General features: G+C 33.8%; 1 protein-coding gene and 1 long non-coding RNA gene across 4 annotated transcripts; both read right to left on the minus strand.

Annotated features, from left to right (window-relative positions):
* Positions 1-7,675: 7,675 nt before the first annotated feature.
* LOC143084903 (uncharacterized) lies at positions 7,676-12,349 on the minus strand. The gene is made up of 3 exons (XR_012981205.1): positions 12,227-12,349; positions 9,048-9,135; positions 7,676-8,175 (listed from the first exon to the last, which is right to left on the minus strand). It is a non-coding gene; the product is annotated as an uncharacterized LOC143084903 (long non-coding RNA).
* A 14,807-nt stretch (positions 12,350-27,156) lies between these two features.
* LOC143084920 (uncharacterized) lies at positions 27,157-59,308 on the minus strand. Of its 3 annotated transcripts, none has more exons than XR_012981207.1 (5): positions 58,979-59,308; positions 48,397-48,594; positions 38,105-38,868; positions 31,013-31,128; positions 27,157-28,117 (listed from the first exon to the last, which is right to left on the minus strand). XR_012981207.1 is itself a non-coding variant. In XM_076260998.1 (4 exons), exons 1-3 carry the CDS (start codon positions 59,274-59,276, stop codon positions 38,123-38,125), a joined length of 1,242 nt encoding a protein of 413 aa, XP_076117113.1. In that variant the 5' UTR covers positions 59,277-59,308; the 3' UTR covers positions 27,157-28,117; positions 38,105-38,122. The 3 variants fall into 3 exon arrangements, 1 of the variants encoding a protein (XP_076117113.1); XR_012981208.1 differs by having other exon boundaries at positions 31,013-31,146; XM_076260998.1 differs by lacking the exon at positions 31,013-31,128.
* Between the last annotated feature and the right edge of the window lie 5,452 nt (positions 59,309-64,760).

Consider the following 64,760-nt stretch of genomic DNA (forward strand, 5'->3'; position numbering starts at 1 on the left):
TATCTGTCATGATATTGATGAATCATTTATAGATTTATGACTGATTCAACATGTACTGGTAAATGTTTTTTTTTTATATTTAATCATAATCAAGTCTAAGCTAGAGGACAAACCCAAGCTATAGCTGCCGACATACTAAAACAGTGTCGGGTCCTATCAGACGACATTGGATGCATCGTTTTATGCATGATAATAAAATATGTACACGGAAATCATTTCAATCTATGAAAATACTCTCAAAGCCAATTTTAACATCATCGAGCCCGACTCTCACGAACATTTATATATATGTTGAGCTCTTTTGATGTTGCTTGGCAAATAAATGAGGGATAAAAAATTAATGCAAAATAATTATAAGATGATATAATTTAGCCACAATTAGTCAATTGATTTGCATTAAAACTTTAGGGTAAATGTGCTAATGTGTTATGGTTCGCACACTGTCCTATAGGGATATTTTTTTTCGGTCGTTATAGTGATTCGGCATCTGTCTCTTAAAGATTTAAACATTGGCTATGAATTGGCATAACAAATTATACACGAAAAATTCGGGATATATATGGTTTCTATAGGTTAAACTTTATGCAAAGCTGTTTAATTAAACAATTTAGTTGAATTTGGTTTTGAAATGGTGATATATGACAGCTAAAGGTCATTTTATTGATGAGCATTTAATTAAGTAACAAAGAAGTCTAGTATTTTTGAAGCTAAAGCTAGGTTGACACTGCCCATCATACCAACTATATCAATTCCGATTAAAACAGATTAAGTGATCGGGAGACTGGTCTGGCTAGTTCGACAAGAATGTTCGGGGTGATCTACCTTACTAGTCATCGATCTGACTTTCTTTCAGAGAGTTTTTGACGTTTCAAAAACATTCGAGTAAGCATCGAGAAGCCAGTCACTCGAGAAAAGATCAGAGTTTCGCCGAGTAGCGATAGATTTGATCGAAAAAAGATCGTAAAGGGATCGAGTTTGGTCTGAATACAAATATTTGAACAATCAGTACTCGATCATCACGACCTTTGTTCGACTAAAATGCGATCGTTTCTCAACCAACGTCATCGATCACTGCGACTACTATTATTTTTTTTTTATCCCAGACCAACTCGACCAATACCCAATCTCTATTCGACCAAACGCAACCACTTTTCGATGTGTAGATCTAATCAACTCTCATAACTTTTCCCGCAAGAATATATTGTCCTTGTTATTTTGAAATGTACGAAAATGAAATCCGCAAAAATTTCCCCGTGTACCGTACTTAGCTGTACTTTAACAGAGGCAAATTTACCAAACAAACAATCACACCCAGAGGTCAAGAACAAACCGACCCAGCCATGGAAAAAAGCTAAAAACGACGACAAGACAAACAGCAGTCCACAACTCATTATAACTAAAATCTTAGCAACACGAAACCCACCAAATACACATTGCACCTGTCATATTGCATAAGTACCAATCTGGTGACGAGTCTCATTTAGTCGTGCATGTCATTTTCAAGAAAAGAGCAGTAAATCTAATAAATAAGTAAATACAAACGTTTCGAATCATTTTTGAAACGTAAAAAAAGGCAAAACATCTACCAAAGCTTTAGTACAGTTTTAAACAAAACAAGGCATAATTACCTTTATTTTAAAATCAATCTTGACAATTTTATAACACATGAAAACAAGGTGCCATATTAAAATAACTACATCAGTGGTTTAACGATAAAACTACAAGTAGCTGAATTTACAATAGCACTTATGAACAAAATCATACTCTCTTGCCACTCAACTGAACCTGCTGGCATTTTGAAATAGTGCATAAGATAGTCTCGGTTTTGATATCTCTGGAGTACGGCTTGATCCGGATCTCAATGGTAATGCATCATATTCAATCATGAGGTACCGGTATGAGTGTTCTCCATATCGCCGGGCAGTGGGTGTTTCTAGTTCCTCAATCAAAGTCCTCTATTCAGAATGCTTGAAGAGTCAGACGCACTTCCATCTCTGTACCATATAAACTTGTAATATGCGTCAACGAGGGCTAATAGTGTGACTGAGAATAATCCTTTGTAGTTGCAGTACAGTGTACCAGAGTCCTTGGTGCACTTTATCCGGACGCTTTAGCCCCCGTTCGCATATAACAATATTTAATCTGTGATATTTGATTAGGATACTAGTAATAAGCAGTGTGTATGAGTTTCATAACATTAGGTTAATAGAGGCAAACCAAAGTTAGAGAACGGAAACTAATATGTGGAATGAACAGACGTACGGACGAATGGATTGACAAGTGTAACACTAAATGTCTCATTTGTTTTCGGGCTGAGTTCGAGCTTTGTTGACTTGTTCTAGCTAGTCGAGTAAAGATCTTGTAGAGATCTTGTAGATATTGTGAATTCGTCTTATAGTCGAATGTTTATTCTAGTGGTGGTTGGGTTGGAGTCATGATGTAGTCATTAAGAAGTCGTGAATTGTCGAGTTAAAACTTTGTACAGTAGGATTGCGGTCGGGTAGAAGTCGTAAACAAGCCTGGTCAAGAATGTGGTCCCGCTTGATCGTGGGAATTTGAGCAATCGGGTTTACAGAGTTGATCTAATCGGCTGTGTGAATCTGGCTGATCTTGTGCGGGTAACTAAAGCTAGGTTCACACTACCGATCAGATCAACTCGATCAATCCCGATCATGACAAATTAAGTAATCGGGATACTGGTCTGACTCAATCGACAAGAATGCTCCAGGTTGTCTATCTTGGTCGTCATCAATCTGAAATTCTACCCGATAATTTTTGACATGTTAAAAACATTCGAGTAAGGATCGAGAAGCCAGTCACTCATATTTAATGCTTCCTTTCCAAATGTACAATGCAATGTAATGTTATTTAATATGTTTTTCTGTATACCTTTGTTCAACTTATGTGATACCAGAATAAAATGATAATTATACACAAGAAGAGATCGACTATTCGTCGAGTAACAATCGAATTGATCGGGAAATGATAGTGTAAAGATCGAGTTTGGGTGGAATACAAATATTTTACCGATCTTTACTCGATCATCTCGACCTTTGCTTGATTAGTATCAGATCATTTCCCGATCAACGCCAACCTGTTTGATCAATGGTCCAGATGAACTCGACCGATGCCCGATCGCTTAGATCACCGCGACCTCTATATTATTTTGACCCCAGACCAAATCGACCAATACCCGATCTCTACGCGACCATATTCGACATCTCTTCGATCTTTACTCGGCCATATACAAGTACACATGATTGCTACACGATTTAGTAAAAATGTTTGCAAATCTGAATAACTCTCATAACTTTGCTTTCGCAAAAGGATATTGTCACTATTTATTTTTAATTGTACCAAAAATCCTCCATGTACAGTACTGGTCTGTACATTTGCAAGGAGGGGTAAAATTTAAACAGAGAGTCAAAAGATACCAAAGGAACAATCAGACTGAAATTTCGAAAATACTTACACAGCCGTTAAGAAAAACGAAAAACGACGAGAAGAAAAACATGCAGCAGTCCACATTACACAAAATAGAAAGCTTAAAACTAATTAGCAACACGAAACCTTACAAAACCTGGGACTATCTCGTGCAGGTGTTCCGGAAGGGAAATAGATTCTGCATTTTGGTCCCTTGGGTTTTTTCAGATATGAAAGTAATTGTGCAATAACAAATCATTATTAGAATGCTAATGACTAATTAATATAGCCTCCAAAGTGGGGTTTACCTGTTTTATGAACTATTTTCTGTTTGACTGTTGTGTAGAATAAAAATAAGATCAGGTATGATTGCTAATGAGGTAACTCTCCACAGGACACCAAATAATACAGAAACGAACAACTATCTGTTACCGTACAAACGAACTTTATGACGCAATTTTATAGAAAATAAGACGAAAGACAACTGATTTTGATTTGATCTCTTGATAGTTATACGTAAACAGTTTCAGAAAAGGTTTCACTCCAGGGGATTACAAGTCTTCTTCTGGTCAATTTTTGGGAAATATATGACAGCTTTACCACCTTTCTACAATAGTTTTTAGCCAATAGGTAATTGCCATGGATACACACATACATGTATGCATATATATATGACACAAACAGCAAGCTTCATTTGTAAAAAAGCAAGGAAAAGGGGATGGTCAAATTTATGTATATTGCTATCTAACATAAGTACTAATCCAGTGACAAATCTCTTTTTGTGGTGTCATTTTCAAGAAATTTAAAGACCAGTTAAACTCCCAAAACATATCAGCTTAGACTCTGAAGAAGTTTTTCAACCATTGGGGTCCTCTTTGTCGAACTCCTGCAAGTCTCTGATGCTACTCACACAGTGGTCGCCGTGTTACACACTGCCTAACCTAGACATCTCGGCATCCGTTGCTGTCTACGCCTTCTTGTTCGTCTTCTAAGTATGTCCTCACAATTAGTTTCCGTTCACTAATTTTGTTTAGCCTCAATAAAATTTTATGAAACTTACACACAACACTTATTTTCATAAAACACAGATCAAGATCGAATTTGGAAGGCGTCACTTTTGTCGTTCTTGGGGAATGATAAATAATAAAATTGAGAATGGAAATGGGGAATGTGTCAAAGAGACAACAACCCGACCAAATAAAAAAAAACAACAGCAGAAGGTCACCAACAGGTCTTCAATGTAGCGAGATATTCTCGCACCCGGAGGCGTCCTTCAGCTGGCCCCTAAACAAATATATACTAGTTCAGTGATAATGAACGCCATACTAATTTCCAAATTGTACACAAGAAACTAAAATAAAAATAATATAAGACTAACAAAGGCCAGAGGCTCCTGACTTGGGACAGGCGCAAAAATGCGGCGGGGTTAAACATGTTTGTGAGATCTCAACCCTCCCCCTATACCTCTAACCAATGTAGAAAAGTAAACGCATAACAATACGCACATTAAAATTCAGTTCAAGAGAAGTCCGAGTCTGATGTCAGAAGATGTAACCAAAGAAAATAAACACAATGACAATAATTCATAAATAACAACAGACTACTAGCAGTTAACTGACATGCCAGCTCCAGACTTCAATTAAACTGACTGAAAGATTATGATTTCATCATATGAACATCAGGCACACTCCTTCCCGTTAGGGGTTTAGTATCATACCATCATAACATATATGAGAAGAACATAACCCGTGTCATGCCAACAACTGTTTTTAGAATAAATCTTTTTAGTTCCGACGCAAAGACCTTATCAGTGACTCAATATTAACGCCAAAATATGCAATCTTTAATGACTTGACAACAGTATCGTAATTATATCCCTTCTTAATAAGTCTATTCAAAGGTTTTGTAAGTTTCAGAGGTGAATACTGACACCTTTGTGCTTTATAAAGAATATTTCCATAAAAAATTGGATGTGAAATACCTGAACGTATAAGAAGTCTGCATGTTGCGCTATATTTACGAATGATGTCTTTATACCGATGATAAAATTTAGTAAATGTTTAGTAAACCTTTATAACGTTATATGCAAGCTGGGGCATTATCTTTGTTCCATGGACACATTCTTCGTTTGTTTGGTTAAATTTAGTAGTGCACAGAAGGTCCGAGTAAAACCATTAGAATATCTATATGGAAATAAAGCAGTTGGATTTATAGAGCACAGAGAGACCGGTCAAAGGTTGTGACGAAGCTTGAAGAGAGCGTACGTACACAATGTACTTACGGACGGACAAAGGCAACACTTATACCCCATTTCTTCACTTTTAGTTGTAGCAAAGCAACCCGAGGTATAAATTTTATAGTGTGAACTCGGTATTAGTCTTAATGACCCCTACACTGCGGCGTCGCATAATAAAATATGATGTTTTTATATAAAAAATTGTATATACCCGACTTATTCCCGACTATCTATACGATTCGGTCGATCTGGTTTGGTAGAGATCAGGCTGTGATCGAGTATATTTGATTTGGTCTAACAAGTCGAGTAAAGATCGTGTGGATCGTAAAATGGTCGGAATTATCGAATATTTAATCAATTAGTGGTCGGGTTGGAGTCGTGGATGGTCGAGTTAAAGTCGTGTACAGTCTGTCGAATAACAGTCGGGTAGAAGTCGTAAACAGGCCCCATCAAGATTTTGGTTTCGCTTGATGGTGGAATAGGGACAATAGGGATCATCGAATTGATCTGATCGGCAGTGTGAACCTGGCATAAAATTTAAGTTTCCAATGAAAATTACAAAAAAACAAAAATTGTGACCTCTATTTTGTATTTCATATTCCGATTTAATTCGGATTAAAGTCAAAAAGTGTACAAAATATTTAAAAAATCGGGAGATATCCAATTCGGTATCGTGTTACTTGTGCCATTAAATGTTTTGTAAACTCCCATGGCACATTCTACTTTATTGTCATCCAATGTTTGTTTATTTACTTTTTGTTGCTGTGTTACAGTTTTGGTTTTTCGTTTATTATTTTGTACATCAATTAGGTCGTTAGTTTTTTCGTTTGAATTGTTTTACGTTTGTCATTTCGAGGCCTTATACAGCTGACTATGCAGTATGGGTTTTACTCATTGTTGAAGGTGTCCTATAGTTGTTATTTTCTGCGTCTTACGTATCCTTTGAAAGCGTTAAAGATGGTTAAAAAGCCAAAAACAACTAGCGCTTAATATGAATATATATGTTTTCCCATTTTTTTTATAAATAGAATGAACCAACCAACAATAATTCACAAATCGATCTAGAAATAATGATATTAAGGAATGAAGAGGAGAAATTCTACCACCAGGAAAGCGTCTACCGTGTGGTAATGTCGGCGTAAATAACACTGGACACTTTTAATTTGCAAAACACTCATTTGCAAATCCGCCGCCGCCTCAAACAAGAGCTACAATATCATGTATATAACCAAAATGTGCGGAATTACATGGGATTCAATAATTTCATTGGTTTTATACTGTTACTTTCATATTTATTTTGCAATTTGAATTATAAAAACATGGGATTTTCAATATCCCATGGGACAGGGCAAAATCCCATGGGATTTACCATTATCCCATGGGATTTTGGTTAAATCCCATGGGATTTTTTTTGGTCCCATGGGATTATTGTAGTCCCATGGGATATTTGTTGTCCCATGGGACAAAAAAAATCCCATGGGACTATAATTATCCCATGGGATTTTTAATATCCCATGGGACAAAATAAAATCCTATGGGATTAAAATTATAAATATATATATATATATATATAAATATAAAGTTATGTGTATGTTACAATGAATGCTGTTTGGTAGTAAAATGTTTTAAATGTATACGAGTTTTTTTTATATTTTTTATATATACATATATATAATTTTTTTTAAATTTTGTCACAAACATGTTTTTTATTTGTTTATATGACAATAAAGATTATTCTTATTTTGGAATGTATAATAATAATATTTTACAGTCAATTTCTAAATAAATGAAAAAATATTGTTTTGAAATCTTTGTCTTGTTTATTCTATTATGAAAAATAGAACTGAAAAAATATTTCATATTCTGACTGAATAGTTCACTCTTTTCATGAGGTAAGATTTTCTTTGTTATAGGTTCATTGCAATACTTGTATAGGCAAACGATTTGAATTATAATATATAACTTTGTGGTGTACATAATAGTATGCTTTTATTTGCAAATTTATAATATAAACACTTTTTGTTAAAGTTTTTGCTTTCTTTATTCACAACTTGCTATGTACAATTATTCAGTCCACTATATAAGAGTGAAGTCAATAAATAATTTCATTCACTAGAATATTCCTGCAATTCTTAGACAAAACATTTTTTCAATCTGTTCTTCAAAGATCTTCCTCTGTACATCTTTATTGAATTGAGAGATTCAAATGAGAAGACAAAGCAAGTTTATTTGGACAACAACATTCTAATATCTTGTTCATTCGTTCCATCTTTCAATTGATAATTACATTGTTGTATTTATATGATCAAGTTCTTGTGCATCAATGATCGTGATGATATGACTCCTTTTTGTTTATAGTCATCATGTTGAAATTTCCTCTTTCAAATAAATGTAGGAAAAAACATGTTCCATTTCAAATTAATAAAAAAGTCGCACTATGGAGAAAACTATCAGCTTTAAGTTTTCCGTTCAGTATTGATCTGTGAATGATGACCATGAAAATCCAGATTTCTGACCTACAAATACACAAACTCAAAAATTATCAGTGAAGAGATCAATAAAATGGCTATTTTATCATGTTTATGATTAATATGATAAACTTTCATTTAAATATTCAAGTACTAAATTACAGAAATCGCTTAAATTTTATAATAGTTTAGTTAAAGTACAGCTTATTTAAAATTATAATAAAAAAATATAGGCCACCGTTGAGTTAAATAAGATATTACATTTTTAATGCCAAAAAATGGCATTTTTGCACCAAAGGGAGATAATTTGGAGCTTTTTCAATGATATATGCATTTTAAAAGTCATCTGGGGCCAAACCGAATTGATTGTTTTGAATGATTTGGTGTACCATATGATAAAGATATAAATAAATTGAGTTATGAAAAAAAAATATTAAAACATTTTTCTGAAATTGTTATACCCTAGAGCCTCCTTAAATGTCATTTGATCTCTATTGGAGAAATGTCTCATTGGAAATCAGACTGCTAAGTGTTTCTTATTTTTATATCAACTCAGCCATATTATACCTGTCTAATATCAGGAGCTTGTACATAGTTCAGTGGTTGATGTTGGTTCATACTCGTCATTTTTATTTTTCATAATTTTTTGTTTTTATAAATTAGTCTGGTATATTTGACGTTTGAATTGATGCTCTGTTTCAAATTTGGTTAGTGTTGACTTTTATAGATTAGTATAACATGTATAGGGTATGGGTTTTCTCATTACTTACAGGTCATCAATGGCCTCTAATAAGTAATGACAATGCTTACATCCACTAAATTGAACTCTGATGGATAGTTTTCTCTTTAATCATACCACATCTTATTTTAATAAATATTTAATTATTCAAGGACAAAATTTTTTATAACAGTGGACTTACCATTTAGGCTTTGTTGACCTCTGTAAATCTTATTTTGTTGATAATTTCTTCTGTTTATAGTTTCCCCTTTATCTTTCATGTTCTTGCCCTACACATAAAAGGGTAAACATCATTTAATGACAACAATAACTACTACATGTATTACATAATTAGTAGGCAACTGAAAATTTTGTCTTATTTGTATATAACATCAACTTACTCATCATTCTTGCTGTTCAATATCATGAATATTATCATTATTCTATGAATATGAGGTCACAGTAAAATTAACCTTGGCAGGCCGACATCTTTTTTTATTTGATACCTTGTAGTCATTCCATACAACAAGTAGACCTATGCTTAAAAAATCTAAGGCCAAAATTAAAAATATGTTTGTTTCCCCTCCCCCCACACGGGTCAAAAATAAGCGCCCGGGTCAAAAAAAATTATTTTCCACAAAAAAATCGAAATTATTTTTTTCCTGAAAATAATTTGTTTCCATTTTTTGAAAGTGCTTGAAAGCAGAAGGATTGATAATCTAAATAAATACACTCAAATTGAGCACAAACAACTGATAAGTGGCCTGGACTGGACAAGTCAAACCATTCATGTGACCATGCTATGACAATCACATCCAGTTAAAAAAAACTAGAGGCTCTCAAGAGCCTGTGTCGCTCACCTGTTAATGTGTTTACTGATGTCGGCCATCTTCGTTGGTAGGCGGGGTCATTAGACACTTTTTTTTTAAATAGATACCCTAGTATTATGATTGTGGCCAAGTTTGGTTAAATTTGGCCAAGTAGTTTTAGAAATGATTTTTATACAAGTTACAAAAATAACGAAAAGTTGTTCAATATTGACTATAAAGGGCAATAACTCCTTAAGGGGTCCTCTAACAATTTTGATCATGCTGACTTATTTGTAGATCTTACTTTGCTGAACATTATTGCTGTCTACAGTTTATCTCTATCTATAATAGTATTCAAGATAATAACCAAAAACTGCAAAATTACCTTAAAATCACCAATTTTAGGGCAGCAACCCAACAACAGGTTGTCCAATTCAACTGAAAATTTGTGAGGGGATATATTTTATTCTGATGGACATTTAAATCTTGAAAGATTTGCCCTAAATGTCTTAGTTTCAAAGATATAAAGCAAAACCTGCATTTTACCACTATGTTCTAATTTTAGCCATGTCGGCCATTTTGTTTGGTAGGCTGGGTCAGCGGACACATTTTTTAAGCTACAAACCACAATGATAATTGTGGCCAAGTTTGGTTAAATTTGGCAAAGTAGTTTCAGAGAAGAAGATTTTTAAAAAAGTTACAAAAAATGATGAAAAGTTGTTAAAAATTGACTATAAAGGGCAATAACTCCTTAAGGGGTCGACTGACAATTTTGGTCATGTTGACTTATTTGTAGGTCTTACTTTGCTGAACATTATTGCTTTTACAGTTTATCTCTATCTATAATAGTATTCAAGATAATAACCAAAAACTGCAAAATTTCCTTAAAATAACCATTTCACAGGCAGCAACCCATCAACAGGTTGTCCGATTCGTCTGAAAATTTCAGGGCAGATCGATCTTCACCTGATCAACAATTTTACCCCATGTCAGATTTGCTCTAAATGCTTTGGTTTTTGAGTTATAAGCCAAAAACTGCATTTTACCCCTATGTTCTATTTTTAGCCATGGCGGCCATCTTGGTTGGTTTGACAGGTCACGCCACACATTTTTTAAACTAGATACCCCAAGGATGATTGTGGCCAAGTTTGGTAGAATTTGGCCAAGTAGTTTCAGAGGAGAAGATTTTTGTAAAAGTTTACGGACGACGGACGCAGGACGACAGACGACGAACGCCAAGTGATGAAAAAAACCTGCCTTCCTGGTCTGTTTACAAAGGGTAGACCCGGGGGAGGGGAAACAGACATTCTTTTAAATGTGGCCTGATAAAATGACAAAACCAAGAAAACTTATCATTGACCAAAGAACAATAAAATGCGGTCATGGTTTATATATGAATCTGCCATTCAGACATGCACACCTTACAATTGTTTCATATCTACCAAATATAATCTACCTGTAACTTTAAACATATGATAAACTGACAAAACAATGCAGTGTTTCATTGACCAATGTCAATGAACCATGCATGAAAATGAGGTCAAGTTCATATAAAATATGACAGACAGCTAAGTGCATCTTACAATTATTTCATTCACTAAATAAAGGGGCCTTATTGCTTACAGTATCCGGAAAATAGACCAAACCACAAAAACTAAATATTTTCAAAGTTCCTTATACCCTGCCAATTTGTTATGGTTGTGCCTGTTCCAAGTCAGGATCCGATAATTCAGTGATTGTTGTTTGTTTATGTGTAACATATCTGTTTTTCAATTTTTTTGTACATAAATTAAAGCACAATACATTTGTACATGAAACACAAAGCTCATCACTGAGATAGTAGTTTCAGATAGAGGGAGGCGGGGTCAACCAAACTCCCCTATTCAATCTGAATGCAGGACAGAAAGTCAGAGTCAAAACGTCACACACTGTCACAGGACAAAAAGTCACAATTTAGTTTTGAGATTATTTTTCTTTGAACAAGAAAACACTCTTTTTGTATTTTTCTTGAAGTTTTATACATGAACATGATGTAGCAACTTTTAAATTAAAATTTATTAAAAACAAATAAATCAGTGCATTAGGTTTGCGCACATTACCATTACATTTGCACACAAAAATCTTTACGTTTGTGTGCAGCTTTTGATTACATTTGCACGCATTTTTTAACATGTAAATATAAAAAAAAAGATATAGTATGATTGCCTTTTACAGCTGACTATGCGGTATGGGCTTTACGTCGGGCTTTGCTCATTGTTGAAGGCTGTTTGGTGACCTATGGTTGTTAATGTCTGTGTCATTTTGGTCTCTTGTGGACAGTTGTCTCATTGGCAATCATACCACATCTTCTTTTTTATATTATGAACAATTTCCTAAAATTAAAAATGAATATATGTAATAAAAAGAAGATATTTCAAAATCTTTTTTCATTTATATTCAATCAATTGTCAACAAATTGTTTGTGACTTTTTGTCCTATCAACTTTGTTACTTTATGCCTGAGTTTGACATGTGTTTGACTTTTTGTCCTGTGACTTTTTGTCGGAATGTCCTGTGACTTTCTGTTCGTTTACCTTCCATCTAAATCAGTGAACTGAATAATTGTTTTTTGCAGAAGTCCGGGGAGTGTTAAAAAATCACATGACTGTGCCAGTTGAGAGTCAACACTTACACAGGGACTACACAATACTTTTTCATAATGTCAGCAAAAAAGAATCACTGGTGACAGGGGAGTGTAACCGATGAATTGATCCTGAATCAGATAAGATTTTCCCGGTACGTCTAAACACCGCTCAGGAGGACCTCCTGGTGCACACATACAGGACATACAAAGTGCACTCATGGCAGACCCTATATAGTCGCCGTCGTATCTGCACACATGATGGATGCATATATTCGTTATAGATCGTCATACACTTCTCATTTTAGAGTTAAATTTGCAAGCAACCTCTTAAGATTTTAAAATAATAATGCTACTAAAAATATATTATTTCCCCCAATTTTCGCAATTTTTTCGCCATATAAAATATTTAGGCGACTGTGCTTTTAGTGAATATAAACGATTACGAGGCCTCACGAATAAATATAAATATGAAATATACTGGAACATCGATTAGCATAGATCGAGCAGCAGAGTAAACTTCCACATAAATCTCGAAGTTATTTACGCCGGATAATATAGACTGTGCTCCTGAATAAAGTTGTCAAATACATTAATTTGTTTTTTTACTTCTACAAGAAATTTGATTCAAATGCTAATTACGCACCATTTGCTGAGCAGAGAATCATTCTAAGCCAGGAACCGTCTATACTAACTGATAACAGTAAGAATAGAACTTGAGTCTCTGTAAAAAGGCAGTCAATCCTAACAGAACTGTATTAACTTAACGATACATGTACATCAAGTTCCAGCACCTCACCAAGCACCCTTGCCTTGCATACTGAGATGGCAAACTGGTGTGTGTCAGTATTTTAATATAAAACTGCGTAGGTTCATATCGTTTGATTCAACGTTTGTTTGGTTATTTTTTAAGGATCGTTGTAAAATTATATCTAAATCTTTGTTAAAATACGATTTTAAATTGTTCAATTCTTTCTATTTCATAATTTTGTCAAAGTCTACTTTTTAAAGTTTTTAATTTTACAGAAAAAATGAATATTCCATTTTGATTTGAAGAAAATCTTTTTGAACTGTCATGACATGGTGTTGCAAAGCTGATTACAGGTAACTATAACATACAGTAATTTTCCATTTCGACAGTGCGTGTATTCTCGGGTGTGTATAACGTATAGTTTTCTAGAGAACATCCTGTCTACGTGTAATACAGATTGATGACATTATACAACATTTCTTTGGTTAAATGTGATAAGGTATCTGTGTCCATTCCCTATTTCAACACCACTAATTTTTCGAAGAAAAAAAATCAAAAAATTTTTTATATGAAATTAAGAAGAAAAGTAGCAAATATAAACTTCAGTAATTGCGCATTGAGTAAACATAATTCCAATATTGCATGAACAAATCCGTGAGAAAACGTATATATACATGTATGAATAAAGATGTGTTTTAAAAGACCTATTGGCATTATTTCACACTAGGACCTAAGCATCTTCGCTAGCCAAGGGTTACGATCCACTCTCGTTCTCTTCACCCTTGGCGGATTGAGATAAAATTTCGGAGACAAAAGGTAAGGATTTTTATTGGTTGCAGTCGGAACTCGCTGCATCCAATCAAAAAGCGCCTATAACATGATCACGTGTAAATGTAGAAAGTGTTTGTAAACAATTGCCACGTGTTTATTGTGCAACAAGTCTTTAAATTCTTTAAACATACGACTATATTTAGTGACAACTTGAATGTTTTTAATCAATTAATAGAAGTTCCTGTGTATGTTTCATGCACAAATGCATGAATGTTGACGTATATTTTCGTTTCTGGCTTTATCAAGTGTGTAGGATCTAGACGCTACCGTGTTTTTACCTCCAAATTGAAGAGTTCAAGTGCTACCATTGGTCAAGAATAATGTATTCGGAGTGGGCGTGACTTTAATCTTCCGATAGACGGCGCATCATTGGTTTTACAAATGTTGGCTTAATCTGCCAAGGGTGAAGAGAACGAAAGTGGATCGTAACCTTTGGCTAGCGAAGATGGGACCTAAGATAACTAGAACTAAGCAATGGTTGATCCAGAAATTTTCATAAGTGGGGACTCATTGACTGCCTTAGAGTGTTCACGTCCAGTCATGCTTCCGTGATTCCCTATATAATCTACCATTTGTTTCCAAAGATTTATATACACATATATATATAAATATACCTCTGCGGCGGAGCCAGCCATTTGAAAAGGAGGGGGGTCTCAACCAAGGACAAAAGGGGGAGGGGGTGGTTCCAACCATATGTCCCCATTCAAATGCATTGATCGTTCAAAAAAAGGGGAGGTTCCAACCCCCGAAACCCTCCCCCTGGATCCGCCACTGATACCTAGTATGCATATAATTAAGAACAGCTTTGAATATATGCATATAAAATAATGGTACGTTTAAAAACCGTTCAGGATCTCCTGGTTGCACACAGGACATTAAGTAACTTAGGACATATATATATAATAGTAAGAGTTCAGGGTATACATTCGATAACTAACATATTTTATAATTTTGTTATTTTTGTTTTGATAAAATCAGAGACATATAATACATGTATTGAGACATATATATATATGTGTGTCTCTGAAAAAATCAAACCATCTTTAAAGAAGTTATTTCAGTTTGAATCGACTGTCTTTTGCATTAGAATTCCAAAACGTTAATGTTATTTACAAATGCCAAAACCTGCAAGAAAGAAACATTTATATTCGGTGATTTTTACACTAAACGTTTTCGTAATTTGTTTTAAAAAATATTAAAAAGTACATGTACATCGTTTTTTTCAAGATTTGTATAGTAACTGGTTTAATTAAGTCCCCTTGATGAAATTTAAATTGCGAGACGCTAATTAATAAACTATGATCTATCTATCGGCATGCGTCGTTATTTGGGATACGTCACGGATGACCGATGATCATATTCAATACGATATACCAATCATCATTTGAATTTGGTCAATTGATCTTTAATAATTAGGACTAATTGGTGATGGCAGAGAATAAGTCGCTGGTGATGGTTAAAAACACATAGAAGTAAACTTTGCAAAAAAAAAAGGTTTCCTCGGAAAAAATTATGAAAATATATGAATATGCTAAATATTTTTTTTTCCGAAATAATAATTAAAGACGTTTAGAAATAACAAATTTTCACAGTTGGGAAATTTCAATTCAAGTTATTTCATTTTGAAAACGTTGAGAAATATAGATCTTATTATATGTTAAATGTGGGCCGCTTGGAGATCAACTTGTGAAACCCTGCATAATTAGGGTTTGTCTACTTTCGTCTTTTTCAATTGCCAAACATTCTATAATCAAGGATTTGTACAAGGCCTTGTTATAATGAATATTATCGCCAATATCACCATAATTAAATAAAGAACAGATACAATATTCGCCTAAAGAGTTTGCCATCTAACAATTCAAAATGAAATGTTGAGTCGAAACTGAGGTACCAAATCTATAAAAAGAATCACTATTTTAGTCGAAATTAAACTGTATATATTCTTTTTTTCAAAACTCCTGAAATAATTTAACATTATCTATAGAGAGCTTACATATGCAAATCTGTTTAGAAGTATGTGAGCGTAAATAAAATTTGTTTATTACCCCCCCCCCTTTTTTCCTTCTATAAAATTTAATTGTAAACGGTTTTCGTTCTTAATTTGTGTTTGCTCATTAACTGGGGTTCATGCTGTCAAAAAACAAAAATGTCTCCTTGTGTAAAAGTTATTGATAAAAAAAAATTTGAAGCTTCCAGAAGAATAACGGTACGTCTAAACACCGCTTGAAGGACCTCCTGATTGCACTCATGACATACGAAGTGCACTCAGGACCCTTTATAGTCATCGCACACAGGGTGGATGCACATATTCTTTATACGCTTCTTATTTTAGAGTTAAATTTGGTAGAATTTGAAATCGAACTTAGATAGATATGTTACATTTGTAATTCTTAGAAAATAATAAGGGCACGTGTCACTGATTACACAACTACTGAGCCATGAATTATCCAATCAACAAAATTAATTGGATTATCTTTATTGTTGTTTTATACATTGTGTTGTTAGTACAGTGCGACCATGCGGGAAGTAATATTGTGACGTCTAGAATGAATATCACGATGTTTTAAGATTTTCGTCTTTTATTAAGATTTCGTTCCATAAATTTTTAAGTTTTATTCTTAATTTTATTATCATGTCCTGGACCAGTAATTAATTCTTTGCACGAGTTTGAAAAGGGAAATAAATGTTCATACTTTAAAAGAATTTATATTAATTAAAGTTTTGTATATGGAATCCGTTCTAAACGGTAAAAGCCGTACTTTTCAAACAATCAAACTCATATACATGTAGTTAGATGTTATTTCTCATTTTTATCGAACTTGTCCAGGAATTTTATTTTTGAGTTATACGAATATTTTAAGAAATCCGTTTTTATTAAGTTTTTTTTCTCTAATTAAAGTCGTTTTGTCCAGTTTCACAAGCCTGAAACGAATTTCAATGCGAAAATAAATTCTGAAAATGAACTTGTCTCCGTTTTCGTCTCCGTTTTTTAAAAATTATGATATTTTGGGTATAATTATTTCTAAAAAAATATGTAAGTTAGATTGTAGTAGCGAGAAATTATAAAAAAAGAAGATGTGGTATGATTGCTAATGAGACAACTATCCACAAAAGACCAAAATGACACAAACATTAACAAAGAAAGACTATTTCGAAGACAGTTTATTGACACGAAATCCGTTCAAACCACGACTAAGTCTTCGTGCACAGATTTCCGTTAAGGTTAAACTGAATATTGTACATAATTGTCTTCTCTTGTATAATGGTTTGTTGAGAATAAAGATATACAAATGTAATAAAATTTGATATTCAGTCAACATTGTGTTTGTTTAAAAACTTGATTTAGATAGAGAGAGAGAAAAGAATCACACTGCAAAACAAAAATCGAACTTGTTACAGAAAAAAAAACTATAAAATAATTTTCTTTATTCGTGAACTGCAAAACACAACAAATTAATTTACCCGTCATCATGAAAAATAAACTGAAAAAGCACATCGAATGAGATATATATTTTATTTTTTCTGTATGCAAATTCATGTTAAAGGTAAAACTGAACTAAACAATACAATTCCTAAAAAACAATAAAGATAATCCAATCAATTTTGTTGATTGGATAATTCATGGCTCAGTAGTTGTGTAATCAATGACACGTGCCCTCATTATTTTATAAGAATTAACATATCTATCTAAGTTCGATTCAGGCGCGGATCCAGAGGGGGGAGGGGGTTCCGGGGGGGTTGGACCCCCCTTTTTTTGGCCGATCAATGCATTTGAATGGGGACATGTAGTTGAACCCCCCCCTTTTTTGGCCCTGGGTTAGGCCCCCCCCCCTTTTTAAAATGGCTGGATCCGCCCCTGCGATTTCAACTTCTACCAAAATTTAACTCTAAAATAAGAAGCGTATAACGAATATAAACATCCATCATGTGTGCAGATATGATTACGGTAATGGGTCCTGAGTGCACTTTGTATGTCCTGAGTGCACTCAGGAGGTCCTGAGCGGTTGTTTAGACGTACCCGAAGAATAAATCATTTCCTGAACCTAAAATACATTTATCTGTAATTAAAGAAAATTCGCCTAAAACATTCTCTCATATAAAAATTCGCCTAAAACATTCTCTCATATATTTAAACAATTAATTGTAAAATAATTAATTCAACGTCGGACTTTCTGTCTGTTTACTAATACTTTTCTTGTTCAGTTTAGTTTATACCCATAATAGATGAACGGAAATAAGTACTTTTTTTAGGAAAATTTACAACTAGATGAACGGAATTAAGTACTTTTTAGGAAAATTTACAACTCAAATTTTCAAAAACAAAATTCTACACTTTTTACCTGGATGTTTTTCTCTGTCTCGAAGCCGCAACCTTTGACCCCGTATCAAACGTAGCGACCAACACCTCACATGACGTATTCTCGATGTTGAGGTATTGACAATATACAATCACATTTATCAATATACAGCAAGTAAGTAATTTGGTGTTGAATGCCAGTAGATCAGAATTTGTTAATTGAACTTTACCTGTTTAAGGGGCACTAGCTGCCAAATTCATGTTCTTCATCGATTTTAATAAAATTCACATTAAACGTGTATATAGTGTTGAATTGTTTATTAAAATGTTGCGCAAAATCTTGGCTGATATGCATAAAACCATTATATTTCATGACACTGCATGAAAAAGAAATTGACTTATCGTATAATACCAGAACCAGAGACATATATATTGTATCTAATATCTCTGCCAGAACTAAAAAATAAACTACAGTAAGTCCACATACACATAAGAGGAGGGGGAGGACAGCGGGGTACCCTTCTCCCTTCTCCCACCCCTGTTCTCCTTTCTCCTACCCCGTTCTCCTTTCTCCCATTAGAATAAAACATCTCCTTTTGAGATATTTTTTCTTGAAATATTAGAAAAAATTTTAAAAGGAGAGATATTTTATTTTTTCTCCTTTCTCCAACTTTTTCTCCTTTCTCCCAGCCTTCCTCTCCTTTCTCCTACCCACTTTCTCCTTTCTCCGACCCCCTTTCTCCTTTCTCCCACCCCCTTTCTCCCTGTCTCCCTTACACCTGTCCTCCCCCTCATAAGAGGGTATGGATGTGAATTAACAGAATAGAGAACAAAGGACAAAGAAAAAAAAAGGAATAAAGAATAGTGAAAGAAAGAGAATAATGGAAAAAAGTGTAAGTTATTAAAAATATAACTAAAAAAAGAAGACAGAAAAAAAGACACCCCTCCGAGACGAGCCTTACATGCACTGTTATTACCCAAGGTTAATTTTACGGCGGCTCATTTTATTTTGGCTTAGAAATCAACATAATTGACAAGTTTCCTTCCCCTGCATTCTCGATCCCACATGTAAATAGCACGGTGATTTTCAAAAAGACATTGATACATCATTACAACACACACTTGCCGTCAGTATTTGAATATATTGATTAAGAAGGTATAGAAGATTAATGCACGCACACTATTATCCACCACTGGCCTAAATAGTTAGTCCGCAAACAACGAGGGTAATAAAAACCCAGCACTTTGAACACAGCCACCGGCATGGTGTGAATCTGAAAGCTTCCCACTATCCATTTCTACCCATAGAAAACTTTTGCCTTTCATTTATCAAAAATGAAATATGTTGATATTAATGGTATATAAGAATTATTGGGGAATTCAAACCATTCCTATTGTAAGTGATAAAACTAAATTTATATCAGGGTGATTGAAATGAGGAAAAAAAAGGGGGGATCAGGAGTTCAGGGCCCCCTGTTTGGGAAAAGAATTGGTTGATTATATATGGAATCACTGAGTCATGGCAGGAGCAGGCCCCTCTTAGGCAGTCGGTGGGCCCCACTTATGAAAAATTCTGGATCCACCACTGTGGTCAGGGTGGTCTTCAGTTGTATTATCTTTTAAAAAAAAAAAATTACACCTGTATAGTGTATATTCTTTAGTGTAAATCAAGGGAAAATACTGTGAACTATCTGTGCATTGGGGCTTATTAAAAGGTATTTCGGGGGGGAAGAAAGAAGGGAGGGTGAGTCCATGGGAGGTAATCCCCACCCCTTTCAATTTGAGAATATGCTATTATCTTGTAAACGGTCCAGATCCCCATCCCTAAACCATATATATTCTTGAATGGGACGATAAAACAAATCAAATGAAATTAAAAGGAGGTCTTTGGGGGTTTCACCACTCTGTTCAATTTGAGAATGTGCTATTATCTTGTGAACGATCCAGATCCCCACCCCTAAACCATATATATTCTTGTCGGGGACAATAAAATTAATAATGAAATAAAATAAAAGTGAAGTCCCACCCCCTCTAGTTTGAAAACTTGTAAACGGTCAAGATCCCCACCCCTAAACCATATTTATATATTCTTGTATAGAACAATAAAACAAATAAAAGGAAATATAGGGAGAGTCCATGGGGTTCACCCCCACCCCCACATGTTTGAGAAACTTTTAAATGGTTGAGATCCCCTGTCATCCAGTGGTTAGGTGAAAAAATTTCAGGATCCCTGATCCCCACCGTCAAACCATATATATTCTTGTATGAGACAATAAAACAAATCAAATGAATATAGGATCATCCCCTTTGTCTTGGGTTGGGAACCCCCCTTTTTAAAATGGCTGGATCCGCCCCGGCATACCATCTAGCTAGCTATAAAGGCTTTAAAAATATGAAATCAAACAAGGAAATTAACAGTTTAGGCAACTGTTTTGAATTTAAAAAAAAGTCTTTTACATATATAACAATGTTAAATTTTTTGTGCATTTATTTTTGCTTATCGTATTTTCAATAATGGACAAAATTGCATGATTGAATATTGTAATTTAAGAAAAATCAGCATACATGATTTAAAATGGGAAGTGGAAACTGGGAATTTGACAAAGAGACAACAACCCAATCAAAGAGCAGACAACGGCCGAAGGTCACCTATGGGTCTTCAATGCAGTGAGAAAAATTCGGCACTGTTCTTCAGCTCATAAATATGTATCAGAAATGAAAACGAGATACAGCTTTCAGTTGTATTAATAAAAACCTCATAATAAGTTCTGAATATCAGAATATACAGTATTGCAAGATTCTCTCAAAATGTACACATAGAGCTGAAAAACTGTCAGTGACTGTAAAATTAATCATGCTAACATTAAAGTCCATGGAGTCCATCTTAATATGCATACTCTCGTACAAAAGAATATAAGTATGCAATAGACATCAAGTTTTCAAAAATAAGAGTATCTATGCCATTAATTTACGACAAGATCTTAATCAAGTAATAATTTCGGTTTGTTTAAATATTTTGGAGGTTAGTATGACCTCCTCTTTGGTGATGATGTTTTCGTTTTAAAGTTGGGAAAATTGTTTGTACATGTACCAACAAAAATAAAAACACAAAGTCAATCTAGAATTATGTTTTTATCATTTTTTTATGTTTAGGTTGTCAGCAAGATGAAAAGGACAAGTATGCAGTTCAAAATTCAAAATGTGGATAAGTTGAGGTTCTAGGTCTTACCTTTGCAGATTTTCATATTTTGCATGAATGAAATCAAAGGTTATATGATGGACAGCAGAGAAAGAAAAAAACAACTTTTTAATTATCCTGCTCCTGGATAAATGTAAAACATCTTGTTTTTCGGTAAGTTTTATGCTCTGTTTTGATAGTGTTAGTGCATTCATCTTTCCAGTCTTTCCTCTAAATTGTAAGTTTTTGGTGAGTGTTCACCATGAATTTCAGTAAGTAACTTGTGGATTTACATGTATATACTCAAAATTTAGTACTAATATTAATGGGATTTTAGCATGACATCCTGCCAAATGCTTGTTAATCATGTTTAGAGCTGGTACCAGACAGTACAAATATACTTAAATGGTCTGACTGTACACATATGGTGGGACTGTAAGTTCTGGACCGTAAAAGTAACATCTGAATACTGATATGGTCTGGAACATTTATACATGTCTTAAAATTAATATCAGCTATAATGTTTTGGGATATCAAAATCAAAAATATCCCATTTTTACTTTTAATAAAGAAGAAGATTATTGATGTATGTTTAAATGTATATTAAAATGAGACAGCAAGCCAACAACACAAAAAATAAGGATAAAACATACATATTTTTTTTGTATCAATGTTATAATTTCCAATATGTTCAAGGTATTTTTTCATTGAAATAAAACACAAATTGAAATCTGTCTGAACTTCAAAAGCTTAAAGAAATATTGTTTCTGTTGTCTGCATTTTGTATAATATATTGCAAATTCTTGTGAATAATGGAATGTTATTATAGTTGTCTAAAGTTTTAACATTGATCTTTATACTATAAATTCATAAATTATTGCGTGCATTTATTATTGCGATTCTGTCATTTTAGACTTAAATGCGATTTTAAATTTTACGATTTTGAGAAAAATCCTGTTTAATCCATATAAAATATTTCATAATGCGAGTTTAAATTATTGCGTTTACAACTCCGTTGCATTTTTCGCAATAAAAAAAAACTCGCATTAATTCCGAATTTACAGTATATATATATATTATGTATATAACTTGGAAAAATACCCAAATGTTATAAAGAAGAATAAATTAATTGATTGTTATATGGTATTAGAATAGGAAGATGTGGTATATTGCTAATTTGACAACCCTCCATCAGAGACCAAAGGATGTAGGCCGTTAGCAACTGATGACACTGGACAACCTTTAACAATCAGTAAAATCCATATCGCATAGCTATTTTTTTTGAAAATCATATTATTGCTACATGTATGCAAACAATTTTGTATAATCCATTACTTTAGATTTTATTGGTTCTTTTTCACCTAGAATAAATGGAGAAAACATAGAAACAAGACCAGAATAAATTCAAAGACAAAAGTTGGATCAGTTATTATTTTCATCACTCAGTCAATGATTTGAAGTTCTTTTAAATTCAAAAAAATATTGAAACCACAATAATGTCAAAGTTCTGTGCTGAATGTCCAAAAAGTGGACTATACCATCAAACAATGCTGGATGATAAGAAACTATTAATGTTTTGTGTTGAGGGATATTGTGAAAAAAATAGATTTACTTAAATAGCTACTAGTATGTTAAGCCTAACAATAGAGTTTTTATTGATTTCAAATGGCAAATAATTGTGTTTCAAGAAAGTATTCTATAATTCATGAATAAACATATATTGATACTTACATTATCTGCTTTGTTGTTTAAAAGTTTAGTTTTAAACAGTTAAAGAACAATATGCTAAATTAACATTTCCCAAGAAAAAAAGATATTCAATTAAAAAGATTCATCTTATAATAATTTACTACCAAATAGAAAACATTGTAACATACACATTACTGTTTATTTATATCTATATATTTACAATTAGAATCCCATAGGATTTTAATTTGTCCCATGGGATATTAAAAATCCCATGGGATAATAAAAATCCCATGGGATTTTTTTTGTCCCATGGGACAACAAATATCCCATGGGACTACAATAATCCCATGGGACAAAAAAAAATCCCATGGGATTTAACCAAAATCCCATGGGATAATGGTAAATCCCATGGGATTTTGCCCTGTCCCATGGGATATTGAAAATCCCATGTTTTTATAACTCAAATTGCAAAATAAATATGAAAGTAACTGTAGAAAACCAATGAAATTATTGAATCCCATGTAATTCTGCACATTTTGGTTATATACATGATATTGTAGCTCTTGTTTGAGGCGGCGGCGGATTTGCAAATGAGTGTTTTGCAAATTAAAAGTGTCCAGTGTTAAATATAAAAAGGAGGTAGGGTGCGAGAAGAGGGGAAGCTGATAAGTAAATGCATTTATTTTTTGGTGATTAATTCATGCAAAACAATCCGTTTTGTCATAAATAAAGTAAAGATTACTGACGTGCGATATAGTGTTATGTGCTATAATATTGCCACGTGCTCAACGCTCGGAACATGTGGGCGTTCTTCAAGTAATTTTAATTGACCAAAATGGGAGGAGTAAGCAATTAAAATTACTGTGTTAACAGGTTAAGCGATAAACCTCCTCCATCAATCACTTACTTATTTTTAATAATTATTTGTTTTGTGCATATACGATAAATTAGAAGTTATTAACACTAAGAAATAGCGATTAACCGACATATTAATAGCGATTAATCGGTATAAATAGCGGTTAACCGATAAAATTAGCGTTTAACCGACATAAAAATAGCGGTTAATCGATTAAAATAGCGATTAACCGATAAAAATAGCGGTTAACCGGTATATAAATAGCGGTTAACCGACAAAAATACCTTTTGAACCAAATGGTACACCATAGAATACGTATATATATAATAACTGTTACCTATTCAGCAACATACATGATGTTTGTTTTACTTTCCATTAGAATTTTCTAAAATAAAATATTGAAACTACTGCATCATATGTCTGGCGTGAGTTTTCCTTATATATGTTAGGATTTAATAATTGTTATTGGGTATTGTCAAATTTTAAATTCATAACCATTCGAAAGTGTTAGTAAAGTTACTACTGCTTACATATTTTATATCAATTGATGCAGTCAGCATTTACGAATCCAAGGTCTGGTGGTCGAAACTCCCTTTTTAAAATATTGCTGGATTCGCGCCTGGTCTGATATCATTCGGGATAGGATTGAATGATCAATTGAATTTTTCAAGTTTGTCTGGTACTTTTTGATAGCAATTATTTGTGTGTAGTAAGTTCTCCCATTTATTTGTATTGTAGTCCTGTCATGTAATGTTGTCATTTTAAATTTAAATTTAACATTGCCATTAAAGCGGGAGGTTTTGCTAGTCTGGTTTTGTTTTCTTAAAATGTCATGTACCAAGTCAGGAAAATGGTCATTGTTATATTATAGTTCGTTTCTCTGTGTGTTGCATTATAGTGTTGTGTCGGTGTTCTCTTATATTTGATGTGCTTCTCTAAGTTTCAGTTTGTAACCCGGATTTGTTTTTTCTCAATCGATTTATGAATTTCGAACAGCGGTATACTACTGTTACTTTTATCTGTATATACCTGTTCAGTCAGGACCTTTAGTTCAGTTCTTGTCGCTGGTATATGTCTTTTATTTTTGATTTTCAAGCATTCTTTTGTTATCAAATATGCAGTTATTTGTCTCAATTGAATTATTTCATATTATCAAGTCAAAACCTCTTATAACCGACTATACGATATAGGTTTTCTAGTTGTCGAAAGCCAAATAGTTGACTATTATTGCCATCATCTACTTCATCTGAACTGTTCGTGGATAGTACATCATTTGCAATCATACCATATCTCTTTATTTTTATATTGAAGATAGAGCATTGATAAAATGATGTCCTGTTACGAATAAACTGCAAGTCGCTTATTCGTCTGACGATATATTTATGATTGAAAAGTTTTGAATTCTTTTATTTTGAATAAAAAAATAGACTTCAGGATTTTGAGTTTTCTCTGTCTATCAGATAACAACTAAGACTCCGATCCTTCATACATTTTTTTGTATGGGAGTTTTGCACAACCAGTAGCTACAGATCTGTACATGTATACTATATCTTGTCGAAAACAAATATACCATGTTGACGTTTCATTCTATTATCACCATTCCACTTTTGAATGTCTGTACCAAGCTGGAATATCCCGCTCTTCCGATGAAACATTCTTTGTTGGATTGTTTATATACATTTAATTACATTACAAGTTTTTTAAATTATAATTCGTTATTTTGGTTGGCTAACATCAATTTTGCGCCATTCTGAAATAAACTCCAATTCACAATGAAATGCAACATTTGTGTAAAGAAAAGACCCTCAACAATAAAGTGCACAGGTAAATGTTAGAAAATGTTGATAGAAATCGTGTACGGAAGCGCTTCATTTTAAAAGATGTGCGCACGGTCAACGCTTTTACCTCCTTTAAAATAGCTTAAAAGATTCATTCAAAAGTTATACCTACATTTATGCTAAGACCAAGAAAATCACAAAAACACAATTTCTATTAGTAGATTTTCTTTTATTTGCCTTTGTACTTTATGGTGGAAGCTCGTGTCTTTATATAAATGATGAATTTCATTGTTAAATGAATGTTAATAGCGCAAGACTGCTGTTATCTAATCAAAATAAAGTATTATAATTAAACGTACTTGTTATGTAATTATATGTAAGCCACAAAAATCCATGTGTCTTTCGTCTAGTATGTTTTAGGAAGTAGAACTAACGATGTTAGAAATTCATTTATTATGATGATAATACACAGTTGCATCAAACTCTTACAACAATTGGTTTGTATTTTATAAATATAAAAATAAATGACTCGCTCCTTTTGAACATATTTTACACAAATATAAAAAAAAATCACACTTGAATCTTATTTACAGGTTGTGTTGTAAAAATATTTCCTTTGGCTCTAAACACTTAAAAAGTCATATTAGCCATTTATATGTTATTATGCACCTCGAACAGTATTTATTATGAAACATGAAAGTGAACTGTTAACATTGCATGAATGACTAATTGTATAGCATCAGCTGTGAACAAAACCTGATTTCACAAGAAAACACAAAAGTACCCAAAATGACAACACAATTGTTACAATAGTTATAAAATTAAACAGATGTATTTTTTTCATCTAAAATGTAACCACTGTTTCTACCATTTATATTTTGACATTTAACATACACAATATTAATTGTGGATGGATGGAAAATCCAAAATGGAATATGCTATCCACGTTTTTTTTTTTTTGTTCAATGGTACACATTTGTGTGGTTTACGTCTGTGTTTCTATTACCGAAGTTGAGTATTCAACGAAATGTGACAACTAGTATCCAAACATGCCATGACATATAAAGAACCAAATCCAGTCTTAGTCCGTATAAAATATTTATAAATATACAGCTAAAGAGAGGATAATACCAATGGTATATAACTCCAATGATCTTTTAATTTTAATTTCTCTTGCAAAGTTGATTTTTTTCGAAGAACATTGTACATCCGTGGATAATGACATGTGATCACTGATTTGTATATTTAGCGAGTTCATTTCAACTCATTAAAGACTACTGAATATAAAAACATTATAATGTATCAAAAGGTTAGATTTTATATTTTATAAAATTACCCATAAATCATACAACTATGGGTCAGCTAGTACATTGTAATTTTTTATGAACATTTAAAGCTCGAGGCGTAAATTAATATGTACTTTAAGGTTCATACTCAAATTATGTTGAAAAGCAAATATTAATCGATCAGCTTATTTCCGCTAGTTACAACAAATTTTAAAAAAAATATTGTATTAAATATTTGACAAAAATTGTCAGTTATATATGACAAACAGGAAAGAGAAAAATACTTATTTTTCTTTGCAATGAACCGAAAACCAAAAGGTCATGTCGTCATTATGAAACACGTTTTATTTTATTTTAAACTTCTACATTTTCATGGCTGAAGCACAAACTCAACACTCGATTATTTTTTCTCAGGAAGTGAAATCCACAAATATATACGAAACCCAGAACACATTACTTTTTCCCCAACTACGACAATGAACACCCACGAATGAAAGTACTTTCACGGTACTTATCTTTAATTAAATTATACGGGGAATTGTTTTTAAATATCTGCTGTAAAAAGTCAATAAAGTGAAAAGAGGCAGACATTGTATACATTTTTCAAAAGATGAAGGTTGAAGTAATAAGTATTCACTTTGCACAAACAATATTAACTTTTTCACTCCCTCGAAATTATCTTTACTTAAACAAAAACATCAGACAAACAAAAAGGGCCATTTGAAGTGTACTTTACTGTAATCTTAAAGCGTAAAAAAACACCTAATGGTATGCTGCATCCAAGTAAGTCGATATTTTTCAATTTTCACATTTTGTACAGATGAGTGCTTTATATATCCTTTCTGATTTTAAATTAATGGCAATATAAACTACCAAATTTCTACCCTTCCTAGCTAAAAAAAAATCAAATCTAATATAACAATATTATTAGCCATTGTCAATAAGACGTATAGTTCCAGTAATTTTATTAAATCACTTACAAAATTCTAGCAACTGCAGTTAAAAGATAAGCAGCATATTTATATGTAAAGATTTAAACATTAAGATAATTGGAACAATTTTGGTATAATATTATTCCATTATTTTTTAAAACAAATCACTTCTTTAAACTCAAAAGTCTCTGTTGCTTGTATTTCATCTTCTGGACTATGTCTTTAAACACTGGCCGTTTTGTTTTACTACAAACACAATAAGAATACATTTAATAGTTAGCTTTTTTGTTTCAAAATCTTCAATCTATTAAACATTGCTTTCCGTTCTATATATATGAATGAGTTGAGAAATGCATTGCAATTTTAAGAAAATAAAAAAAAAACGTGCTTGCACCATCACAACAAAGGCTTATTTCATTGACTTAAAACCCCCACTTAATATTATACAGTTCATATGGAAATAATGTTCCTGTTTGTTTAATTTTTTCTATACTATTAATTGATATTCTTTTGCAGAATTAACCATACCAGAACTTTTCGATTACAATTCAAACGCAATTTAATAGTGCGTCTAATACACATTTATAAGTTACTAAAACCGTGAGAAACACATCAAGAATAACAGGAAAACAAACCAAAAACAGGAACACTGAAGTGACTATTCTCCTGCTAACATACATAGAAACGAATTAATTGATAATACATTGTAACTCTCATATTTTGAACTTGGTCAATGACATTTTAAGGAAAAGTTTTGGCTTGAACTTGGTGTAATAGCTAGTCGAACTTGGTCTAATAGTTTTATGTAAATCTTAAAAAAATATCGCTGAAGTTCCAAAACATTGATAAATCACATTGTATTAAGCCTCACGAGGTTTTTTTTTAAACTGTACCATGTGAGCTGTTTGACAATCTGTCTTTTAAGGTTAGCAACAACCATACAAACAAGAGGCTCTCAAGAGCCTGAATCGCTCACCTTAATTCTTTTGGTTAAATCTCTCATCAATGATTATTTTGGCTTTTCAATTTATTTAAATGTTTTTTTGGATCGTCCTATTTTCTTCAAAAGCCAAAAAAAATAATCATTTTCTCCTATGTTCTATTTTAGCCATAGGAGCTATGTTTCTTGACATACAAGGAAATAAAATATAAAATTTATACTAGATACTCTGAAACTCATTTAGCCTAAGTTTGGCTGAAATTGATACAGCAGTTTCAAAGGAGAAGATTTTTTAAAGTAAGTCAACATGATGAACAAATTGTGAAAAAAGTCTTTAAAGGGCAATAACGCCTTAAGTGGTCAATTGACAATTTTGGTCAATTTGACTTAATTGAAGATCTTACTTTGCTGAACATTATTGCTGTGTACAGTTTATCTCTATCTATAATTATATTCAAGATAATAAACAAAAACAGCAAAATTTCCTTAAAATTATCAATTCAGGGGCAGCAACCCAACAACAGGTTGTCTGATTCATCTGAAAATTTCAGGGCAGATAGATCTTGACCTGATAAACAATATTACCCAACGTCAGATTTGCTCTAAATGCTTTGGTTTTTGAGTTATAAGCCAAAAACTGCATTTGACCCCTATGTTCTATTTTTAGCAATGGTGACCATGTTTGTTGATAGATCATAACTTCGGATACAATTTACAAACTAGATACCCTAAGGAACATTCAGTTAAAGTTTGGAAGTATTTGGCCCAGTAGTTTCAGAGGAGAAGATTTTTGTAAAAGATTACTAAGATTTACGAAAAATGGTTAAAAATTGACTATAAAGGGCAATAACTCCTAAAGGGGTCAACTGACCATTTCCGTCATGTTGACTTATTTGTAAATCTTACTTTGCTGAACATTATTGCTGTTTACAGTTTATCTCTATCTATAATAATATTCAAGATAATAACCAAAAACAGCAAAATTTCTTTAAAATTACCAATTCAGGGGCAGTAACCCAACAACAGGTTGTCTGATTCATCTGAAAATTTCAGGGCAGATAGATCTTGACCTGATAAACAATATTACTCCATGTCAGATTTGCTCTAAATGCTTTGGTTTTTGAGTTATAAGCCAAAAACTGCATTTGACCCCTATGTTCTATTTTTAGCAATGGCGACCATGTTTGTTGATAGATCATAACTTCGGATACAATTTACAAACTAGATACCCTAAGGAACATTCAATTAAAGTTTGGAAGTATTTGGCCCAGTAGTTTCAGAGGAGAAGATTTTTGTAAAAGATTACTAAGATTTAAGAAAAATGGTTAAAAAATGACTATAAAGGGCAATAACTCCTAAAGGGGTCAACTGACCATTTCCCTCATGTTGACTTATTTGTAAATCTTACTTTGCTGAACATTATTTCTGTTTACAGTTTATCTCTATCTATAATAATATTCAAGATAATAACCAAAAACAGCAAAATTTCCTTAAAATTACCAATTCAGGGGCAACAACCCAACAACGGGTTGTCTGATTCATCTGAAAATTTCAGGGCAGATAGATCTTGACCTGATAAACAATATTACCCCATGTCAGATTTGCTCTAAATGCTTTGGTTTTTGAGTTATAAGCCAAAAACTGCATTTGACCCCTATGTTCTATTTTTAGCAATGCGACCATGTTTGTTGATAGATCAAAACTTCGGATACAATTTATAAATTAGATACCCTAAGGAACATTCAGTTAAAGTTTGAAAGTATTTGTCCCAGTAGTTTCAGAGGAGAAGATTCTTGAAATAGTTTACGACGATGACAGACGACGACGGACGCCAAGTGATGGCATAAGCTCACTTGTCCCTTCGGGACAGGTGAGCTAACAAGGTAATTTTTTTTCTAACAGACGACTTATGTAAAGCTGATAGTGCAATTTCGTTTTGGGTAAGGTTGATCTGAAAAATAATTAAACTGGCTATAAGAACTGATAAATTTATATTATGATATATATATATATGACATCCCAAATAACCTTTCATACTTAATTGACCACTCTAATTCATACTGTTTGGTATAAGCTAAATTAGCTATTTTTGAAAAAAATGACGAAAACTATTTTGAAATGGCTGCTGGCAAATAACGGTTCTAGTCATATCTCTTCCTTCATCATTAGAATGCTACAGAAATACCACACAATTCACTTACTCATATTGCCAGCACTCTAACATAATTTCATAAACTTGTTCATCACAAAAATCTGGCTTCTTTAAACTCATCTTGTCTTCAACCAAAAACTTCAAAATATCATTCCCTTTCCTTGTCTGTAAAAAATCAAAACACTAACATTAAAAAAAAATATGACTGCATATGGAACCAGATGCTCCGCAGGGCGTAGCTTTATACGACCGCAGAGGTTGAACCCTGAACGGTTGGGGCAAGTATGGACACAACATTCAAGCTGGATTCAGCTCTAAATTTGGATTGTGATTAAATAGTTGACACAGCATAGGTTTCTGACACAGAATGAATGTGTTCTAATGAACTTTAAATTTTTGTTTTCTCTGAGAGCAATTCACTATGCCGTTGAATATTAATCCTCTCAAAAAAATGTTTGAAGAAATTTTCTTTTTATTTATGAAATTTCAAATGAGAAAAATTGAACCCAATTTTTTTAATCACATCCCCCTTTCCCTTATTCCAAAACTAATCTCAATTAAAATTTCTAATGGAGTTTGCAACAATAACTACTCATTTAAATACATCATAAAATATTAAGATGTAAAAAAACTGCTTGTTATCACTGAATGGTAAAGATTATTTTAATTTATCAGTTGGTAGTAAAAAGTGAATATACATTGTATAGTGTATATAACAAAGATTTAAGTTGATTCTGGACAAAGAAAGATAACTCCAATTGAAAAAATTCTTGCTATTGCACAATATTGTAAAATTAGATATTTCTTGCTTACTATTCTGGACAAAGAAAGATAACTCTAATTAAAAAAAATAATTTGCTATTTCACAATATTGTGCAATTGAAAAGACTTGCTATTGCACAATACTTAATACAATAATTTTAGGTCCTGATTCCGACCAACTGGAAAACTGGGCCCATGATCAAAAATCTAAGTACATGTTTGGATTCAGCATATCAAAGAACCCCAAGATTTCAATTTTTGTTAAAATCAAACTAAGTTTAATTTTGGACCCTTTGGACTTTAATGTAGACCAATTTGAAAACAGGACCAAAAATGAAGAAATCTACATACACAGTTAGATTTGGCATATCAAAGAACCCCATTTATTCAATTTTTGATGAAATCAAACAAAGTTTAATTTTGGACCCCGATTTAGACCAACTTGAAAACTGGGCCAATAATCAAGAATCTAAGTACATTTTTAGATTCAGCATATCAAAGAACCTAACCGATTCATTTTTTGTCAAAATCAAACTAAGTTTAATTTTGGACCCTTTGGACCTTAATGTAGACCAATTTGAAAACGGGACCAAAAGTTAAGAATCTACATACACAGTTAGATTCAGCATATCAAAGAACCCCAATTATTCAATTTTGATGAAATCAAACAAAGTTTAATTTTGGACCCTTTGGGCCCCTTATTCCTAAACTGTTGGGACCAAAACTCCCAAAATCAATACCAACCTTCCTTTCATGGTCATAAACCTTGTGTTTAAATTTCATAGATTTCTATTTACTTATACTAATGTTATGGTGCAAAAACCAAGAAAAATGCTTATTTGGGTCCCTTTTTGGCCCCTTATTCCTAAACTCTTGGGACCTAAACTCCCAAAATCAATACCAACCTTCCTTTTGTGGTCATAAACATTGTGTTTAAATTTCATTGATTTCTATTTACTTAAACTAAAGTTATTGTGCGAAAACCAAGAATAATGCTTATTTGGGCCCTTTATTGGCCCCTTATTCCTAAACTGTTGAAACCAAAACTCCCAAAATCAATCCCAACCGTTCTTTTGTGGTCATAAACCTTGTGTCAAAATTTCATAGATTTCTATTAACTTAAACTAAAGTTATAGTGCGAAAACCAAGAAAATGCTTATTTGGGCCCTTTTTGGGCCCTAATTCCTAAAATGTTGGGACCAAAACTCCCAAAATCAATACCAACCTTCCTTTTGTGGTCATAAACCTTGTGTTAAAATTTCATAGATTTCTATTCACTTTTACTAAAGTTAGAGTGCGAAAACTAAAAGTATTCGGACGACGACGACGCCAACGTGATAGCAATACCGGTATACGACGAAAAATTTTTCAAATTTTGCGGTCGTATAAAAAGCGGTTATTGGGCCATAACCCCTATGCGGAGGCATCTGACAATTTTGATCTAAATGTAACTTAGATACATTGTAGATCTTGTCATTCTGAACATTTTTTGCCCTTGTCAGATTTTCTCTATCTGCAACAGTTTTCAAAATAATAATCAATATTTGCATTTTACCCCTATGTTCTATTTTTAGCCCTGACGGCCATTTTGGTTGATTGGCAGGGACATCAGATATAAATTAGAAACTAGGTACTCTAAGGATGATTGTGGCCAAGTTTTGTTCCATTTGGCGATATTTGTTAATAAAGGGCTGCGCTTTAGCGCATGATACGCCCGTTGCTCTTTTAACTTGTCTTTTATGCTTTAAATGTATTGTCCCAAAATTGGAAAATCCCCCCTTTTTTAAGCATAAAAATTCATAACACGGAAATATAAAATCTGAAATTTATAAAAGTTGAAAGGGAGCTTACATCAATAGATATAAACAATTCACCAAAGTTTCATGGACATTGGTGAAAGCCTTTTTGAGTTATTGTCCGAAGTGTTAAAAATCCCCCTTTTTTTATGAATAAAGCCCCATAAATCCAAAACTTAAAATCTGAAATTAATAAAAATTGAAAGGGAGCTTACATCAATAGATATAAACAATTCACCAAAGTTTCATGGACATTGGTGAAAGCCTTTTTGAGTTATTGTCCGAAGTGTTAAAAATCCCCTTTTTTTTATGAATAAAGCCCCATAAATCCAAAACTTAAAATCTGAAATTAATAAAAATTGAAAGGGAGCTTATATCAATAGATATAAACAATTCACCAAAGTTTCATGGACATTGGTGAAAGCCTTTTTGAGTTATTGTCCGAAGTGTTAAAAATCCCCCTTTTTTTATGAATAAAGCCCCATAAATCCAAAACTTAAAATCTGAAATTAATAAAAATTGAAAGGGAGCTTACATCAATAGATATAAACAATTCACCAAAGTTTCATGGACATTGGTGAAAGCCTTTTTGAGTTATTGTCCGAAGTGTTAAAAATCCCCCTTTTTTTATGAATAAAGCCCCATAAATCCAAAACTTAAAATCTGAAATTAATAAAAATTGAAAGGGAGCTTACATCAATAGATATAAACAATTCACCAAAGTTTCATGGACATTGGTGAAAGCCTTTTTGAGTTATTGTCCGAAGTGTTAAAAATCCCCTTTTTTTTATGAATAAAGCCCCATAAATCCAAAACTTAAAATCTGAAATTAATAAAAATTGAAAGGGAGCTTATATCAATAGATATAAACAATTCACCAAAGTTTCATGGACATTGGTGAAAGCCTTTTTGAGTTATTGTCCGAAGTGTTAAAAATCCCCCTTTTTTTATGAATAAAGCCCCATAAATCCAAAACTTAAAATCTGAAATTAATAAAAATTGAAAGGGAGCTTACATCAATAGATATAAACAATTCACCAAAGTTTCATGGACATTGGTGAAAGCCTTTTTGAGTTATTGTCCGAAGTGTTAAAAATCCCCCTTTTTTTATGAATAAAGCCCCATAAATCCAAAACTTAAAATCTGAAATTAAAAAAAAACGAAAGGGAGCTTACGTCAATAGATATAAACAATTCACCAAAGTTTCATGGACTTTGGTGAAAACCTTTTTGAGTTATTGTCCGAAGTGTTGAAAATCCCCCCTTTTTTATGAATAAAGCCCCATAAATCCAAAACTTAAAATCTGAAATTAAAAAAAAACGAAAGGGAGCTTACGTCAATAGATATAAACAATTCACCAAAGTTTCTTGGAAATTGGTGAAAGTGTTTTTGAGTTATTGTCCGAAGTGTGGACGACGGACGGACAGACGGACGGACGGACAGACGGACGGACAACAGTATACCATAATACGTCCCGTCCCGGCCGTATAAAAACACTAAAATCGGTCAAAAATCAAAGGGGCAATAACTCCGAAAAGGAGTCGTCTGATCACTTCGGCCATAATGAATTTTTTGTAGAGCTTCAAGTACTGAACATTTTGTAGTTTAAAGTTTTTCTCTATCTACTATAGTTTAAGCGATAATAGTCAAAAACGTTAAAATTTGCCAAAAATCGTCATTTATGGGCAATAACCCCTATGGCGGGCATCTGACACCTTTGATCTAAATGAAACTTAGATAGATCTTGTCATTCTGAACATTTTTGCCTTTGTTGGATTTTCTCTATCTGCAACAGTTTTCAAGATAATAGTCAATATTTGCATTTTGCCCCTATGTTCTATTTTAGCCCTGGCTGCCATGTTGGTTGACCGGCATTTCCACACAACCTAATTAAACAGAAATTTTCAAATTTGATTAATGGTCTTTTGATGAATCTGATTGCAAGTATATTTGTTGTAACCGTTTTAGATCTTTTTTCTCTAGTGCTAAAGACAAATATAAAAGGTACACTTACTGGACGTGTGAGGAGATGATAAATTCTCTCAATTTTCTTCTTGACAATATATATATCCGGTTCGGTGATAAAGTTTATCGGCAAGTTGTAGGAATCCCTATGGGAACAAATTGTGCCCCGTTAATTGCAGACTTGTTTCTCTATTATTATGAGTCACAATTCATGGTAAAACTCAGTAAAGATCCTGCTAAACACCATTTAATTAACGAATTTAATAATACTTATCGTTATCTTGATGATATTTTTGCTTTAAATAACCCGGACTTCTACAAGTACACTGCAGAAATTTAAACTAAGGAACTGACATTGAATAAAGCTAATACGGACAGTTCACGATGTCCTTTTCTGGATTTGGATATTTCTATTTCACAAGGATCCCTTCATACTAAAATTTACGATAAGAGGGATGATTTCTCGTTCCCTATAGTTAATTTTCCCTTCCTTGACAGGGATGTACCGTTAGCGCCATCATACAGTGTTTATATTTCCCAGCTTGTTAGATATGGACGTGTATGTAGCGACGTTTCAGATTTTAATGAACTTAATCTTTGTATAACTGATTAATTATTAAGTCAAGGTTATCGTTACCATAAATTAATTTACTAAATTCTTCCGTAGATACAAAGACGTTGTCACTAAATTTAATTGTACTTGTAGAAGTCTTATTAGGAACGGTATATCACATCCTTCCTTCTATGGGAATGTTGTGAATAAAGCCAGAAAATTTAAACGTAATCCTTTGGGACTCACTAGCCACTTGAATAAACTAATTTGTAAAGGTTATTGTCATAATATTGTTGTTAGATCTTTACAGATTGTGTTTTTTGGTACCGATATAGACATGCTGGTCAACAGTATAATTCGAAATTAAGTCTTTATTACTATCCTACAGCTTGCCCATAATTTATTTGTTATTTTTTGGCATGTGCACAAGGTCCTGTTTTCTTTATCTGTCAATGATTTTTCTGCACTAAATCATGTTTGACATGTAGTAATTGATATTTTAGTTCTAGAAACTTGACTTGCTTACCAGTTGTTTTTTGGATTTTGAACTGGCTGGTAGTTAGCAGCGAGTACACTATTGAGGTCGATACACTTGTTGTCTTTTGTCTTCTTTGTTAATGTTTTAGTTATTGTATTTACCTTGTAACTGTATCGTTTTCTAGAGTTAAATCCTTTTCTTCTGGTTTTTATTGTTTGTTTTCTTGTTATATTGTTACACCACTATCCTAGGTTAGGGGGAGGGTTGAGTACTCACAAACATGTTTAACCCCGCCACATACTCTATGTGCCTGTCCCAAGCCAGGAACCTGTATTTCGGTGGTTGTCGTTGTCTTCATGTTCTCATTGTTATTTTTGTATCATATATCCTGAGAATAGGCCATTTGTTCTTATCTTGAATTGTTTCATATTTTATTGTTTAGGGGCCTTTTACAGCTTACTTTACGGTGTGGATTCTTGTCCATTGTTGAAGGCCGTACGGTGACCTGTAGATGAATTTTTATTTGAAGTTCAAACCTTTGCGGATGACTGTCTCATTGACAATCATACCACATCCTCTATTTTTATTTTAATCATGAAAACTTAAAGTTGATAGCTGAACCATGAAATGAGGTCAAGGACAGGTGAACTGTGTCAGACGGACATGTACGCCTTAAGACCAATCTATAAACCAAAAAAAATTGCCCTACCACTTGTAGTATAAGAAAAATGGACTTAATCACAAAAACTTATCGTTGATCGCTAAACCATGAAATGAGGTCAAGGGCAGGTGAACTGTGCCAGACGAACATGTACACCTTAAGACCAATCTTTAAACCAAATATAGTTGCCCTTTCACTTGTAGTATTAGAGAAATGGACTTAATCACAAAAAACTTAACGTTGGTCGCTGAACCATGAAATGAGGTCAAGGACAGGTGAACTGTGCCAGACAGACATGTATGCCTTAAGACCAACTATAAACCAACTACAGTTGCCCTACCACTTGTAGTATTAGATAAATGGACTTAATCACAAACTTAACGTTGATCGCTGAACCATGAAATGAGGTCAAGGACAGGTGAACTGTGCCAGACGGACATGTAAGTCTTAAGACCAATCTATAAACCAAATATAGTTGCCCTACCACTTGTAGTATAAGAGAAATGGACTTAATCACGAAAACTTACGTTGCCCAACATAAATTTTCAAGAGGTCAGTGAACCATGAAAATGAGGTCAAGGACAATGGAAATATGCCAGACAGAAACTTTATATCATGAGGCATCTACATGCAAGATATTTAACATTCAGCTCTTCTAACTTCTAAAATATAAAGTTTACAAGAGTGCACACGCTGAAATGTCTCACCTGCTCTCCATTATCACTTCCAATGGGAGGAAATGGACCTAACCATGCAAAAATACCACATACTCACTGACCTATGAAATGAGGTCAAGGTCAAAAGAATTATGTCAGACAGACATGTACACCCTATGACCAATCTATTTTTTTGGGTAAGGTGAGCTAAAAATTTGGACCCGTTACATCTATTGAGAATACTAAGGATATATACACAGTGATACATACCTGCCAAAACTAATGGACTTATGTAAAGTAACGATGAGCCATTCCAGCCAACTTTTGCAACACATTTTGGGCATACTTAGACATCGGTAGGTCAAAAGCTGTCTTTGGTGGTTGCTCCTCTTTTTTTACTTTTTTTATTGGCAAGTATCTACTTAGTTCATCTTGATATATTGCAAGAATATCACCAGGCAGTTTTTCCTGAAAGGTTGACTTTTTAAGCCCAACAGCTTCAAGATCTTCTGCTGAAACACAGTTTTGGAAGTTTTCAAAATTTAACACCAACCATATACAAATGACTGTTCCAACATTCAGACTGTCATCCTTATTCCAGAGAGCTATGTTTTCAGACATGTAGAGTCTGTCTTGTGTGCAGTTGTACATCATAATTCTTAGTTTAACATTTGAGACTAAGAAAGATGGAATACAGAGATTGTTCAGCTTTGGATTCAGTTTTGACTGATAAAAAGCATTTGTAATAGTTTGAGCAAAAGTCTGTATCAAATTCTTTTCATTGGCAAATCCCTGATCTTTTTTCACCTCAATGCTTGTAGTGAATACATCAGGGCTTAAATTTGAGCCTTCCCCACCAGCTCCCATTTCATTCTGTTTATCATTCGTGACTTTTAACCTTTTTGCATCAGGTTCTCTCCACTCATAGTCTTCAGTTTCTTCATCTTCAATGCTCTCATCTTCATCTTTTTTAACTTTGACAGTAGTTTTATTAACTATGATATCAGGAAAACCATACCAAACTTTGTGATGTCCTTAAAAGAAACAATAATCTGGAGTTTAAAAAAAACCTTAACCACCAAACTGTCTAAGGTCTAAATTGAAAATAGGTTTGTTTATTTGCTGTTGACTGCTTTACGCTCCTTCAGTTTGACTCTGAAATTTTTTTTTATATCGCAGAATTATTTTGTGTTTATTTCTGTAAGCAGATTCATGGATTTCCACTATTTGTTTTGCCATAACATGCATCTATCGTTTCATCAAAGTGCTAAGAAATTTCTTTTTTTTTTGAGTTGTATAATGTTACATGTATGACATATTAATGTACCAAGAATCCCCATACCCAAAAGAAAATTTCATTTGTAAATATATAGTATCCCTCCTTATAACCAATCTGAATAAAAAGCTCCGCCGAGCGGAGCATGATACGACCGCAGTGGTCGACAAGTGTTCATTTGGGCAAGCATTGACCCACTACTAAAGTGGACACAATAATATGCTTGACACAGTAATTTGCTGGATACAGTAATTAGCTGGACACAGTAATATGCTGGACACAGAAATTAAGACTCTTGTAGCTGGGAAACCTTAAGTCCCAGCTCAAATTTGGAAAGAATCAAACGGGTTGGATATTTCATACGGAATCCAAACTAAAAAAAATATGTTGAAAACGGACGAGAAATAAAAAAAGTTCGTAAGGAACATAATGAAAAAAACAAAACTAAAATAAGATGAAAAACAAAAATTTGAAAAAAGTCAATTTTGGCCCTTTTAAGCCCCTTGTACACTACAGTTCAGGTGGATTTTGACATGTCAACCCGTCCACAGTGGGAGTGGGCACAGAGTGGGCAAAACTTCCAGCTTGTCCACCATGCCCACCCTATGGAGTGGACATGCTATTTCTCAGTTTTAAGAATTAGACTAGCATATACTTTGCCCTGAAATAAACACTGAAGCTCTCTCATTCAATAATTCTGCAAAATTTGAATTTAAATTGGAGTGGGCAAGAGTGGGCTGCCCACAGTGGGCAGGTGGAGATGTCAAAGTCCACCTGAGCTGTAGTGTAGCTAGTAAACCATTAGTCCTAGCTCAAATCTGAGAAATTTTTCGCATTGGAAGTTCCATAAGAAATCCAAAGAAAAAAACCCATTGCAATCGGACAAGAAATAAAAAAGTTCGTTTTTTTTTTATTTAAGACCACTATGGCCCCTAATAGCTTGAAAACGGTAAAAGCTATAGTAAATCCATTAAACTCTGCCGGTGCGGAAGTTCATAAGGAATATAATGAAAAAAACAAAACCAAAATAAGACAAGTGATCATTGTAACAGAATGCTGTTACGAAAGTCTCCAAAACAAACCCAACAAGAAGTAATTGTAACAGGATGCTGTTACGAAGTCTCCCAAACAAAGCTCCCATAACTCGCCATTCATATGGTCTCATGTTCATTTGATTCGATTTTTTGTCCCATACAGGAATATATATGGCTTATGAGTAGGGATCTCCACCATTTACAAGTATTCAAACAGGAGGGGGTGGTGGTGACCCCCAGGGAATTTACCTACATTTCATTTCATTTGTTTTATTGTCCCCTACAAGAATGTATATGGTTTAAGGGTGGGGATCTGGACCGTTTACAAGATAATAGCACATTCTCAAATTGAACAGGGTGGGGCAACCCCCAGGAACTTCCCTTTAATTTCATTTGATTAGCTTTATTGTCCCATACAAGAATATATATGGTTTAGGGGTGGGGATGTTGACCGTTTACAAGTTTTCAAACAAGAGGGGGTGGGGTGACCCCCTAGGGACTTCCCTCTTATTTCATTTCATTTGTTTTATTGTCCCCTACAAGAATATATATGGTTTAGGGGTGGGGATGTTGACCGTTTACAAGTTTTCAAACAAGAGGGGTAGGGGTTACCCCCTACGGAATTCTCTTTTATTTCCTTTCATTTGTTTTATTGTCCCCTACAAGAATGTATATGGTTAAGGGGTGGGGATGTTGACCGTTTACAAGTTTTCAAATAAGCGGGGGTGGGGTTACCCCCTACGGAATTTCCTTTTATTTCATTTCATTTGTTTTATTGTCCCCTACAAGAATATATATGGTTTAGGGGTGGGGATGTTGACCATTTACAAGTTTTCAGATAAGAGGGGGTGGGGTGACCCCCTAGGAACTTCCCTTTAATTTCATTTCGTTTGTTTTATTGTCCCCTACAAGAATATATATGGTTTAGGGGTGGGGATGTTGACCGTTTACAAGTTTTCAAACAAGAGGGGGTGGGGATGACCCCCTAGGGACTTCCCTTTAATTTCATTTCATTTGTTTTATTGTCCCCTACAAGAATATATGTAGTTTAGGGGTGGGGATCTGGACCATTTACAAGATAATAGCACATTCTCAAATTGACTGGGGTGGGGATGACCCCCTGGGACCTCCCATTAATTTCATTTGATTTGTTTTTTTGTCCCATTCAAGAATATATATGGTTTAGGGATGGGGATCTGGACCGTTTACAAAATATAAGCATATTCTCAAATTGAAGGGGGTGGGGATGAACTCCCAGGGACTCCCCCTATATTTCATGTGATTTGTTTTATTGTCCTATAATCAATTCTGAAGACTGCATGTATCTATCACTTACAGTTTTCAAGTTATATTCATTTGAAAATTTTAGAAAATAAAATCCCATAGGGTTCTATAGTAAACCCCTTCCTCCTTTCTACCCCCCAAAATACCCCTTAATAGACCCCAATGCACAAACGAAAGATTGATGGCTCACCTAGACATATTAGTCTACCATTTTATGAAATTCTAAGTCAATCTGACAAGCGGTTTTGGAGAAACGCTGCGGACAAGTTCATTTTTTAAAGTGGCGGAAGAAGAGGAAGAAGAGGAAGAAGAAGAAGAACTAGAATTGCCATTGCAAGCAATAGCGGATGTCACCCTTCCCCCTATTGCCACTAAGCGGCAGCCATTTTAAACTTGTTCAACAGTAAATGCACAAATATGCATGGCTATTCATCTTTTTGTAAATTTTCAGTATAGTCAGTGCATTTTAAAGTATTTCACATTTATACCGTTTCCATGGCAACGGCAGCCATTTTGAAAATTTCAAAGTCAAAAGTCTCATCTTAACTTGTCAGTTACCAATATTATCAAATTTCATTAAGTTGAGAATTTTTGACATTTTTGCAGTTTCCATGGCAACCGTGGCCATTTTGGAAATTCCAACTTCAAAAGTCATATCTAGACTTGACAGTTAACAATCATATCAAGTTTCATCAATTTTGAAGCATTCTGAAATTTTTGCTCCTGTATCCATGGTAACATAGTAGTACCAATGATTATCAAAATCATTCAAAACCTGTATATAGTGGACAACTATATTGCATAAAAATTTGGTGATTTTAAGTTCAAGCATACCAAAGTTATTCACCAAACCCGGAAGTTTTTGGAGCATTTTGACCTTTTTGCATTGTTTCCATGGAAACGGCTGACATTTTGGAAATTCCAACGCCAAATTCCACATCTACCAAAGTTGCTCATCGTTATGCTAAAGTTTAAAAAAAATTGGAGCATTTCCATATTTTTGAAATTTTTGGTGTAGTTTCCATGGCAACATAGCAGTTCCAAAATGTGCCAAAATCATCCAAAACCAGTATATAGTGGACACCTACATTGTATTAAAATCTAAAGATTTTAAGCTTAAGCATTCTCAAATAATTCAAGGAACTCCAAAATTATATTTTTTCACCATTTTCCCGTTTCCATGGTGATGGCAGCCATTTTTTAGTTCCAAAGTTGCACAAACTCTGGGGAGTTAGGGTTCCTTGTTATAGTGCACCATCATTCGGATTGGTACTTTTGGCTCTGAGAAAGTGGGTGGACAAAATTAGGTGGAAGTATAATAATAATAATAATAATACAGAAAAAGAAACAGAGGAAAAGCAATATGTCACCCGACATTGTCGATCGGGTGACATAATAATAAAAATAATAAGAACTGAGCAAAAACAATAAGTCTCCAAACTTTGTTTGGGAGACTTAAAAATTTCTGGGGAAAAGGTGGACACAAGATTAGTTTTTGACACATTAACATGTTGGACTTATTATCCAAGTTGAATACATTGTAAAAAACACATTTATATTTTTGGGCCAATCATATAGATCATTCAATGCGTTTTGTCATGAGGAACAAGAAAATATATGGTTTAAGGGTGGGAATCTCATCGTTTTTAAGTTATTCAATCATTTTCAAAGTGGGCGTGGTTGGGATGACCCCAGGGACACCAACCCTATGTATCATTCAATGTGTGACTGTCTAGTCATGGTGAAAATTCCCTATGTCAGCAATTTTATAAGGAATCCAGAGAAAAAAAACCGTTGAAATCGGAGGAGAAATAAAAAAGTTCGTTTTGAGGGATTTAGCACCTCTTTGGCCCCTTATAGCTCGGAAACGGTAAAAGCTACGTTAAATCCGTAACGATATCACCAGTGCGGAATTTCATAAGGAACATAATGAAAAAAAAACAAAACAAAAATAAGATGAAAAATAAAAATTTGGCGAACAAAAAGGAGAAGTCCTTTTTAGCCCCTTTCAGCCCCTTGTAGCTCGGAAACCGTAAGTCTTAGCTCAAATTGGTGAAAATTCCCTGTTTCAAAAAATTTCATAAGGAATCCAAAGAAAAAAACCCAGTTGAAATCAGACAAGAAATAAAAAAGTTTGTTTTTGGGGATTTAGCACCACTTTGGCTGCTAATAGCTCAGAAACGGTAAAGGCTACGTTAAATCCGTTGACAAACTGCCAATGCAGAATTTCATAAGGAACATTATGAAAAAAATTTCATTAAAATTGAACAAAAAATAAGTCCTCCACATCAAAATTAATATTAACACTTATTTTTCCCCTTTTGGCCCCTATTTCAGGAACCGGCGGGGCATAACCCCCAAAAACAATCCCAAGCTGTATTTTGTGGTTTTATACCTTGTGTTAAAATTTCATAGCATTTGCTCAATCAGAACTCAAGTTATCGTCCGAAAACCACAAATCTGGACACCGATGCCGCCACCGACGACGCCATGGGCGATAACAATATACGACCGCAAATTTTTGCGGTCGTATAAAAATCTTTAAATTTTTGTTTCCATGGTAACGGCAACAATTTTGAAAATTCCTGGTACCAAATGGACATGTATGCATGACAAGACCCATTTATGTAAAGTTTTATAAACATTGTACATGTAGCAGATTTTAAATTTTGCATATTTTTGCGGTTTCCATGACAACAATATCCATTTTGAAAATTCCAGGACCAAAGTGCTCAACTAGGCATTGGTCTCTTACTTCATGTCAAACTTCTAATATAAATCAGTTTTGAACAATTTTCAAAAATCTTTAATTATCTGTTTCCATGGTAATGGCAGCTATTTGGGAAATTCCAAGGACCAACTGGACATGTATTCATGACAAGACATATAAGTGTAAAGTTTTACGAAGATTGAAGCATCTTTTAAATTTTGCATATTTTTGCAGGTTCCATGGCAACAGCAGCCATTTTGAAAATTCCAGACCCCAGGTGCACAACTAGGCATTGGCATCTTACTTCATGCCAACCTCCTATATTCTATGACCATGATGACTTATGGTTCCAACAAACTGCGATGGACAAAATTTGGTGGAAAAAAAAGGGAAAAAAACTAGAAATAGCTAATGTCAGCCCGGCCTGTTTCCATGGTAATGGCAGCCACTTTAGATTTCCCATACACTGACTTAAAAAATATGAATGAAAAGTAACATTTCTAAAAAGTTTCAGCCAGTCTTGAACATTTTTCAATTTTTTTTTATTTTCGGTTTCCATGGTAACGGCAGCCATTTTGAAAATTCCAAGGACCAGTTTGACATGTATGCATGACAATTCACATTTCTGTTTATAAGTTTTATCAAGATTGGAGCATCTTTCAAAATTTCGAATATTTCTGTGTGGTTTCCATTGCAACCGTAACCATTTTGAAAATTCCAGACCCAGGCATACAACTTGGCATTGGTATCTTGCTTCATGCCAACCTTCTATTATGAATAGTAACATTTCTGCAAAGTTTAAATAAGTTTTGAACATTTTTCAAAAATCTTTTATCTTCGGTTTCCATGGTAATGGCAGCCATGTTGGAAATTCCAAGGACCAACTTGACATGTGTGCATGACGAGACACAATTATATAAAGTTCCATTAAGATTGAAGCATCTTTTGATTTTTGCATATTTTTGCGGTTTCCATGGCAACGGTAGCCATTTTGAATATTCCAGATCCCTGGTGCACAACTAGGCATTGGCATCTTGCTTCATGCCAACCCATTATAGAGTTTGGCTTATTGGTTCCAGAGAACTGCTCCGGACAAAATTAGGTGGAAAAAAAAACCCCAAAAAAACCCAGAGAAACGGAAGAATAGCAATATGTCGACCGACTAGATCGTTGGGCCGACATGCTTAAGTTTATTTTGAACATTATCTCCAATGTTGAGGCAGTCTCCTTTCAGAATTATATTTGATGACCTTGACCTGTATCCAAGACGGTAGCTGTCAGCTGACAGACAGTCACTACATGCACCTGTCTTGTGTGACCTTCGAAGGGAAGTTTGATATTAGGTCACATAAGACAGGTGGTCACTTAAAACAGGTTGATCATTTTCCTAGTGTGACATAAATGATAACTGGATATATTTGTATGTAAACTCTGTGCATCTGCAGTACTGCTTTTGGTGCTCATTGTATCAATACAGAGAAAATTTCATTTTTGGGGCATGTTTATTTTACCCACTCTCCCTAGGGAAGGGGTATATAGTGATCCACATGTCCATCGTCTGTCTGTCTGTCCATGCTTTCGTCTGTCACACTGTTCGTTTCCAGATGATATAAAGAGAACGCCATTACATAGCCAGTGTTCATTCCAGAATTTCAGATTGAAGAGTCAAAGGCCCCTTTGGCAGTTAATCTAGGGGCCATCTACTGAAATTGGTGGGTCATGAAATTTGACCAAAATCTCATTAATATCAGTGCAAAAAGCAAACAGTTGTTTCCTTCCTGTAGGCACTTATAAATAGATTTTATATAACAAAATTATACTTTTTATTAGTTGTTTTGTTTGTAAATGTTGCTTTCATTTCTTTATAAAAAAAATCATTTATTGAATCATTGATGTACTTGTAACTTGTCCTGGAATATTGTTCGTCTCGTTAGCGAAAGCATTGCCTTGTTTATCATATAATAATTGCACAATGGTCACATTTCATAAGTTTCGCATCGTAAATCAATCACGTCTGCACTGGTATTCGGTTTAATTTTCTCGTATCACCGCTTTTAGTGTTGTTTATCATTCGAGAGTCTTCTGCCACTTCTTGATCAACAATTTAACCGGTAGCATCCTTTAAACATTAAGGAAAACATAGATTTCAAAGCAACTTTCGTTTTCGTTTATCAGCCATGATTAAATTTAATAGAAAGGTCTCTTGTATAAAAACACTGAGAACAATGACAGGGAAGACCATGAAAAAAATCCGGAAGTTTCCTATTGTGGACTACGGAAAAACGACGCGCCTGACAGGCGCAAGTGGCACGTTTTCTTTGCGCCATGGGTGGAAATTATACATCAATGGCGCAAGGGCGCGGCCTGGAATGAACACTGCATAGCTTTTTAAAATTTTAATGTTATTTCCTACTATATAAATGAAGGTCAAGTTCAATTTTTGTACAAATTAGGGTCCTAATAAAAACTATGTCGGCTGATGTTGACTGCCTTGGTTGGCGGATGGAATCATCAGACACAATTCTGAAAGGGGACAACCTAACAGGGCTTTTTCTACCTTTTATCATGTTTATTAAAATAAGACCCAAACCCTTCAATTTAGAAATTTCCCTCAAACACCCTAACTTGGGAATTTTGCATCTCATGTTCTTACATTTAACATTTGGGTCAGGTCAGGTGAGCTAAAAATCTAAGAAGGATGTGTCCATGGGATACAGAGGCTCCAACTTCCAACAAATAACTTCTTATTTTCTACTTATGGCAAAACCTTGAAATTAACACTTGAAATCCAGATTTTTCCAAAAATGCACATAACAATAATCGATGGTGTGAGTCAGTTAATTTTTGCCACAATTTTTTACTTCTATATAAGAACATGGGTGAAAGTTATCTGGGTTGGTAAAACCGGAAAAGTATGTCAACGATTTTTTGGATTTTGCCCTACCTATAACTAGAGACTATCAGCACAGCTCATTATGTATACCCCATGCTCCTTCATCTGCCAAGCCCCATTAGTCAGATGACTTACATCAGATATTAAAATACAGTGCTCAAGTAGTTCAAATTTCAATGATTTACCCACCTAGGCTCTACAATACAACTATGAAATGAAGAAAACAAGCTTACACAATTAGAGACACGAAGTGGATGACATTTTACTACCATATACTAAAGTAGGTCAAAGATCAAAGTGACCTAAATTTGGTACATGACACATCATATTTGTATAATGCATCCATATATCAAGTTTAATTATCCTAGGTGCTACAGTGGTACTATCATAAGTGTCAAAGTCAAGGTCACAGTGACCTTGATTTAGTACACAACACATCGCCTTTGCATGATGCATCAACATACTAAGTTTGTCAATCCTAGGTGCTATGGCACAAAAGTTCTGCACAAGACACGAAGTGGGCAAATTTTACTATCATAAAGGTCAATGGTCAAAGTCAAGGTCATAGTGACCTAGATTTTGTACTTGACACATCGCATTTCGATGATGCATCCATACACCAAGTTCGATAGTCCTGGGTGCTACAGTATTGTAAAAAAAATCTGCACAAGACACGAAGTGGGCAAGGCTTTACTACCATAAAGGTCAAAGGTCAAAGTCAAGGTCACTGTGATCTAAGTTTAGTATGCGACACATCACCTTCCCATGATGCATCCATGTACCAAAATTGATGATCCTAGGTGCTATGGTACAAAAGTACTGCTCCGACAGACTAGGTGATTCCTATATACATGGTATACTCATAAATAGTGGTACAATGTATATATACCTATATACGCCCACCCGCCCGCCTGCCTGTCGTACCTTGCCAATCTGATAACCGATTTTTACATTCGTAAAATCCCAGTTAAAAATCCTAGGTGCTACGGTACAAAAGTTCTGCTCAGCTCTGGACACAAAATTGACAAGGTTTTACTATTATAAAGGTCAAAGTCAAGGTCACAATGACCTAAATTTGGTACATGAGTCATCACCTTCCCATGCATATGATGCATCCACAAACCAAGTTTGATAATCCTAGGTGCTACGGTACAAAAGTTTTGCCCCCGACATTAAACGGGACAGACGGATGGATGGACGGACGGACGGACAGACAGACAAACTTCATTTGCGGGGGGTATAATAAGGCAAACTACAGATTATACTGATCTGATGATTTTTAGAAGTCTTTCTTTTTAATTAACAATTAAGAAAAAAGACAAGGGATTGCAAAGCTCACGTGAATCATCTCAACAAAAATCTTACCTATAGATGTATTCCCAAGATTCAGGTCTTCATGACATGCTGGACATTTTTTCAAATCTGCAGGCCAACTGTGATGGCCATCAATCAAATATTCTGCTGAAGGAGCTAACAGTACAAACAAATGATGGGAAAGGATTGCTTGTATTTCTGCTTCACTCTTTGCACTTTTGACCTTCTTTAAATGTTCGATGTTCTTCTCTAAGAAAACAAAAGAAAACTTTTTATCAAAATATAAATTACATGATATACCAATATACCTATTCACTGTACATTAGACCATATACTTGAGGCTCAGGTTAGCCTGTATCGCTCAACTGATTTAAACAAGCATTCTGTGAGAATTGCTAAAGCAATTTTTTGTTAAATTTTAATGTCGGAAACACTGGAACCACTAAATGTCAACAAAAGTTTAGCTCATGTGTGCTTCAAGCAATATTCATCTTGTGATTTCACTTCATATTTTAAAAAATATTTAGAATATAAACCAACAGAAAATGTCCTTAATTTATACTTTGAATGTTGCTAAACTTTTTTTGTTGAGTATAATTTTGAAAAGGGACCATCCAACATTTCCAAGGGCCATTCTACAAAAGTTTAACAGTCAGAGCTCAGACATAAACAAGTCTATTTTTGTTTTTGACTTAAAGAAGTCAAAACATGTATTTATCATAAAAATGTGTTTTCAATTTTAGACTTATCTAAGTCATAAAATGACAGACTTGTTTAGGTCTATTTATGTTGATGAAAAAACTTAATTTCACTTGGTGGCCAAACTACACAACCTATGACAGCAAAAATCTATCTGAGAGTTCACAAGGACTTGAGCTATCTATATGTAATTGTCTAATTGAACATCCTTACTAAACACAGATGTTTTTCCTCATTAAGTGTAGTTCCAGGTGGTTGCACTAAAAGGTTAATTAACATTATCTCCGATTTTTTAGACTCTCATTCATATTTTTCTTTAGAAGACAAAGCATTTTCTTTCAATGTTGTCATTATTTGATTTAGATGCATGACCTCCTTATAAATATGCGTGGGTCTTGAAGTTAACCAATTTTTATCACTTATCGACTTGTAGGAGTCGATATTTGCAACTTTTTGATTCTGGTCAATTATTTCTTGCTTAACAACATTTGACTTATTAAAGTCGCATTTTGTCTTGCATTAAAGGGAGACTAATCCTAAAACTTACAAATTTAGACCTCTATAAGTCAAAAGCAGATTCAGACTTATTTATGTCTGAGCTCTGACTGTTTAACCCAAACTGGCCAAGCAGTTTCAGAAGATTTTTAATTGATTTTTTGCTCAATTTCTTTTTTAGTAAGGGCGGCCGTCGCCAGGTGGGGTCATGGGATAAACTGAAGGAAACCGCATTATGGCCACGTTTGGTTCAAAAACGCAAGATTCATACCACATTGTCCGTAATTTTTCACCATCAAAAGTTTTGCAATTACACATCTGACGTCATCAAAGTTACCAGTTCATGGGGCAACTGGATGCCAGTTATACTGTAAACAAAATTTCGTATAGTGGTACATGTATCTTTAAACCAGCTAAATAACTTCTTACTAGTGTTAATGTTGCATTATATAATTAGAAAGCCATAGATATACGTCATGTCGCAATGACATAGAAACTGCGGCACAATAACTAATGTCTCAGTGCTTAATTCAGGACATCCTGGGGGCTGTGCGAATGCAAAATAATCAAGTAATTATCAGAAAAATGAATGAAAACTTTAAATCGTCTAAATTAACAAATATCCTGGAAAATGAAAATCTCACTTTACTGTCTCAAGTATGAAAATCTCACTGAACAGTCTCTATTGTGTGAAAATCTCAATAAACAGTCTCTAATATATGAAAATCTCAATGAACAGTCTCTCATAAAAATCACTAACCACTTTATTTAACCAGTCCATTTCTTAATCTTCTCCTTTACAGCATGGGATCCTATGTTAAAACTATGTTGGCTGCCTTGGTTAGCCGATTGGGTCGTTAATTCATTACATTTATAAAGTAATGGACCCTGGTGCCAAGTTTGGTCCAAATTGTCCCAGTGGTTTCCTAGTGGAAGATTAAAATGTAAAAAGCTAACGAAGACAGACAGACCCCAAGTGGTAGTGATAGGCTAGCTCACATGAACCTTCGGGCCAGGTGAGACAATTAAACGATGGGATTTCATGATCTCAACACAATGGGATTCAGGAAAGAGCATTTTATTTCAACGCAAATTCAGGATTATTTGTTAATGGGAAAATGATTATGTTGTTGATAAATTTTTACACTTTTTAACTTGGCACTTGTTAACGTTACATCAGGAATGTAATTATAACGCAAATGTTAGATTTACATCCAGGTAAGGGGCAGCAATTAATTACGGAATAATGCTGATGTAACAGTAACAAAAAAAATAGAATTACATGGATTAAGGTAGAGGCTGACACTGGTCATGTGACTTTTGAAGGAATTTGATATAAAAGTGGTGAAATGTTTTACTTTTTGAATTCTTTACATTTATTTTGTAAAAGTTTATGAAATTAAACTAGAATACATATATAAATTGATTATGTCAACATTTTACATGGGACATTTTAGCGAAAACAAAAGGACGTTTTAGCAGCTTAGTATAGCTAGACATTTAAGCGCCGATTTTTAGGACAATTTAGCGAAAATAAAAAACATAGTCATGATAGTAGGACATTTTAGCGACATTTTTGGGAAAATTAGCAGGAAATAAATATATATAAGAATAAATAATATATAAGAAGCACTGGCACTAAATTTAATGTATTATAATTCAAGTTGTAATGTAGCATATTTACATTGTACTAAAAACACTCGATTGAAAAAAAAAACACTAAAAATACTGGTTAAAACTCTTATTAGTTTAAAATATCAAAATATTGACTTAAACAGTAAAACACAGCACTACGATAAGTGTTATTTTAACTGCAGCTTATAATAATTCGATTGAAATCTGTAACTAAGACTTTCAGTATTTGTCAACTCTGTATCTAAAACAATCACGGACTACAATTCTGTTCCCCCAATACGTTTCAGTTACTTAGGATAACGAAGTCATGGTCGTTCTTACAGAAATTATTGATCTCAAATGCTGAGGGACATTTGACGCGTGTAAGAAATATATAATAGAAAAATACTTCCATAGCCAACGAAAAAGATAAGAATTAATTGGTACATACATTTCAGTTCAGGATTACACAAAATGAACTGGCCAAAACTGGTCAATTAAGTCATGTGTAAAACTAGAAATTATACATGTACATATAAATAATAATATGCTTATTTTTTTAAATATGTATTACTCATGTTACTAATTTTATACAAATACTTGGATTTGTATCAAAAATGATACTACAGGTAAAATTTCAATGAAATGTCCTTATTAAAACACAGGTAAATTTCGCTAAAATGTCCTATCCAAAATACAGGTAACCCAAATTTTACGTCGCTAAAATGTCCTATGAAGTCGGCGCTAAAATGACCCTATGTACTTTTTTTCCTTTTGCTAAAATGTCCCATGCCCCCTCATCTCACCTACAATGAACTTTCCATCAATAGCTATAGGTGCACAAGAATCAAATCCCTATTGATCATCTATATGCACATATCAAAACACACCCTGAGATTGGTATAAGGTTACCTTTATATAATTTAATCGTACCCAGGGTACAGATATACAGGGTTTCCTCTGGGCTGAATTTTTTTTTTAAGCCAATACTTGAGCCAAAAGCCAAATTTTTGAGCCACTTTGAAATTTTTTGAGCCAAAAATACTTCAAATGTTTAGACAATTATTAAATTGTTTACTTTTTACCTGTTGCTTTATGTGTTTGCATAACTATTGTTTATGTATTATGTTACCTTTCTTTATATGTAATATGTTTAATCTAATTAGTAAATTAAAAATTACCTGATCAATCCAATGTTTGTTAAAAAATGGTTTCAAGTTACAATGTGTTTAAAACGATAGTAGTTAAATAAATTACAACTTTCTCCAAATTATATGAACAAGAGTGCACACACTGAAATGTCTCGCCTGCTCTCCATTATCACTTTTAATGTGAGAAAATTGACCTAAACATGCAAAAAATACCACATAATCACTGACCTATGATCATGATGATATAAGGTCAAGTTCAGCAGAATTATATCAGACAGACATGTACACCCTAAGACCAATCTATGAACCAAATATACTTGCCCTATCTTTTGTAGTATTAATTTAGAGAAATGGACTTAATCACGAAAACTTAACGTTGATCGCTGAACCATGAAATGAGGTCAATGACAGGTAAACTGTACCAGACAGACATGTACACACTAAGACCAATCTATAAACCAAATACAGTTGCCCTATCACTTGTAGTATTAAAGAAATGGACTTAATCAAGAAAACGTAATGTTGATCACTGAACCATGAAATGAGGTCAAGACAAGGACAGATGAACTGTACCAGACGGACATGTACACCCTAAGACCAATCTATAAACCAGATATAGTTGTCCTGCCACTTGTAGTATTAGAGAAACATTTAGAAATGAACTTAATCACGAAAACTTAACGTTGATCGCTGAACCATGAAATGAGGTCAAGGACAGGTGAACTGTACCAGAAGGACATGTATACCCTAAGACCAATCTATAAACCAGATATAGTTGCCCTACCACTTGTAGTATTAGGGAAATGGACTTAATCACGAAAACTTAAAGTTGATCGCTGAACCATGAAATAAGGTCAAGAACAGGTGAACTGTACCAGACGGACATGTATACCCTAAGACCAATCTATATACCAGATATAGTTGTCCTACCACTTGTAGTATTAGAGAAATGGACTTAATCACGAAAACATACATCAATTTTCAAGTGGTCAGTGAACCATGAAAATGAGGTCAAGGACAATTACGTATGCCAGACAGAAACTTCATATCATGAGGCATCTACATGCAAAATATGAAACATTCGTCGCAGGCGAGACAAAACTATTTACCAATTGACAGAAGGGATTTATTCACCTGAGTCTGAGACCATTAATTAGCACTTTTTTTTAAGGTTTATGTACCCTTCTGTAGCCATTTTTGTAGGAACTTTTCAAACTTCAATTGTATCAAAACTACAGATATTATGAATAATAGAGATAGGCCATTTTGTACATATATTTGTGGCAAATAAATCAAGATTTTTATAGAAAATCCACAGCCTTTATCCTTGTACTCTCATATTTGGCAATATGATGACTGATAGATATAGAATTATTGCATGCAGTGCTTAGCATTGATTTCCTTAAAACAAATTTATAAATGTAGTTATTGGTTAAGACAAGTATAAATATGGCCAAAATCAAGTACACCTTTTAGGGTGCGCTCGACTTTAGTGACTCAGCACGAGGTGTTTTGGTATTACAGGTTACTTAGAACTTTTTGTAAAAAATAAACACTAGCACATTATAGAAAATCAAGTGAGTAATTTATGTTTCAAATTTTATAACAAAAATCTCTGTATTAAAGGCTGTGGATTTTCTATAAAAATCTTGATTTATTTGCCACAAAGTCCTCTTTTTCTATCAAATGCAATGAAACCGTAAAAAATAATGCTTTGCATCAAGTTTCCCCTTGGAACATGTACTAAATGGCCTATCTCTATTATTTATTATATCTTTAGTTTTGATACAATTGAGGTTTGAAAATTTCGTACAAAAATGGCTACAGAAGGGTACATAAACCTTAAAAGTATTTACCAATCGTATCAAAAGATAACCAGATGCTCCGCAGGGCGTAGCTTTATACGACCGCAGAGGTTGAACCTTGAACGGTTGGGGCAAGTATGGACACAACATTCAAGCTGGATTCAGCTCTAAATTTGGATTGTGATTAAATAGTTGACACAGCATAGGTTTCTGACACAGAATGAATGTGTTCTAATGAACTTAAAATTTTTGTTTTCTCTTAGAGTAATTCACTATGCTGTTGAATATTAATCCTCTCAAAAAAACTAATCTCAATTAAAATTTCTAATGGAGTTTGCAACAATAACTACTCATTTAAATACATCATAAAATATTAAGATGTAAAAAAACTGCTTGTTATCACTGAATGGTAAAGATTATTTTAATTTATCAGTTGGTAGTAAAAAGTGAATATACATTGTATATTGTATATAACAAAGATTTAAGTTGATTCTGGACAAAGAAAGATAACTCCAATTAAAAAAAAATCTTGCTATTGCACAATATTTTGCAATTAAATATTTCTTGCTTACTATTCTGGACAAAGAAAGATAACTCTAATTTAAAAAAATTTGCTATTTCACAATATTGTGCAATTAGATATTTCTTGCCATTGCGCAATACTGTGCAATTGAAAAGACTTGCTATTGCACAATACTTAATATAATAATTTTAGATCCTGATTTGGACCAACTTGAAAACTGGGCCCATAATAAAAAATCTAAGTACATTTTTGGATTCAGCATATCAAAGAACCCCAAGATTTCAATTTTTGTTAAAATCAGACTAAGTTTAATTTTGGACCCTTTGGACTTTAGTGTAGACCAATTTGAAAACAGGACCAAAAATGAAGAATCTACATACACAGTTAGATTTGGTATATCAAAGAACCCCATTTATTCAATTTTTGATGAAATCAAACAAAGTTTAATTTTGGACCCCGATTTGGACCAACTTGAAAACTGGGCCAATAATCAAGAATCTAAGTACAATTTTAGATTCAGCATATCAAAGAACCTAACTGATTCATTTTTTGTCAAAATCAAACTAAGTTTAATTTTGGACCCTTTGGACCTTAATGTAGACCAATTTGAAAATGGGACCAAAAGTTAAGAATCTACATACACAGTCATGACAGTTAGATTCGGCATATCAAAGAACCCCAATTATTCAATTTTGATGAAATCAAACAAAGTTTAATTTTGGACCCTTTGGGCCCCTTATTCTGTTGGGACCAAAACTCCCAAAATCAATACCAACCTTCCTTTTATGGTCATAAACCTTGTGTTTAAATTTCATAGATTTCTATTTACTTATACTAACGTTATGGTCCGAAAACCAAGAAAAATGCTTATTTGGGTCCCTTTTTGGCCCCTAATTCCTAAACTGTTGGGACCTAAACTCCCAAAATCAATACCAACCTTCCTTTTGTAATCATTAACATTGTGTTTAAATTTCATTGATTTCTATTTACTTAAACTAAAGTTATTGTGCGAAAACCAAGAATAATGCTTATTTGGGCCCTTTTTTGGCCCCTAATTCCTAAACTGATGAAACCAAAACTCCCAAAATCAATCCCGACCGTTCTTTTGTGGTCATAAACCTTGTGTCAAAATTTCATAGATTTCTATTAACTTAAACTAAAGTTATAGTGCGAAAACCAAGAAAATGCTTATTTGGGCCCTTTTTGGCCCCTTATTCCTAAAATGTTGGGACCAAAACTTCCAAAATCAATACCAACCTTCCTTTTGTGGTCATAAACCTTGTGTTAAAATTTCATAGATTTCCATTCACTTTTACTAAAGTTAGAGTGCAAAAACTAAAAGTATTCGGACGACGACGACGACGACGCCAATGTGATAGCAATATACGACGAAAAATTTTTCAAATTTTGCGGTCGTATAAAAAGCTTATCATCGATTTCCTGTTACATGCTTAGTTGATGAGTAACATCTGATAACTTCTGAATACCGCAACATGCATGTTCCGAAGTAACGAACTAGAAAATGACATCGATGTTCGCAACAACAGATTAGAATGACCAGAAATCTTTTGCGCCACATTTCTGCGCCAAAGTAAATATTTTTGCGCCAAATTAATAGATTTATCGCCAAATGCGCAAATAGCGCACGCCAGCGGAAAGCCTGGATATACATTATAGGAATGTTCACAAATCTCATTAGTGATGTCATATTCACTAATTTGCATCTCATTTAGTGTCATTTTGGTTGGCAAGTAAACAGACTAATAAACAATGGCCAATTACTCGATAACAAGAATGTGTCCTCAGTACACAAATGCCCCACTCGCACTATCATTTTCTATGTTCAGTGGACCGTGAAATTGGGGTAAAATCTCTAATTTGGCATTAAAATTAGAAAGATCATATCATAGGGAACATGTGTACCAAGTTTGAAGTCGATTGGACTTCAACTTCATCAAAAACTACCTCGACCAAAAACTTTAACCTGAAGCGGGACAGACGGACGAACGAACGAACGGACGACGGACGGACGAACGAACGCACAGACCAGAAAACATAATGCCCCTCTACTATCGTAGGTGGGGCATAAAAATCCCAATTTTCAAACTTTAATTGCTTTGTTATTTCTAGATCGATTTTTGGTCTGTAAATTTAATTTTAAATCAGAGTTGGAAATAGCAGCCCGACCGCCAGTCCATGACTGGCTAATTTTTGGCAGGGCTGGCTAATATTTCCCCAAATTTATATAGCCATCTAGTAAATATATTGAAATATTGCATTCAGGGCTGGCTAGAATTTTTTTTTAGAAAGTTTTATTTTCATCTGTGGAAATTTGAATTTATTATTGAATTTTGAAAATTCATCCATGCATACGTAGTTTGGAAAAGTTTGAAAATGAACCTACATTTACATACACCAGATAACTGAATATTTATTCCAAAAGTTTACCATTACTAAGAGCTTTCAAAATGATTTTAAGAACCAAAAGAATTTTATAATTATCTTGAATAATAAAAAAGTTACAAATGTATGACGATTTAAAGTTAATACCCGCACCTTTATGCATTTTTTTCCCACCAAAACAAAAACACAGGTGACCTGTGACGTCATGGCGAACATTCCTATAATAGACGTATTTACACTTTCGTCCACCATTGCACAAAATCATACAGGATTCCGCAAAATTTTGTGTCACAAAATAAAATGTTTGACGCCATAATTTAAAAGTGATTGTCGAGTGACATCAAAAGGTTATTCGAAGACAATTCTTGGGGTCATTCGGAGCAGAATTCCAGGTGTAAATTCAACTATAGTACCCTGGGTACGTTTATAACAATTTTAGTTACCCAGGGTACAGTTATACATTCAAATAGTACCCAGGGTACTTAGATATAGTACCCAGGATGACAATGACCCCTTCAGCCTTACTTTTCAATACCATACATCAAGGAAGTAAATTTAAAGTCAGTGAAACATTAAAAAGTCCTTGCATACATGTACATTATTTGACAGTAATAGGAACCCCAGATGACCTTGTTGCCACTAAAATGTTTAAGGCGAGAATTTATTGCGGTGGTTCCGCATTCAATATCAGGTTTACTCTCTGCAGTGGGACCCCTGATTTATTTTGGGTTATTTTGGTTATGCAAGGTACACCCCCCCCCCCCAAAAAAAAAAATTATAGAGTAACTGTACGTGGAGTCGTACACTTAAAAACTGTTAGCAATTGACCCCTTAACTGAGTTGTCAAAGATAAAACTTTTGTATTTGAGCAATAGAGTATTATGAAGAGTTGTAAAGGGTCATAGTTTTACATGTCACGTGTGCCTCGTTTTGAAATTATACAACAAAACATAAATAAGATATGGCCATCTGCAGGCTAAAATCGGCACTTCTCATATAGTAATAATTTTTAAAATCGCCTCATTACACGTAATTTGTATAGAAATAATGTGAACATCACAACTGACCAGTTTTTGCCTGCTGGTTTGCTTACTGGTGTCAGAAAAACAAGCCAGATTGCCATTTTTGCATTATTTCCTGGTAAACAATGGTAAACGAAATCAAACAAACCAGTAAAATAGCACGTGCAAAATCACAATTCTTTATTCAGTAACTACTTAAATTTGTTTGTCTTACAACATTTATCAATTGCATCAAGTTTCTTCAATATAACGTTGCCCTCTTTGTTGTTTTTGGGAGAAAACTGTGTTTTCCTATTTTTCCAATTTAGGTGCATGCGTACTAACTTTTATTTGTGGTTATTTATATTATTTTACCGTAATTATTTACACTATACTGTTAAATCTGAGGCAAAATAAACCTTTTGAAAGGCAAAAATGTTTATTTATCATAGGTAACGTGAAGAGCAATATTTTACGGGTTTACGACTCCACGCCCTTTTTCTTCAGGATTTCTAGGGTTCAATAAATCAGCTTGCATTAAGAAATGCCAGTCCCCATATTTAAAAACCAAAACAAAAACAAAAATCATAAAATACCCGTCCATTTACCAACACATGATCAAATAAAATCACTGGGCCTATAAATGTCTCAAAAGTGTACGACTCCACGTCCGGTCACTCTACATGTTAGCTATATGTATGTCATGATTAACTCAGTGGCGGATCCAGGGGGGGGGGGGGGGTTCCGGGGGTGCGCACCCCCCCTTTATTTTTGCCGATCAATGCATTTGTATCGGGACATATGTTTTGCACCCCCCCCCCCTTTGCCCTGGGTGCCCTGGGTTAGCACCCCCCCCCCCCCTTTTCGAAAATTCCTGCATCCGCCCCTGTAACTAGTGTCTTTACTGAAGTTCTATAAAAACTTTCGTGTCTATTAACTTACCATCTCTTAAAAACTTTAATACACATTCTCTTAAAAGTTCAACTATACGGTCTCTTGAACCATTAAATTTCTTGTTTTCACGGTACAAATTTTCCACAACTTCTACAATGGCGTCGCACCAGAACCATGCAAAAGGCACCGCTAGTCCTACGTCATATTTGATGTCTAAGTCTGAAAATGTTACCGGATAAGCAGCATCACAAGTTTTTATTTCTATGCTCGAAAACAGACTTCCTAAAACTGAGCCTGAGGAATTTCGATTTCGGTAATCAAAATGTTTCCGGAGAATGTCTTCCATTGCGTTATCTGATTATGTGCCCCTGTATGTATGTTCCGCTTTAGTAGGAGGAATCCGGGTCCGTTCGCGCCCATTCACGTTCGCACCCACTCATGTTCGCCCCCTTTTACTTTCGCACCCTACATGTTCGCGCCCAATTTTCATTGGTTTTGTGTTTAATAACTTTGTCATTAAGTTTTGGCAAGTGTATTCTTATAAGTATATTTGTTGTCATTGTTTCAAAATAAAGTGAGACAGCATTTTATTTTGTTGTTGAATAAATTTTAATCATGTTTTTGATAGTGTATTGTTAAAAATAACAATTTGTAAATAAAGTGGGTTTCTGTCAACGTTTTATTTTGTGTTGAATAACTCTTAATTATGGTTTGGTTAGTGTATTGCTATAAATTTGTTTCATTGACTTGTTTCAAAATAAAGTGAGATTCTGACTACGTTTTTTTTTTTTGTGTGCTGAATAAATTTTATCATGTTTTGGTTATAATAGTGTATTGCTATATTTTATTGTTTCATTGTTTCAGATCAAAGGGACCAAGCTGTTAAAAACAATTATCTTTTGTGTTTTTTAATTAAAATCTTCAATGTTTTACTCATTCCAAGCTAAATACATTCAGTATTTACACCAAAGCAATTTAAAACAACAATCATGATTTTCCAATTATTCAACTGGAATTTGATTAAAATTGGGCGCGAACGTGTAGAGTGCGAACGGACCTTGGGTGCGAACGTGCGAGGTGCGAACATGTAGGGTGCGAAAATGTATTGGGCGCGAACGGACCTGATACCTAGTAGGAGCACCACCATGGGTTATGGTGTAAAAAGGAAGACATTTAACACACTGTATCGATACAGATTTAATGTGAGCATTTGCCTATCCAGTTTCCCAGCCTGGCCGTGACGGGTCTTACTACCAGAAAGTTAACCTTCCCCAAAACAATAAGTACAATGTAATAAAGCATACGAACACACCCACTCACCTGACTCGCTCATCCTCAAAAATATAAAAAATGCATATTATAAAAAAAACATTATATACAAAATAAAGGATAAGGTCACCCCGGATGCCCCTGATTTTTGGTAAAGGTCAACCTCTACCAAAACAACCAATCATCTTTTGTCATAGAAAAGTAGTCCTTAATAAATAAAATAGTCCCACTTTGACTTTGCATATATGCCACGGAGTCAAATTACAGGCCTTAAGATATAGGCGAGTGTAATATTTGAAAAAGACGTCTAGTTAAGGACTTTAATGCACCCACCTAACACACGGCTAATTTTTTTTTTTTAAATGAAAGAATAATGATTAAACTTTGATTTTTCAAGTGCCCGGTCGTCACAAAATCGTACGGTGCAGTTTTTGTAAAATTGACGTTTATTTCAGAAATTAGTTGAAAATTATAAAATTACGACATGTTTTTCAAGCAAAGGAAATTAGTCGTATCTCTTCTTTTAGACAGAATAATTAAGTGAATTAGATTCTTAAAATAATGAAAAACAATATTTACAACTGTAAGTCCGCATGCTTTTGCATTCCTTCTAAATATTTGACATTTTGTACGAAAATTTTCATAATCCCGACCTTTTCGGATCTACAATTAAATTGTTATTAAATGTTTTTGCACTCTATCCGTTTTAGATCACACCAAATTACTCATCAGTTATCGTTTTTTTCATTCAAGATCAAGACTTTATCTCAACATTTCTTAAAATTACAAATTTCTGTAATTTTATGATGTTAGGTAAAATCACTATAATTTCCGGAATCCCTTATCTATTTCGTTATCGTTTTTTACTGAATATATTAGTCGATTTCCGTGTACTTAATAGTGCTTTTAGAGTACGATAAATCATATTTAAACGGTTCTATTTCTAACTTAAACTTCAGTGTAGCTTAAATAGATATAAATTCGTCCGAAATAAAGATCAAATCAAAGTAAAACATAGTTTTTGAGTTCTGTAGAATTCACCCCTTTCTAAATAAGGAATCGTATCGGAAAATTGTAGAAAATCTTCCGAGTCGTGTCAAATTTTCACAGTCCAGTTCACAATGAAACCCTTCCTTTGCTAAAAAGCAAAAAACACTATATAGATACATTTATTGACACAGATGCATAGTCTGTCATATATTTACTACATAGAAACTATGTAGTTAAACACTTAAATGAAGATACAGTTGTATTGCCGCAGTGGGAAAACGAAAAGATGAAGTTTACAGAAGACTGGTCGATGAATATGAAAAACATGAAAACATCCCATTTGAAAATACAAAATATCATAAGAGTTGCTATAAATATTTCAAAAGTAAGCACAACCTATCATCTTCTGTTTTGTCTGTACAAAGACTTTGTACTACATGTACCAATTCTACCGACCAATAGATCTTCTCATATATCAACTCATTCTGATTTGTCTGTTTGTATATTTTGCAAATGTATAAAGCCTATAAGCAAGTTACACAACTTCATAAGGTATCCTCTGAGGAGCAAACTCAAGCTGTATTGAGTGTTACTACATATATCTCCTACAATGATCTGATTTGCAAAATAACTCATGATAATTTTACTATTAATTCTTTATACCATCGAGCTTGCATCGCTAAATATTTGCTACAAAATTTGAAATCAGAAATTAAAGAGCTATTTAGTTCTGAACATAAAACAGCTTTTACTAACATTTCGACGATTAAAGATGACGTGCCTATACACAAGGAAGTATTCTGGTTAACAACTTTAATTACTTGATCCGTTAACCGGGCTTAATTTCTGCCCGAGGATCGCCGCCGAGAAAACTACACAACATATTATCAGCTACAACAAAAACTAAAAAAACATGGTCAATTTATAGTTACATGTATCTATAGCTTCAACAAGGCGAAGGTGCATCCAATATTGTATACAGTAGCTCTATAATTTTGTCTTATGCCGTAATGACGGAAAAATTACCCGTTTAAAATGACTGAGATATTCGGTCTGTAAAATTTGAAGATGTGAGCAGTGACTGCGAAACTGGTTGCAAGCACTTAGTGCAGCTACTTTACGGAAGCAGATATAGGGTAAAGTTGTAATCCAATCAGATGAATATCCATTATCTAAAAACATTTCACTAGTTTATTCAATTGAAATTATGCCACCTGCTTTAAAAACAGTTCTGTGTTGTCTTTTGGATGATGGCACATCTGCGGCAGTTAATAAAGCGTACGATATTCCTATTGACAAAGTTCTAAGATGTATGGCTTTAGTAGTATGTATATTATCTATAAATATTTTTTTTAACTCTTTTTCATTTAGGTTTATCACTACAAATGCACCGTATTTATGGACACACCTTTGTTAACTATTAACAAGTTTGACTGATCAGGAGATTTGAAACAATGAAAATGGGGCATACATTCTACATGGCATTATTTTTTTTCTGGGGGTTAAAATTTTATCCAAGACAATGTCGACCTAACTACAGAAACAATAAAAGATCTCCGTATGACTTTGGTTGGCTAAAAGGCAACATCGGTCCGGTATGATGTCATCCAACTTTCTACAAGATTCGATCTGTTCACGCACTGGTATAGGTATAGGGGGAGGGTTGAGATGTCCAAAAACATGTTTAACCCCGCCGCAATTTTGCGCCTGTCCCAAGTCAGGAGCATCGTGCCTTTCTTAGTTTTGTATGATTTTTTATTTTTACTTCTTGAGTATATTTCGAAGCTTAGTATGACGTCCATTATCATTTCAAAGTAGTACATTTTTGTTTAGGGGCCAGCTGAAGAACGCCTCCGGGTTTTGGAGTTTCTTGCTGCATTGACGACCCATTGGTGGTTTTTGGCCGTTGCCTGCTTTTTAGCGGGTTGGTGTCTCTTTGACAAATCCCTCATATCCATTCCAAATTTTTAATAATTCAATCTGTATATAGTAGATCTTGTGTCCGTTTTGAGCAAAACCTCTGCTGTACTGATATATGCCCATGCCAAGGAAGTTGTCTTTGTATGGATATGTTGACCGATAAGAATGATGAGATTACAAGTTAAAATGAAGCTATAATATTCCGATATCGCAATATTCCGACACCTAAACGGTCCAACATCCCATTGGTCCGACGTTTCGATCACGGGATTTTAACATTAAAAAGCCAAATATAAGGTTCAATATTAGGATAGTCTTGTCATCGGTTTGAAGCGGTGAAACAAGATTAAAAAAAAAAGTAATACTTAGTGCCAAAGTAGCCGAACGTCATCAAGTAGAGCGTAATTTAAAAAGAGTACAAACTACTTTGTCAAGTGTTGTTTGATTAATCATATATCTCAAGATACACGGCGGCCGACTGAAGTAAAATCAAACACATTTTGACGTACAATGAGTGATCATATTTTCCTTGTGATGTTTTATATTAAAATTGTCAATTTGTTGATATAAATATACCAGTAGCACTTTACTCATTTTAGTTATGTTTGTTAGTACTCTTATCATATCTGATTAAGTGATGTATGAGTTGTTAATGTCTGTGTCATTTTGGTCTTTTGTGGATAGTTGTCTCATTGGCAATCATACCACATCTTCTTTTTTTATATATCAACATATTGCACTACAATAATAAAAGAAAATCTGCCCTATGGTTGTCTGATCTTGAAGCGGTAGGTAGGCTTTCAATCTAACAGGAGACCATACGCTTCCTCAATTTTAATAAACAGCTCATCGTGGAACTTTTCTAAACATTTAAAAATACGTCATATGGTATATTTTCCACTTGCTTCAAATATTTTGTTTCAGATTATTTATATCAAATTTGCAGATAAATATGTTTGTAAATACGTGCAATCAAATGATATGGAGGTATTATATGATTTAGATAATGCAAGGGCGACTACAGATACATTTGTGTGACTTAAAGGTTGATTTTCAAAGACTCCGAGAGAAAACGTTATGTAACATGCGTTACCGTTAAAATCAACTAAAATTAATTAATATTATGATAGAAATATATTTTCCCAACAGTAATACAGCATTCCTATAAAATTGTTTCGTTTTTGCTTTTGTTTTGACTCGATTTTACAACTAGAAGTATCCGTGAATTGAAATTGCACCCATGACCTTTGACCTCGATTTAAAAAAAAATGCACCATAATTTCTTTTGACGACCGGGATATTTAGAAAGTACACATTCTTAGCTTTCTAGTGATATATAATTTAGCCGTGTGTTAGGTAGGTGCATTAAAAATGTAAATTTGGCTCTCATATCACTCGCCTATTTCACGTTTTGTACATATACTATAGTAAACGCATAACAATACGCACATTAAAATTCAGTTCAAGAGAAGTCTGAGTTTGATGTCAGAAGATGTATAGTCTTTTCATATCACCAACCCATTATTCCCTATAAATAAGAAGATGCAGTATGAGTGCTAATGAGACAACTCTCCATCCTGTTCTTTTTATCTTTTTACTCTATTCTATAATATTGTAGTGCGTTTTCCCCCAACACCCTTGTAGCACAAAC

Source organism: Mytilus galloprovincialis, chromosome 1 (assembly GCF_965363235.1).
Source record: "Mytilus galloprovincialis chromosome 1, xbMytGall1.hap1.1, whole genome shotgun sequence".
NCBI classification, from domain to species: Eukaryota; Metazoa; Mollusca; class Bivalvia; order Mytilida; family Mytilidae; genus Mytilus; species Mytilus galloprovincialis.

Coding starts and splice junctions, on each gene's coding strand:
- LOC143084920 (XM_076260998.1), bottom strand. CDS start 59,276: ATGGAAGACATTCTCCGGAAACATTTTGATTACCGAAATCGAAATTCC. Junction 48,595..58,978: donor ATTAAAGTTTTTAAGAGATG/GTAAGTTAATAG, acceptor TTGTTTTCTTAG/AGAAGAACATCGAACATTTA. Junction 38,869..48,396: donor TCTTGGGAATACATCTATAG/GTAAGATTTTTG, acceptor GTTTCTTTTAAG/GACATCACAAAGTTTGGTAT.